Source organism: Salmo salar, chromosome 09 (genome assembly GCF_965601325.2).
Source record: "Salmo salar chromosome 09, fSalSal1, whole genome shotgun sequence".
Taxonomy (NCBI): Eukaryota; Metazoa; Chordata; class Actinopteri; order Salmoniformes; family Salmonidae; genus Salmo; species Salmo salar.
The window spans coordinates 28,544,234-28,600,164 of record NC_138299.1 but is presented as its reverse complement, the minus strand read 5'-3'; the positions used below and the strand labels follow the sequence as shown (position 1 = coordinate 28,600,164).

The window sequence follows — 55,931 nt, the reverse complement described above, 5'->3', positions numbered from 1 at the left end:
TTTTAGTTCTATGTTTAGGGTTATTGGATGGACCTTCAATTGGAGGCAGCTGTTCCTCGTTGCCTCTGATTGAAGGTCCTATATAGAGGGGTGTTTTTGTAATGGGTTTTGTGGGAAGTTGTTTTTGCACTGCTGTGTTAGCATGCAATACTGTTCGTTCGTTCGTTCGTTCGTTCGTTCTGACCCATTACGGGTGCAGGCAATGAGGCAGTGATCGCTGAGATCTTGGTTGAAAACAGCAGAGGTGTATTTAGAGGGCACGTTTGTTAGGATGATATCTATGAGGGTGCCAGTGTTTGCGGCTTTGGGGTTGTACCTGCTGGGTTCATTAATAATTTGTGTGAGATTGAAGGCATCAAGCTTGGATTGTAGGATGGCTGGGGTGTTAAGCATGTCCCAGTTTAGGTCACCTAGTAGCACGAGCTCTGAAGATAGATGGGGGGCAATCAGTTCACATATGGTTTCCAGAGCACAGCTAGGGGCCGAGGGGGGTCTATAGCAGGCGGCAACGGTGAGAGACTTGTTTTTAGAGAGGTGGATTTTTAAAAGTAGAAGTTCAAATTGTTTGGGTACAGACCTGGATAGCAGGACAGAACTCTGCAGGCTATCTCTGCAGAAGATTGCAACACCGCCCCCTTTGGTCGTTCTATCTTGTCTGAAAACGTTGTTGTTAGGGATGAAGATTTCAGAGTTTTTGGTGGACTTCCTAAGCCAAGATTCAGACACAGCTAGGACATCCAGGTTGGCAGAGTGTGCTAAAGCAGTGAATAAAGCAAATTTAGGGCGGAGGCTTCTAATGTTAACATGCATGAAACCAAGGCTATTACGGTTACAGAAGTCATCAAAAGAGAGCGCCTGGGGAGTAGGAGTGGAGCCAGGCACTGCAGGGCCTGGATTCACCTCTACATCCCCAGAGGAGCAGAGAAGAATGAGTATGAGGGTACGGCTAAAAGCTATAAGAATTGGTCGTCTGTGACGTCCAGAATAGAGAGAAAAAGGAGCAGGTTTCTGGGGGCGATAAAATAGCTTCAAGGTATAATGTACAGACAAAGGTATGGTGGGATGTGAATACAGAGGAGGTAAACCTAGGCATTTAGTGATGATGAGAGAGATATTGTCTCTAGAAACATCATTGAAACCAGAAGATGTCAAAGCATGTGTGGGTGGAGGAACTGAGAGGTTGAATAAGGTATAATGAGCAGGGCTAGAGGCTCTACAGTGAAATAAGCCAATAAACACTAACCAGAACAGCAATGGACAAGGCATATTGACATTAAGGAGAGGCATGCTTAGCCGAGTGATCAAAGGGTCCAGTGAGATTCAGACAGCTAGCCGGGCCATAGGTAGCAAGCTGGTGGAAGATGGGAGGTCTGTTTATAGCCACCTCGTGCGTTTCCGTCTGTGGATTAGTGGGGTTCCGTGTGGAAGGGGGGACCAGTCCAAGTTGGCAAAAATAGTTAGTTATAGTGGCCCAAGAAAAGTGTCCGATAGACCTATTCAGATCACAGCCGATAAGACAGCTAACGATTAGCGGGCCGCAGAATGGGCGATCAGGTTACGTCGCGACGGAGGGGCCAGTTGGATAACTCCCTCGGGCAGATAACGTCGGTGGTCCAGTCATGAAGGCCCGATGGGGCTCCGCATCGGCAGTAAAACGGGTCCGGATAGGTGATTGTAGCCCAGGAGACACTTCAGCTGGCTAGCTCAGGAATAGCCCAGGAGTGGCTGACGGAACTCTTCAGCTGGCTAGCCCCGAATAATGTGTGTTAATTCCGGGACCGACGTTGCCAATAGTCACTCAGGTAGCAGCTAGTTAGCTGCAAGATCCAGGTGTAAATGTCCAGAGCATGTAGTAGAAATCCAGGGAAAGGAGAGAGAATAGGTCGGGTATGCTCTGGTCTGAGTCGCGCTGTACAAAGACTGGCGATAGCTTTTCGAGCTAATGGATATCTGATGACCGCTAACCGTGGCTAGCTGAACTCCAACGTTAGCCAGTGAAAATGGCTAACCTCTGGCTAGCTTCTATTGTGGATTTCAGATTTGAGGTAAATAATACTTTCTTTTTTAAATTGGTGAGGCGGGTTGCAGGAGAGTGCTTTGAGGTTGAGTTTTTAGAATAATTTTTTTTTTTTAAGATATGCGAAGAAAAATATGTAAATATATATATATACACGGGACACGACAAGAGGAGGGTAAAGGACGTCTGAACTGCTACGCCATCTTGGGAAAAAAAAGTTCAATGAGGAGCATGGATGTCTCGGTCTGGACATGTTAAATGAGGAGCATGGATGTCTCGGTCTGGACATGTTAAATGAGGAGCATGGATGTCTCGGTCTGGACATGTTAAATGAGGAGCATGGATGTCTCGGTCTGTACATGTTAAATGAGTGTGTCTTGGTTGTGTGTCTCGGTTTCTCCTCTCCGTTTGGCTGTTGCCATTTTCAGGCGCCTCAAGGGAACTGACCACAACTCTCCAATCTCACCCCGTTACAAACAATTGTCCCGAGACCAGAGGGATAAAGTGGACACACACACACACACACACACACACACACACACACACACACACACACACACACTTGATCAGAGGGGTGAATTGGACACTGGAGAGGCGATAGTGCCAGTGTTTGGTGAATGCCTGTCAAAGCAGTACACAAACGGCCGTCTTCCCCCCTGCCACAAGCACACACTCCAGCTCAAGGCACTCCATTGAGCACTAGCAACATGAGACCTAGCCAGCAGCAATCTATCCCCCTTTCTCTTTGGCATGGCTCATTTGCTAAAGTACATGTGCGTTAATACGCCAACCCCTCAAGCTCATTGTTGGTGCCCCTGCTCTGCACTTGCACTGTTCTGAAATGAGTCATAAAGGAAAATGTTTTCTCTTATTTATCCACATCTCGGATAGTTGGAAAATGACGTGCATCACATCATACACGTTGTACGGTTGTGATGTAAAGTAGATCCCCTTAATTTAAGCAACAAAGCCCGAGGGGGTGTGGTATTTTGACCATTATAAACTGGGTGATTTGAGCCCTGAATGCTGATTGGCTGAAAGCCATGGAATATCAGACCGTATACCACGGGTATGACTAAACATTTATTTTTACTGCTCTAATTACGTAGGTAACCAGTTTATAATAGCAATAAGGCACCTCAGGGGTTTGTGGTATATAGCCAATATACCAAGGCCTAAGGGCTGTCTCCAGGCACTCAGTGTTGCGTTGTGCTTAAGTACAGCCCTTAGCAATATTGGCCATATACCACGAACCCAGAGGTGCCTTATTGCTATTATAAACTGGTTACCAACATAAATGGAACAGTAAACAGGTATTTCTGTGTCATACCCATGGTATATTTAAGTGATAGTGCCCGAGAAGCCGGTGTTTGGAGGATATATTCGTAGAGGGCCGGCAAACTGTGCCAATATATCCTCCAAACACCAGCTTCGAGGGCATTATCACTTTTATACAACGGGTTACCAACATATTCAAATAATGATTGACATTTTTATTAACGTTATTTTTATTAATTTATTCATACTATTTCATCCTTCCACAAGATATAGTCCCGAAACAAATCTAGGGTTGCTACCCAAGCCGACTGGTCATTCGTTCTACACTGCGTGCACAATTATTAGGCAAGTGAGTATTCTGATCTTATCATTATTTCTATTCACATTTTCGAACTCCAAACCATATAAACTTGAATGCTTATTGGATTTAATCATTTTCAGGTGATATGTATTTGTGTAATGAGGGAGGGTGTGGTGAAAGTGAATAACACCTTATATCAAGGTGTGCATAATTATTAGGTAGCCTCATTACCTCAGGTAAAATGGGCTAAAAAAGAAATTTAACTGACACTGAAAAGCCAAAAATGTAAAATGCCTTTCAGACGGATGCGACACTCTTTAAATAGCTAAACTATTGAGGCGTGACCACCGGACAATCAAACGTTTTGTTGCGAATAGTCAACTGGGGCGCAAAAAATGCATGGGGAAGAAAAGGCGCAAATTAACTGCAAAAGACTTGAGAAGAATTAAACGTCAAACTACCAGGAACCCATTATCCTCCAGTGCCACCGTATTCCAGAACTGCAACCTACCTGGAGTGTTCAAAAGTACAAGGTGTCAAGTGCTCAGAGACATGGCCAAGGTCAAGAAGACTGAAACAAGACCACCACTGAATAAGATTCACAAGTTGAAGCGTTAAGATTGGGCAAAGAAATACCTGAAGACAGATTTTTCAAAGGTTTTATGGACAGATGAAATGAAAGTGATTCTTGATGGACCAAATGGATCAGTAATGGACACAGGGCACCACTTTGAGTCAGGTGCCAGCAAGGTGAAGGAGGGGTACTGGTATGGGCTGCTATCATTGAGGATGAGGTAGTTGGACCTTTTCGGGATGAAGATGGACTGAAACTCAACTCCCAAACCTACTGCCAGTTTCTGGAAGATTCTTTCATCAAACAGTGGTACAGGAAGAAATCCTCAGCATTCTAGAAGGCCATGATCTTTATGCAGGACAATGCTCCATCACATGCATCCAAGTACTCCACTTGGCTAGCCAGCAAGGGCCTCAAAGATGCCTGAATAACGACCTGGCCCCCTTCCTCACCTGACTTAAATCCTATTGAGAACATGTGGGCCCTTCTCAAACGTGAGATTTACAGTGAGGGAAGACAATACACCTCTTTGAACAGCATTTGGGAGGCTGTGGTTGCTGCTTCAGTGAAAATTGATCGTGAACAGATCAAGAAACTGACAGACTCCATGGATGGAAGGCTCATGGCAGTTCTTGAAAATAAGGGTGGCTATATTGGTCACTGAATATTTTTGGAAGGCCAAAAATGTTATATAATTGTCATTTTGTGTTACTTATCTGTTACACTTACTCTATAAATTGAGAATCAACAAGTGAGTTGAGAGAAATTATTTTTGTAATTTAGTTGCCTAATAATTCTGCACACTAATAGTTGCCTAATAATTGTGCACACTTATATATTTTCCTGAGAAAGACAAAACTCACTTTTCCTTTGAACTCACATTCAGGTTTGAGGTTCAATAACATTTTGGATTGACTGAGAGCATTGTGTTTGTTCAACAATAAAATGAATCCAGAGGAATACAATTTGCCTAACAATTGTGCACGCAGTGTACTGGTTCGGTTGCCAGAGACGCAACCAGTCATTCAGTCTTTTTGTTCTGTATCTATGTACGCAGTCTTTCGTTCTAAATGTTCCATTGCCATACACTCGGGGCTCTGGTTGTGATTCAGCCTGGAATCGAATCAGGATCTGTAGTGACACCTCTAGCACTGAGATGCAGTGCCTTAGACCGCTGCGCCACTCAGGAGCCCATTGATGAGAAAGTCTGATGGAACAGACTTAATGGGCATTTTAACGTCGTAGATTTAGCTGGTGGTAACTTGTGGAATAGACACCGGCAGAATGCGCTTTTCACCAATCAGCATTCAGGATTAGACCCACCCATTGTATAATGGCTGATATACACACGGCTGAAATGCTGTTCGAGCCAATCAGCATCCAGGACCCCAACTACCTGGTTTATAATATTCAGTAGATCACTGATGGGACCCAGGGGAAGAATGAAATCACTGGTCATTTGAAAAGGTTAACATTAGATGGATTATTTTAGCATGTGTGTATTTACCAGTACATTACATGCTCAGTATGTTTCACTCAGCCCTGATTCTACGGTAGTTCAGCTGAGGTCTTAACTCTCATTTTCCTTTTAGGTGTAGTGTGCCACAGCCGCACGCTCTTTCACTCCCTCCCCAATTGTATTCCCTCTTTACTTCACATCTCCCTCAGTTACTCAGCCACGTGCCAGTCCTGGGCCGTTACACTCAACCTGAGGCGATGGGCTGAGGCAGCTGTTGCCATGGTTACTGAGTTCTCTTGCGTTTCGGCACATAAGATCACATTTGTGTTAAGCAGAGACATGAGAGAGACAAGCATACTGGAGACATCACACACACACACACCAGGGTTTTCGTTAGTCGGCAATTACCCCCCCCCCCCCCCAAAAAAAAAAATCCCATTGCAAAATAATAGTATTTATTCATTGATGGAAATAACATTTGACAGTCATGCTTATCTGTCTATAGGTATTGTCTATAGGTATTTTCAAGTTTAATGTAATTCAATTTGCCTGTGTGTATTTTCCTTAGTCATCATGTATCTTGTTTATCCAACACAACTATGCACAGGATACAGAGCCTATTTTAAGTGGGATTTCTCCTGCAGCTCCTCAGTTGGTTGCTGCTGGAGTAAAACGTGCTTTTATAAGCCCATTCATTGTGAAACAATTCTAAAGGCAATCGCATGTCCCAAAAAGTTTTGGTGCACGATTTGAAAAGAGCTACTATATTTATTTCTCAACTGGTAATTTAAGGCGCGCCTCCCATTCACCATTCAAGTGCAGGCAACAGGCTATCAGCACGTCACCCACCACTTTACAATATGAGCTGGAGGCACTATGCATTTTGAAAACATACTTAATTGTTCGAAACCTGAGTGTTGTATTTCATATTGTGATGCATGTTTTACCTTGCTTCAAAGTAGCCTATAGGCAAAATCCCACCATGGAAACGTGGAGGCAATTATTTTATAAAGACTTCAAAGGCGGCGCGTGAGTTTCAAATTTGGAGAAGCTTACAATTTATCCTACCATTCTGAGAGTGTTATGATTTTCATATGATCATTTTCGTGGAACAGTTTCATTTCAATAATAACTTTTTCATTTCTCAAAATCAAGAAATTAGTGCATGGAACTCATAGCCTATAGACAAATGCAGCAGTAGGCCTATAACTTCCGTTGCTTTTTCACCACGAGGATTGATTATCGAGGGGGAGATTTGTAAAGATTTTTCAAATAGCTTACTGTGAGGAATGTTATCATTCGCAATGGATGTAAAAAACAAAAACAACATTCCAACAGTAGGCCAGGTAATTCTGTGCATGCTCAGGCGTGCGCGCTCCCTCAACATTATCAGGACAGAGAAACCAGACACACTCATTTCTCACACGGAGGATTCCAAACGAAAGACAAAAAAATTGACAAATCTTGTAAATTATGGTTATGAAATTAACACAAGTGTATCAGTTTGTCAACTCTGTAAACAACGTTTCCACTCCGAGAACGGTAAACGACTGTAATTAATACATGCATTAAGATCAATTTATGTAACCAAATGACCAGTATTAAAACCTGTTTAGGATAGGGGGCAGTATTTTCACGGCCGGAAGAAAAAAACGTACCCGATTTAAACTGGTTACTACTCGTGCCCAGAAACGAGTATATGCATATTATTAGTGGATTTGCATAGAAAACACTCTGACGTTTCTCAAACTGTTTGAATGGTGTCTGTGAGTATAACAGAACTCATATGGCAGGCAAAAACCAGAGAAAATTCCAAGCAGGAAGTGGCCTGTCTGAGAATTTGTAGTTCTTCTTTTGATTCTCTATCAAAACTACAGTATTGGTGGGGTTACATAGCACTTTCTAAGGCTTCCATTGGCTCTCTAAAGCCTTCAGAAAGCGGATTGAGGCGTCTCCTGTCTCTGGGCAGAGTATAGTAGCTCAGTTTCTCAGTGGTCTGCCTGGTGACAAAGAGATTGGATATGCGCATTCACACATTTACGTCATTTAGCAGACGCTCTTATCCAGAGCGACTTACAGTAGTGAATGCATACATTTCATACAATTTCATACATTTCATACATTTTTTTTTTTTTAATCTGTGCTGGCCCCCCGTGGGAATCGAACCCACAACCCTGGTGTTGCAAACACCATGCTCTACCAACTGAGCTACAGTTGGTAGAGCTGTTTTTTCTTTTCCTCTTTGAATGAATACACTATTGTCCGGTTGGAATATTATCGCTATTTTACGAGAAAAATACCATAAAAGTTGATTTTAAACAGCGTTTGACATGATTCTAAGTACGGTAATGGAACATTTTGAATTTTTTTGTCTCGAAATGTGCTCGCGCATTACCCTTTGGATAGTGACCTGAACGCATGAACAAAACGGAGGTATTTGGACATAACTATGGATTATTTGGGACAAAAACAACATTTTTTGTGGAAGTAGCAGTCCTGGGAGTGCATTCTGACGAAGATCAGCAAAGGTAATACAATTTTTCTAATACTAATTCTGAGTTTAGTGTGCTCCGAACTTGGCGGGTGTCAAAATAGCTAGCCGTGATGACTGAGCTATGTACTCAGAATATTGAAAAATGTGCTTTCGCTGAAAAGCTATTTTAAAATCTGACACCGAGATTGCATAAAGGAGTTCTGTATCTATAATTATTAAAATAATTTATGTATTTTGTCAACGTTTATGATGAGTAATTTAGTAAATTCACCGGAGGTTTTCGGTGGGAATACATTTTCTGAACATCACTCGCCAATGTAAAAAGCTGTTTTTTGATATAAATATGAACTTGATTGAACAAAACATGCATGTATTGTATAACATAATGTCCTAGGAGTGTCATCTGATGAAGATCATCAAAGGTTAGTGCTTCATTTAGCTGTGTTTTGGGTTTTTGTGACATATATGCTTGCTTGGAAAATGGCTGTGTAATTATTTTGGTCTATGTACTCTCCTAACATAATGTAATGTTTTGCTTTCGCTGTAAAGCCTTTTTGAAATCGGACAATGTGGTTAGATTAACGAGTCTTATCTTTAAAATGGTGTAAAATAGTCGTATGTTTGAAAAAAATGTATTATTGCATTTTTGAGGTTTTGTATTTCGCGCCACGCTGTTCCATTGGATATTGGCTAGAAGTTCTGCTACATTTACTACTGGTGACAGACACTATATATAAAAGTATGTGGGCACCCCTTGAACTTAGTGGATTTGGCTATTTCAGCCACACCCATTACTGACAGGTGTATAAAATCGAGAACACAGCCATGCAATCTCCATAGACAAACATTGGCAGTAGAATGGCCTTACTGGAGCGCTCTGTGACTTTCTGGAGCGCTCTGTGACATAGGATGCCACCTTTCTAACAAGTCAGTTCATCAAATTGTTGCCCTGCTAGAGCTGCCACGGTCAACTGTAAGTGCAGTTATTGTGAAGTGGAAACGTTTAGGAGCAACAACGCCTCAGCCGGGAAATGGTAGGCCACAGAACGGGACCGCCGGGTGCTGAAGCACATAGCGCGTAAAAATTGCCTGTCCTCGGTTGCAACAGTCACTAACGAGTTCCAAACTGCCTCTGGAAGCAACATCAGCACAATAACTGTTCGACAGGAGCTTCATGAAATGGGTTTCCATGGCCGAGCAGCCGGCTGGAGTGGTTTAAAGCTCTCCGCCATTGGACTCTGGGGCAGTGGAAACACATTCTCTGGAGTGATGAATCACGCTTCACCATCTGGCAGTCCGAAGGACGAATCTGGGTTTGGCGGATGCCTGGAGTACACTACCTGCCCCAATTCATAGTGCCAACTGTAAAGTTTGGTATAGGAGGAATAATGGTCTGGGGCTGTTTTTCATGGTTCGGGCTAGGCCCCTTAGTTCCAGTGAAGGGAAATCTTAATACAGTATACAATGTAAGTGAGCGCATGGAACCCTTAATTCTAGATGATTCTGTGCTTCCAACTTTGTGGCAACAGTTGGGGGAAGGCCCTTTCCCTTTTCAGAATGGCAATGCCCCCATGCACAAAGCGAGGTCCATACAGAAATGGTTTGTCGAGATCAGTGTGGAAGAACTTGACTGGCCTGCACAGAGCCCTGACCTCAACCCCTTCGAAAACCTTTGGGATGAATTGGAACACCAACTGTGTGCCAGGCCTAATCACCCAACATCAGTGCCCGACCTCACTAACGCAGCAATTTTCCAACATCTAGTGGAAAGCCTTCCCAAAAGAGTGGAGGCTGTTATAGCAGCAAAGGGGGGACCAACTCCATATTAATGTGTATGTAATGGGGAGTTGATAATAAAAAAAAATTATATACAAAAAAGGGCAAATAATTCACACAATGAAACAATGAATGTGCTAGGATTGGCGGGAGACAGCTGAGCAATTCTGGAGAGACTCGCCTATATCTTCGCCACACACCCTTCCCTTTCTTGTCTCAATATTTAAAATTATAGTCCTACTCAAGACATCTTCACACATATTTTAGATGCTCTCACTGACAGCCGCAACTCAATAATGGATTATGCACCCAATGCATATGGGTCCGGTAAATTTCTCAAATGGCTGGTAAATTAAAATCTTCCAGGTCACATTGTCCGGTATCACATTTTCCTAACGAAAACCCTGGCGCGCGCACACACAGATGGTCTGGTGGGTGGATGTGTGTGTCCATTGGTGCTTATGTGTATCTTACTGCGTGTCTGTGTGTCTCTGGGCTACAACTTGGGGCCCAGAGTGTTTCCTGGTCAGATCACATGGTCAGGAAAATCTGGCAGTAGTCATATTAACAGGGTCCATGTCATTTGAGCCAGGTAAGGGGAAGTCAGGGGGAACAGAAAGAGGTGGTGCAGTGTTTTGATGGGATTCCATGGCTGATTGTCTAGCAAAGGTCCAGGCTGTGTGAGTTATTCCACCCCACCCTGCTCCGTTATTCCACCCTGTTATTCCACCGTGCCCAGCCTTAATTGAAACTGGATTAATAATGCATACTGTTGGAAATTTGTAATTTCATTTTGGCAACATTTGGAGGGCAGATCATTCTCCATTGTGGAAGCACTGCCTCCAGGGTGTGTTTCAGTGTGTGTATGCGTGCTTGTCTCAGTCTCAGTGTGTGTGTGTGCGTCTCCGTGTGTGTGCTTGTGGTATATTATAGCCTTTCAGCACTGGTTAAAGTCATTGAAATCGATAAGAACTTGGTAATAATGAGACGGGTAAGTGTTTTATCAAATCTATCCAGTCCCTTTTAATAGAGGTCTTAATCTGAAAACAGCGGATTAACTGAAACGCTTCTGGTCGCTAATTAGAACATAGATGGTGAGAATCAGAGGATCGGTGATAGTAAGGCCACTGCAGCTTGAGGCTGCAAATAAGACAAAAAAGACACAAAAGATACAAAAAAGACATATATAACTGCCTTTTGAGTTTTTATAGAGATGTCTACGTATTAATGAGGGTGGGGGAGGGGTCAAACACTTGGATGGAGAAAGAGATGAAGGCAGAAAGCGATGGAGGAAAAGATGGTGAGCGAGAGAGAAAGGAAGAGAGGGGGATGGAGAGAGAGGCTGGCCAGCTGCTGTTGAACAGCTGTGACCTGTCTGTATTTGGGAGGAGAAAGAGAAGCGTGATGTTCTACTTTTGTCATGATCCTCCAAACCCCCTTTGTTCACTGCACTGCAGACAGAATCGAGGCACTGAGAGGCCAGCTGACTGCACATTGTGTGTCTGTGTGTGTATGCATTGGCGTGCACATGTGTGTGCGTGCCTGTCCGTGTGTAATTGTGCGTCGTATGTAAGATGGTGTCTGTCTTCTTTTTATCATGCATGCAACTTTACGTGCATTTCTTTGTGTATCTGTAAGTGAACATCTGTGTGCATGAGACCTGCCACCCGATCCTGTGTTTTAGTAGTGAGAGGGAAAGTAAAGCATATCCCAGTCACAGTGTGGTTCAGCAGCAGGCCAATGAGCTTGAGCCTCACACCCTGTCATACCGCCTACCAGCCCGGCGGGACATAAACCCCAGCCAGCCTAACCTCACCCCCATCAGATCCCTCTCTGCGTGGCACACCAACCAGGAGAGGGGCACAGATTTCATGTATTAAAACAAACACACACACAAACTGGTTTACAGTGCCCTCTGGGTACTAAAAGAGCTTGGAATTAGTGTGGAAATGTGTATTACAAACATGAAAACTTTTGTAATCATCTCGCTTATAGTCAAACGAGTAGGGGAAAACATTCTAATACACTGGGAAATTCATTTTTGTATCTGTTTTTGTAATAGTATTTTGTTTGATTTCCCCTGTGTGCAAAACTTTTTGTTGTCTAAGCTGCCCTCTCTTTCTCTCACCCCTCCCCTCTCCTCAACACCCCCCCACCTCCCTCTCTCTCAACCCTTCCTCCCTCTCTCTGTAGAACCTGGGTGAGGCAGAGTACTGTGTGGCTCTGTTCATGTACATGCGTCTGCTGGGTTACCCTGCCGACAGGATCAACATCCTCACCACCTACAATAGACAGAAACACCTCATCAGAGATGTCATCAACCAGCGCTGTGCTGGGAACCCCTTCGTTGGACAGCCCAACAAGGTAAGGACATACACCACAATATAAACCTCACACACACGCTGAAACCCTGCCCTTTGCTATCCTAAAAAGATAGACACATACCTCATCAATTTACACATAATACTCCATAATCAGAAAGCGAAAACAGAGTTTTTCAAAATTTTAGCAAATGTTTAAAAATGTTTTTATCAGAAATGCCTTATTTACGTAAGTATTCAGACCCTTTGCTCAAAATTGGGTTAAGTGCATCCTGTTTCCATTGATCATCCTTGAGATGTTTTCTAACTTGATTGGAAATTATTTGACTTGATTGGACATGACCTGTGTATAGGTTGACAGTGCATGGTATACACTACCATAAAGGCCTGATTGGTGGAGTGCTGCAGAGATGTTTGTCTTTCTGGAAGGTTCTCCCATCTCCACAGAGGAACTCTGGGAGCTCTGTCAGAGTGACCACCAGGTTCTTGGTCACCTCCCTGACCAAGGCCCTTCTCCCCGATTGCTCAGTTTTGCCGGACGGCCAGCTCTAGGAAGAGTCTTGGTGGTTCCAAACTTCTTCCTTTTAAGATTGATGGAGACCACTGTGTTCTTGGGGACCTTCAATGCTTTAGACGTTTTTTGGTACCCTTCCCCAGATCTGTGCCTCTACACAATTCTGTATTAGAGCTCTACGGACAATTCCTTCGACCTTGGTTTTTGCTCTGACATGCACTGTCAACTGTGGGACCTTATATAGACAGGTGTGTGCTTTTCCAAATCATGTCCAATCAAATTAATTTTCCACAGGTGGACTTCAATCAAATTGTAGAAACATCTCAAGGATGATCAATGGAAACAGGATGTGCCCAAGCTCAATTTAGAGTCTCATAGCAAAGGGTCTGAATACTTATGTAAATAAGATATTTCAGTTTTGAAAAAAAACTGGAAACATGTTTTCGCTTTGTCATTATCAGGTATTGTCTGTAGGTTGAGGATTTTATTACAATTTTAGAATAAGGCTGTGACGTAACAAAATGGGGTCTGAATACTTTCCGAATGCACTGTTCAAGTACAAAAAATGCTATTCACAGTTTGCTGCACGCACAAAACAAATATTAGACAGCAAGGATCTTGATCCAGGAGGGGATTCTCTGCTGTTACCAAGCAAAACTTGATTTTGGAAGAAGGTAACCAGTTAGCTAGATAGCTTAGCTATCCAAATGCACAACTCCAGAGCATTTAGCACATTTAGACAGTTAAATAATAGTTCTAAGCTATCTAGCTCACAAACATTTAGCTGTGAATTCCATACTGTAACTAGATCACCTGGCTCGTGCTGCACAACAGTGATTGACTTACAAGGCTCCGGTCTTGTGTGCTTGTAAACAAACACCATGTGACTGGGGACAACCGGTAAACTTCATAATGAAAAATTATTTGTCCAGTGAAATGAATAACGCAGTCCTCTATCTCCTAACGTATTTCACAAGTTGACTGCAGGTACTTACTTAAAAAGTATGCACAAATATTCAAATGTATTAAAAAACGTAAAATAAATAGTTTTGACGGTATTGAAAAAACATCCCATGGTTATTTCCAGATACCCCGATATGCGGGATATCGTCCAAGCCTACTTCTCTGCCTCTTCAACAAAGTTTGAAGTTCCACACACACACTCGCACCTCCAGATTTTCACAACCTTGTTCTCCTGTCGGTGTCAGGTGGCTTCTCAGCTCCCAATAACAAAACACCTATTTACTGTTATGTTTACTCTTCAGCTGTACTTGACTTTAACACCCTCCACATGCACTTCACACTCTGTTAGCTTTTATCACCAAGTCCCTCTGCAACCTGTAGTCCTTAACTATCCTGGGTGAGAATCACAGCACGCTCTCGCCCTCTCTCACTCTCTCGCTCTCTCACACAAATTCAAAGGCACTTTATTGGCGTGGGAAACTTATGTTTACATTGTCAAAGCAAGTGAAAAACAAACAAAAGTGAAATAAGCAATCAGAACTGTAAAAAATAAGCATAAATATATAGACATCTCAAATGTTATATTATTATCTATTTACAGTGGAGTAACATTGTGCAACTAGGTATTGTCTGAATGGCAAGGGAAGATACATAAACAGATACATTTGGGTTGTATTTACAAAGGTGTTTATGTTCCACAGTTGCCCTTTTCTGTCTCGCTCTCTCTGGCTCTCTCTGGCTCTTTTTCGCTCTCTCTGGCTCTCTCTGGCTCTCTCTCGCTCTCTCTGGCTCTCTCTCGCTCTCTCTGGCTCTCTCTCGCTCTGTCTCGCTCTCTCTGGCTCTCTCTCGCTCTCTCTGGCTCTCTCTCGCTCTCTCTGGCTCTCTCTCGCTCTCTCTGGCTCTCTCTCGCTCTCTCTGGCTCTCTCTCGCTCTCTCTGGCTCTCTCTCGCTCTCTCTGGCTCTCTCTCGCCCTCTCTGGCTCTCTCTCGCCCTCTCTGGCTCTCTCTCGCCCTCTCTGGCTCTCTCTCGCTCTCTCTCGCTCTCTCTGGCTCTCTCTGGCTCTCTCTCGCTCTCTCTGGCTCTCTCTGGCTTTCTCTGGCTCTTTTTGCTCTCTCTGGCTCTGTCTCGCTCTCTCTGTGGCTTCTACGCAGTTAAATCTTTACACTAAGCTGTACAATGGCCACCAGTCCATCAGTTCAGTGTCTGTACCTCTTGGTTTGGGCTGGGCGATATGGCCTAAAAATCATATCTCCATTTTTTTTCAAAGTTATGGGCGATCCACGATATAAAGTACCAGTCAAAAGTTTTGACACACCTACTCATTCAAGGGTTTTTCTTTATTTTTACTATTTTCTACAGTGTAGAATAATAGTGAAGACGTCAAAACTATGAAATAACACATATGGAATCATGTAGTAACCAAAAATGTGTTAAACAAATCTAAATATATTTTATATTTGAGATTCTTCAAAGTAGCCACCCTTTGCCTTGATGACAGCTTTGCACACTCTTGGCATTCTCTCAGCCAGCTTCATGAGGTAGTCACCTGGAATGCTTTTCCAACAGTCTTGAAGGAGTTTCCACATATGCTGAGCACTTGTTGGCTGTGCTCAGCATATAAGCCTTCCACAGTGTCGGGTTCACCTAGGGGTCATGATAAGTGTTGTACCAAAATGTTTGATGTATTAGAATGAATTGATTATGCTTATGTAGTATTAATAGAAGGGGAGGGGTTATAAGACCCCTCCCTCCTTACATTTATAGGGTCCTAGACTACAGATTAACAATATATATATTCATTATAGAGGTTCAGAATTGGTCCACAGTTGTTTTCTAGTTTTCTCTCTCTCTCTCTCTGCCTATTATAAAGAGACCCCTCTTAGAAATGTGTGACTGAGACAGAACTCTGCAGGGGAGTGAAGGAGATAAGAGACTGCAGAGATCTGTCTTCACAGTCACACATTTCTCAGAGGGGTCTCTTTATAAGAGGCAAAGAGACCAGAAAACAACTGTGGAACAATACTAAACCTTTATAATGAATATATATTGTTAATCTGTAGTCTAGGACCCTATAAATGTAAGGAGGGCGGGGTCTTATAACCCCTCCCCTTCTATTAATACAACATAAGCATAATCAATTATAATACATCAAACATTTAGTACAGCCCCTATCATGACCCCTAGGTGAACCCCCTTCACTGGCTCACGGTGTCCAGAGAATTCTCTCTTCTCTATGCATCTCTATCAGTGTATGCTAGCTCTGTGGCTCTCTGGTGCTATCTCTCAATCCTTAGCACTATTACTGGGAGCTCATCCCTTCCAGCTTTTCCTTATTTTTTTTTCTCTCTCTCTCTCTCTCTCTCTCTCTCTCTCTCTCTCTCTCTCTCTCTCTCTCTCTCTCTCTCTCTCTCTCTCTCTCTCTCTCTCTCTCTCTCTCTCTCTCTCTCTCTCTCTCTCTCTCTCTCTCTCTCATTAGGCGTGTCTCTCAGATGGAGAGCTGACCTCTTTGGGGTGACAAACTGCAGGGAGGGAGAGGGAGAATAATAGAAGAAGGAGAAATGAAATAATGACTGTCTCTGGGGAAACTGCTGAGCCGCTGGAAAGGTCAAGCCGGCCGGTCTGCGTTTTGGCCAGAGTGAGAGTGTTGACATGTCACAATGGCTAAAACACACCAAATGTCACCAGCAGCCGCCAGTTCAGTCCATTGTCTAATTAGACACACAGTACTTAAACTACTTAGGGTGGCAGGTAGCCTAGCGGAGAAGAGCGTTGGGCCAGTAACCGAAAGGGCACTGATTCTAATCCCCAAGCCGGCAAGGTGGAAAAGTCTGCCGTTCTGCTCTTGAGCAAGGCAGTTAACCCCCAACAACAACAGCCCTCCGCACCTCTCTGATTGAGGGGTCGGGTTAAATGCGGGAGACACATTTCGGTCGAATGCATTCGTACCAACTAGACTAAATAAACCCACTACACCAGGGCAAGTCAGTCACATCCACACCTCTGGGTCCTGCATTCCCTTTCTGCTTTTCCTTTCTCCCTGATAGATAATTGATATACACTCAATATATATACACAACACAGGTCAGTTTATTAGGTACACACATCTAGTATCGGGGCATGGATTCTACAAGGTGTGGCATTCAAACATTGATCAATTGGTATCAAGGGACCTAACATGGGCCAGGAAAACATTCCCCACACCATTACACCACCGCCACCAGCCTGTACCGTTGACACCAGGCAGGATGGGGCCATGGACTAATGCTGCTTAGTGCTTAGGCCAAATCCTGACTCTGCCAACAGTATGTTGCAACAGGAACTGGGATTTGTCAGACCAGGCAATGTTTTTCCACTCCTCAGTTGTTCAGTGTTGGTGATTGTGTGCCCGCTGGAGCCGCTTCTTCTTGTTTTTAGCTGATAAGAGTAGAACCCAGTGAGGTCGTCTGCTGAAATATCCCATCCGTGATAAGGACCAAAGATTTGTGTGTTTCGAGATGCCGTTCTGCACATTGCTGTTATACTGCGCTGTTATTTTCCTGTTTGTGGCCTGCCTGTTAGCTTGCACAATTCTTGCCATTTTCCTTCAACCTCTTATCAACAATGTTTTTGTTTGTAGACCATTCTCTGTAAACCCTAGACACTGTCATGTGTGAACCCCAGGAGACTGCCGTTTCTGAGATACTGGAACCGGTGCACCTGGCACCGACGATCATACCACGCTCAGTCGCTTAGGTCATTGGTTTTTCCCATTCTAACGTTCAATCGAACTGTAACTGAATGCCTCGATGCCTGTCTGCTTTATATAGCAGGCTACGTGACTCACTGTCTGTAGGAGCAAATAAACTGACTACTGAGTGTATAACTGTTACTGATTGGCCAGGTATATTTCTTAATTCCTTGACTTTTGGGGGATTTTCGTGTATTGCTGCACTGTTGGAGCTAGGAACATAAGCATTTCCCTATACCCACCATAACATTTGCAAAATATGTGTACGCGACCAATAACATTTGTTTCATTGTGTCCCAAGTACCAACCAGGTCTGAAGCCGTCCCTTGTTAGAGGGGAAGGAAGGATGAAAACCAGCAATGCCGTGCTAAATACCTCCAGTCCCTGGATTTGAATTGCTTTACATTCCACTGTGGGTCACAGTACAGTGAATCTTAGGAACGGTTCACAGACCTATACACAGGGATCAAGTTTAACCAATCTCCCATTTTTGGCGTACTATGCATTTTTAAGAAGGTGTTTTTGTAGTTACTGTGGAAATTATAAAAAGTGCTGTTGGTGGTCTATCTTTAGAATGTAGACCAATCAATATTTTTATAAACACAGAAGCCATTTACTGCATTTAACCTACTACTTTAACTGAGTTAAGGGGTCATTTGATTAATGCACACAATCACATTCATACAAACTGGATTTAGAGCGATGACACGCATGCGTGCACACACATACACAAGCAGGTCAGGGCTAAATTAGATTGACATTGATAGAATCCGTAGCCAAAGCAATAAGGTTAATCAGTGTTCACCAAGTTGGTATTCACTGTCACGGAGGAATGAAGCGAGAGAGAGAATTATGAAGGGAGGGGGGTACAGGGACAGATGGGATGGAAATCAATCTCTCTTTCTTTCCCATTTCCTGAGAACAGTGGTAGGACACAGTCAATACAACAGGAAATCAAAAGGAACCCTGCGACACACCGGGACACTTTTATAGATTGACTCAATGGCTTATTCATAGTCTGGAAGATAGTGTCCCCCACAAAATAGTTTCATTCCCTACCACTGCCACCCTCCAGTGGGTCACCGAAATCTCACTACCCCAGCATAGCCCTGGGAACCCACTCAACACAGTGACAAATCAGACAGTAAGGTGTTAGGTTCTAATTCTCAGAGTAAAAAACTCAACGGACATTTATGAAAGCTTGACCAAGTTTATTCTGCCCAGAGGGTCGATCAATCACACTTCTGTGAAATCAAACTGTCCACTTAGGAAGCAACACTGATTGACAATAAATTTCACATGCTGTTGTGCAAATGGAATAGACAACAGGTGGAAATTATAGGCAATAAGCAAGACACCCCCAACAAAGGAGTGGTTCTGCAGGTGGAGACCACAGACCACTTCTCAGTTCCTATGCTTCCTGGCTGATGTTTTGGTCACTTTTGAATGCTGGCGGTGCTTTCACTCTAGTGGTAGCATGAGACGGAGTCTATAACCCACACAAGTGGCTCAGGTAGTGCAGCTCATCCAGGATGGCACATCAATGCGAGCTGTGGCAAGAAGGTTTGCTGTGTCTGTCAGCGTAGTGTCCAGCACATGGAGGGGCTACCAGGAGACAGGCCAGTACATCAGGAGACGTGGAGGAGGCCGTGGGAGGGCAACAACCCAGCAGCAGGACCGCTACCTCCGCCTTTGTGCAAGGAGGAGCAGGAGGAGCACTGCCAGAGCCCTGCAAAATGACCTCCAGCAGGCCACAAATGTGCATGTGTCTGCTCAAACGGTCAGAAACAGACTCCATGAGGGTGGTATGAGGGCCCAACGTCCACAGGTGGGGGTTGTGCTTACAGCCCAACACCGTGCAGGACGTTTGGCATTTGCCAGAGAACACCAAGATTGGCAAATTCGCCACTGGCGCCCTGTGCTCTTCACAGATGAAAGCAGGTTCACACTGAGCACGTGACAGACTTGACAGAGTCTGGAGACGCCGTGGAGAACGTTCTGCTGCCTGCAACATCCTCCAGCATGACCGGTTTGGCGGTGGGTCAGTCATGGTGTGGGGTGGCATTTCTTTGGGGGGCCGCACAGCCCTCCATGTGGTCGCCAGAGGTAGCCTGACTGCCATTAGGTACCAAGATGAGATCCTCAGACCCCTTGTGAGACCATATGCTGGTGTGGTTGGCCCTGGGTTCCTCCTAATGCAAGACAATGCTAGACCTCATGTGGCTGGAGTGTGTCAGCAGTTCCTGCAAGAGGAAGGCATTGATGCTATGGACTGGCCCGCCCATTCCCCAGACCTGGATCCAATTGAGCACATCTGGGACATCATGTCTCGCTCCATCCACCAACGCCACGTTGCACCACAGACTGTCCAGGAGTTGGCGGATGCTTTAGTCCAGGTCTGGGAGGAGATCCCTCAGGAGACCATCCGCCACCTCATCAGGAACATGCCCAGGCATTGTAGGGAGGTCATACAGGCACGTGGAGGCCACACACACTACTGAGCCTCATTTTGACTTGTTTTAAGGACATTACATCAAAGTTTGATCAGCCTGTAGTGTGGTTTTCCACTTTAATTTTGAGTGTGACTCCAAATCCAGACCGCCATGGGTTGATAAATTGGATTTCCATTGATTATTTTTCTGTAATTTTGTTGTCAGCACATTCAACTATGTAAAGAAAAAATATTTCATAAGATTATTTATTTCATTCAGATCTTGGATGTGTTGTTTAAGTGTTCCCTCTATTTTTTTTGAGCAGTATATATATATATATATATATATATATATATATATATATATATATATATATATATATATTTTTTTTTTTTTACTCCAATTTAACCACTCGTCCTTCTCTCCAATCCTTACATCTTTTATGGTTCGACAGGAAGACGACGTGATAGGGTAATAATATAATGGTTGTCGTCGGGAATAGAGGACCAAAACGCAGCAGGAATGTGGATGCTCATCTTGTAATTTATTTTAAATAAAGAGAACACCAAAATAACAAAACGAAGAACTCATGCACAACAAAACAGTCTTGTCATGCTCACACAGGCAAAACAAGAAACAATCTCCCACAACACTACACCAAACAATTACCCATATATAGGACTCTCAATCAGAGGCAACGAGAAAACACCTGCCTCCAATTGAGAGTCCAACCCCAATAAACTAGACAAAGAAATACAAAAGACTAGAGACCACATAGAAATACAAACCTAGAACATAACCCCATAAACCCGGAAATAATAAATCAAACACCCTACTACATAAAACACCACCCCGAACCACATAAACAAAATACCCTATGCCACGTCCTGACCAAACTACAATAACAAATAACCCGTATACTTGGCAGGACGTGACAAATAAACCATTGTTTCTCCCTTAACGATATCTAACCTGACCTCAACACCCTTGAGGCCCAATCCAAAGATCTCCACCCGTCTCCTCTAACACATTCCAGACCCATCTGGCTCCTACAGATAACCATTAACTTCTGATGTAAAAACCAGTCTCTTTCACTCCTTATATACTATACTTCTGAGTATAACAATGTTCCAAGTTTAACCCAGAATCTAACAAAGGCATGGTGTCTTCAGTAGCTACCTACAGACTCATAAATAAGAGGGAGAGAGCAGAGATATAGCAATGCATATTTCAATCAGATGACCATCACTGAGATCCAGTATGACAGTGATATAACAAGGAAAAAGAAGAGAATATGTGTGAGTGGGCGATCGGGCGTGTGCGTACACACTACAGCAGATCCCACTGCCCATAGATGTGTGCCTGCCATGAAGTCCTGACCTCTGCAACTCCCTCCCTGGAAGATTTCACATAAATAACTTAACACAATGCAAAATGCTAAGCCGCAGGGCTCTATAGAGCCCCCTCTCTCTCTTTCCCTCCCTCTCTCTCATTCTCTAAAAATAAAAGGTTTCTGCTGTGTTTTGCGCTGGAAAATAAGGTGAAACATTTTGGCTGAAATTGCACAGTATATTTGCCCCTTCAGTTTCCACTAGGCTATGCCATTGGGTGGGTGCATTTGAGGTGTGTGTGCCTGCGTATGTGCATGTCAGGGATGGGTGTTGGCTGTTGTGGGGTAGTAGTAGGCCACTACGGGGGTGGGAGGTCCTGAGAGCGACTGGCCATAGTGTCTGAACAGACAGCTCTGGACATCTCACGTTGTTGTAAAAGCAACATATTGTTGCTTCTGGTGCTTTACCTGTTCTATATAGCAGCAGGGTGACCTAAATAAATATCGGTCCGCTTCCTGGTTTTTCCAACCCTCTCTACCTCCCTCCCCTGCCTTCCCTTTGCCCATAAGGCGACTTGGAGGGGGTTTGGCTTGTGGGACTCAAGTCAATGAATAGTGCATTAGACCAAGGGGACTAGGCTAGATAGGATGATTTATTTAAAGCTGTCTCTATGGAGCTTCTCTTCCCTCTGGCCTATTAATCCACTCAGGAGAATGGAAGAAGCCAGTCTCTTAGTACTGGGATACACATCTGGCATGCTCCATCTCCTAGACCAGCTGTTCCCAAACTTGGGGTCGCAACCCCATGTGGGGTCGCCTGATATGAAAATGGGGTCGCGGGAGACTTTAAAAATATATATATACAAAAATATATATATTATAATAATATATTTTGTATCTCAATCATTGTAATGTGGTTAACCTTAAAAATCTAAATGAAAATGATGAATGTGTATCCCCATATGGAGTCATGATATGATGCACCGAGAGGAACTGGTGGCAAAAGAGCTAAGCACAGAACTTGGAGATAGACCGCTGCACCACTCGGGAGCCCTAAGGCACTGCATCTCAGTGCTAGAGGCGTCACTACAGACCCTGGTTAGATTCCAGGCTGTATCACAACCGGCCGTGATTGGGAGTCCCATAGGGCGGCGCATAATTGGCCCATCGTCGTCCGGGTTTGGTCGGGGTAGGCCGTCATTGTAAATAAGAATTTGTTGACTTGCTGACTTGCCTAGTTAAATAAAGGTTAAATAAATTTGAAAAATGTAAAACTAAATATATATATATATATAACTTCGATTGTTGCACTACGTGCATGCCTGTTTGCAAAACAATATGGAGATATGGGATTAGACCTTGACAATGTTCTATTTCACCCCGAGGCCTGGTGGTTATGGAGAGGGAGTATTGGATAGATTTTTTGCATTGAGAGAGGAACTGTTGTCATTCACAATGGATGTAATAAAAGAAAATGGCTCCTTGACAATGTAACAGACATATTTGGGAAATTGAACGAACTGGATGCAAGCATGCAGGGGAAGTACAAAATCATTCTACAGATGAGTGACCAAATCAGTGGATTCAGATGGAGAAAGTATTTTAAAAGTGAAACATGCCCCCTTCCCTCAGCTGTGCGTGTTTCTAACAGAAAACAGCACCAGTAAGTGTCCCACACGAGTGACGACTGCTCACCTGCAACGCTTGGAAGAGCACTTTGGGACCTACTTCCCAATCCGTTTGACTGTGATCCTGGCTCAGTTGACATGCCGGAAAGTGAAACTGAACAGCTGATCTAGCTGACATGACCGAATGCTGCAGCCAACGCATTCACTGGTCACTACAGAGGAGTTTTGGTTCATGACTCATAGGGAACACCCTGCCATCTCCCTCTGAGATTTAATGCTGCGTTCAAAACAACTGGGAACTCGTTCAAATCTCGGACTTCCGACTTTAGTGCGTTCAATACAACTGGCAACTGGGGGAAAAAACAAGCTCTGACTGGGAGAATGATCTTCAGGTCGGGAAGTCAGAGCTCTAGAAAGAGGCCCGAATTCCCGAGTTGAAATTCCGAGTTGTATGACCGTTCAAAACGATTTTTTTCCTAGTCAGAGCTCGTTTTTTTGCAGAGTTCTCAGTTGTCTGTAGTCAGATGTCGGAGATTTCCAAGTTTCCAGTTGTTTTGAATACGGCATATGTCAGACTAATTTGCAATTGATTGTCATAGCCCCACATTAAAAGTAATGTGATGGTGAGTTAAGAAAATCAGAAATACTGTTAGAATGTTTTTCAGTTGACTGCCATAGCCCCAAATAAAAAAGTTTACATTGGCAGAAAAAAAAAAATCACATGGTTTCGGGTTGCTAAATTTTTCAAATATCAAAATGTGGTCGTGGGCTAAAAGAGTTTGGTAACCCCTGTCCTAGACCTTTCCAGTTAACACCCATGTATGGGTACAACGTTTATGAATGTTTCACTGGTTAAGTCCTAAACTTTCTGCATTGCACAAAGCATAGGATGAGGGGTTCAATTGAGGGGTATTTCAATTTAAGTCGTCACTTTAGTAGACAGCTCAACCTATTGCATACTGTATGCAACACTATTGCATAAGGTCAACAATAAAGCCTCCCAAAATCAGCTCTTTTCCTCACTGCAAGGAAAATGAAGTCTTTGAAATATGCTTCTTATAAGGGCAGGATTACCAGGAAATAAATCAACTTGCCTGACATGCGATTCCTCTGCTTCTGAAAGCCCAATCCATTTCTCTCCCCTCTCCTCCATCTCCCTAAAAAAAACCTAAATATTGTGTGTGTGTGTGTGTGTGTGTGTGTGTGTGTGTGTGTGTGTGTGTGTGTGTGTGTGTGTGTGGGGGGGGGGGGGGGGGGGGGGGGGGGGGGGGGGGATGTCAGTGAGGACCTGGTAAGTAGCCTGGGTACTCTAAGTAAATACCCTGGGCTGGGCCCCTCTAAGCCGTATTACACCCCCCTGCTTCTCCATGTGGCCCACCAGGATAACGGCAGGAACAACACCATACCCCCCTCCCTAAAAAGATCCACTGCCTTCTGAATTTCGAGGAAGCTCAAGAATCTCAGCTCAGTCTCACTCGTTAACGTTTTAACTAAATCGGTATGTGTGTGTGTTAAATAATGTATGCATTTGTCTCCAGGTGACGATGGTGGCTACATCATCCTCTCACTGGTCCGCACCAGAGCTGTTGGACACCTGTGGTAGGCACTTTACAACACACACACACTAAACAGAATTACAGAACACCAAAAACAGTCTCTTTACCCCCAGAGAGCTCTTTTTAAGTATCTCTTTTTAGAGAGCCTCTTTGTGTGAATAAATGTGTACTGAAAAGGTTGCTGAAAAGTTTGTCTTTACAGACTTATCCACCCATGTCACGCACAGGGTGGATAAAGTCAGCTTTTGAGGACTAGGTGGAAAATAATAACTACATATTTTTTGTTAAGTTCAGCTGCAGCATTGTGTAAAGATTATTGGGGTGAGAGTATCGAAAAAAGCATCTTCACCATCAGAGTTTTTGTAAAACAAGATTTAGAGAGGCCTCTTGGAAACCACACGCCTGGGTTAAGTTTGTGGTCTTTCCCTCTCTCAATCTCTTACCCTTCCTTTTTTTCAATCTTTGTCTCTTTCACTCTCTCTTTCTCTCCTCTCCTTTTCTTTCCTACTTTTACACTTCTCTTTTTCTCTATTACGCATTCTGTTTCTCTCTCTTCTTCTTGATCTCCCTTTCCCTTTCTCTCTTTCCCTCCCTCAGTCCCCTTTCTGAATTGATACCTAGTGAAAATACCTTGAATTTCCAGGCTGACACGCGATACTCACGAGCCCCTCTTCCTTCATTTTCTGTGAAATGAACACCAGACAACCCTAATCCCTCTTCCTTAATATGCTGTATATTAAACACCAAGTAACCCTAACCCCTCTTCCATAATACTCTGTAAAATAAACATCAGACAACCCTAACCCCTCTTCCTTAATATGCTGCATACAGTGCCTTCGGAAAGTATTCAGACCCCTTGACTTTTTCCACATTTTGTTACATTACAACCTTATTCTAAAATATATTAAATAAATGTTTTTCCTCAGCAATCTACACACAATACCCCATAATGAAGAAGCGAAAACAGGTTTTTAAAATGTTAGCATATGTGTGTCACGACACCTACCGTAGGTAGCTCCCCCTCCTGTTCGGGTGGCGCTCGGCGGTCGTTGTCGCCGGCCTACTAGCTGCCACTGATTCCCTTTTCCCCCTTTTCGTTTATTGTGTGCACCTGTTTCTGGAGTGGGCCAACGCAGTCTGGAATGGTTCGGACTTGGCGAGGGATCACTACCCAGAGTTCACCCGCCGCTTTAGGGCTGTATTCGACCACCCTCTGGAGGGAAGAGCGGCGGGTGAGCGGCTATTCCACCTCAGGCAGGAGACGAGGAGCGTGCAGGACTTCGCGCTGGAATCCGGACCTTGGCTGCTGGGGCGGGGTGGAATGACAGGGCCCTGATAGACCATTACCGGTGTAGTCTCCGGGAGGACGTCCGCAGGGAGCTAGCGTGTCGGGACACCGCTCTCTCTCCCGACGAACTCATCGACATGTCGATTCAACTGGACAATCTGCTGGCTGCCCGCGGGCGTTCTGAAAGGGTCCTGTCTGTTCCACCTCCGTGCACTCCCGCCCCTATTCCTATGGAGTTAGGGGGGGCTGTGCCGAGGGGTACCGGAGGAGGTGGCTCCTCCTGCACCAGCTGTGGTCGGAGAGGACACACGGCCGACCGGTGCTGGAGGAGCCAGTCTGGGAGTCCAGAGGGCAGGCAGAACACTTCTCGGTCACCCCAGGTGAGTCAGCACCAAACTCACCCAGAACCCCCTGTCGGTCACATGTTCGTTGAAATTGTTTTTTCAGATTTTTTTCCCTCTTCCCAGCATAGGGCGCTAGTCGATTCAGGCGCAGCTGGGAACTTTATGGATCACGGACTCGCTGGGTATTCCGCTAGTGCCGATAGATCCCCCCTTCCCCGTGCACTCCCTAGATAGCCGGCCATTAGGGTCAGGGTTGGTCAGGGAGGCCACGGTTCCACTGGACATGGTAACGCAGGGGAATCATAAGGAACGGATTAGTCTCTTCCTTATCAACTCACCTTGGTTTCCGGTGGTGCTGGGGGTTCCCTGGCTGGCTAGTCACAATCCCCGGTTTTCGTGGAGACAGGGGGTTCTCCAGGGGTGGTCAGAGGAGTGTTCAGGAAGGTGTATAGGAGTTTCCATCGGTGCTACGTCGGTGGAGAGTCCAGACCAGGTTTCCACTGTGCGCATTCCCCCTGAATACGCCGATTTGGCGATCGCTTTCTGTAAGAAGAGGGCGACCAAATTACCACCTCATCGACAGGGGGATTGTGCGATAGATCTCCAGGTAAACGCTGTGCTTCCCAAGAGTCACGTGTACCCTTTGTCACAGGAGGAGACGTTGGCTATGGAGACATATGTCACGAAATCTCTGGGACAGGGGTACATTCGGCCCTCCATTTCACCCGTCTCCTCGAGTTTCTTTTTTGTGAAGAAAAAGGAGGGAGGTCTGCGTCCGTGCATTGATTACAGAGGTCTAAATGCTATTAAGGTGGGGTTGTTACCCGCTACCTCTCATCGCTACGACGGTGGAATCATTTCACGGAGCAAGGTTCTTCACAAAACTTTCATTTCAGTACTATTTCCTACAGACCGGGATCCCTGAACACGAAGGCCGACACGCTGTCCCGTCTCTATGACACAGAGGACCGGCCCATCGATCCGACTCCCATCATTCCAGTGTCTAGGCTGGTGGCACCGGTGATATGGGAGGTGGACTCGGACATCGAGCGGGCGTTAAGGGTGGAACCTGCACCTTCACAGTGTCCCACGGGTCGCTTGTACGTGCCGCTTGGTGTTCGGGATCAATTGATTCGGTGGGCCCACACTCTACCCTCTTCGGGTCATCCAGATGTGGCGAGGACAGTGCGAGGTCTCAGGGGGAAGTACTGGTGGCCCACCTTGGCTAAGGACGTTAGGGACTACGTCTCTTCCTGTTCGGTATGCGCCCAGAGTAAGGCTCCTAGGCACCTTCCGAGAGGGAAGTTACAGCCCCTCCCCGTTCCACAACGGCCATGGTCTCACCTGTCAGTGGACTTCCTGACCGACCTCCCCCCGTCTCAGGGGAACTCTACGGTCCTGGTTGTTGTGGATCGGTTTTCTAAGTCCTGCCGTCTCCTCCCGTTGCCTGGTCTCCCTACGGCCCTACAGACTGTGGAGGCCCTATTTACCCACGTCTTCCGGCACTACGGGGTGCCGGAGGACATTGTCTCTGATCGAGGGTCCCAGTTCACGTCCAGGGTATGGAAGGCGTTTATGGAACGTCTGGGGGTCTCGGTCAGCTTGACCTCCGGTTATCACCCTGAGAGTAATGGGCAAGCGGAGAGGGTGAACCAGGAGGTGGGCAGGTTTCTGCGGTCGTATTGCCAGAACCGGCCAGGGGAGTGGGCTAGGTACATCCCATGGGCAGAGTTGGCCCAGAACTCACTCCGTCACTCCTCTACTAACCTATCACCCTTTCAGTGTGTTTTGGGTTACCAACCGGTCCTGGCACCATGGCACCAGAGTCAGACCGAGGCTCCTGCGGTGGAGGAGTTTGTGCAGCACTCCAAAGAGACCTGGAGAGCCGTCCAGGAATCCCTGAAACAAGCCAGTGGACGGCAGAAGAGGAGCGCTGACCGCCACCGCAGTGAGGGCCCCGTGTTCGTACTGGGGGACAGGGTCTGGCTCTCGACCCGGAACCTGCCCCTCCACTTGCCCTGCCGGAAGCTGGGGCCGCAGTGTGTGGGGCCCCTCAAAGTCCTGAGGAGGATAAACGAGGTGTGTTATAGGTTACAACTCCCTTCCTATTACCGTATTAACCCCTCGTTTCATGTGTCTCTCCTCAGGCCGGTGGTAGCTGGTCCCCTGCAGGAAGGTGAGGTGCCGGAGGTCCCTCCGCCCCCTCTGGACATCGGAGGGTCCCCGGCGTACACCATACGGGCCATTCTGGACTCGAGACGCCGGGTGAGGGTCCTGCAGTACCTCGTGGACTGGGAGGGGTACGGCCCGGAGGAGAGGTGCTGGGTACCGGTGGGGGACGTCTTGGACCCATCCCTGTTGAGGGATTTCCATCGCCTCCACCCAGATCGCCCTGCGCCTCGCCCTCCGGGTTGCCCTCGAGGCCGGTGTCGGCGCGCTGTGGGAGCCGCGCGTCGGGGGGGCTACTGTCACGACTCCTACCGTAGGTAGCTCCCCCTCCTGTTCGGGTGGCGCTGGGCGGTCGTCGTCGCTGATTCCCTTTTCCCTCTTTTCGTTTGTTGTGGTCACCTGTTTTTGGTTTGGGCTGATTAGCTGGGCTATTTTAGCCAGGAGGCCCGCCTGCTCTGTGTGCGCGATTATTTGATCATTGTATAGCTGGTGAATGCACGCTCATTGTATTTTGAGGTGCGAGTGTGTATTTTGCGCCGACCTGTTCTGTCCCATGTGTTTGGGCACTTTGGTTTTTGTGTGCACTCTAGTTCGCTGTTTGGGCGGCTTGTGTTTTGCCGTTGTGGGTTTAATAAATAACACTACCCTGCATTCTCTGCTTCCTGCTCCTGACTCTGCACCCACTACGCCCAAGCGTTACAATGTGTTAAAAATAAAAAACAGAAATACCTTATTTACATAAGTATTTAGACCCTTTGATATGAGACTCGCAATTGAGCTCTGGTGCATCCTGTATCCATTGATCATCCTTGAGATGTTTCTACAACTTGATTGGAGTCCACCTGTGGTAAATTCAATTGATTGGACATGATTTGGAAAGGCACACACCTGTCTATATAAGGTCCCACAGTTGACAGTGCATGTCAGAGCAAAAACCAAGCCATGAGGTTGAAGGAATTGTCTGTAGCACTCTGAGACAGAATTGTGTCAAGGCACAGATTTGGGGTACGGTACCCAAAAATGTCTGCAGCATTGAAGATCCCCATGAACACAGTGGCCTCCATCATTAAATGGAAGAAGTTTGGAACCACCAAGACACTTCCTAGAGCCGGCCAAACTGAGCAAGATGGTTACTGACAGAGCTTAGAGTTCCTCTGTGGAGATGGGAGAACCTTCCAGAAGGACAACCATCTCTGCAGCACTCCACCAATCAGGCCTTTATGGTGGAGTGGCCAGACAAAAGCCACTCCTAAGTAAAAGGCACATGACAGCCCGCTTGGTGGTGGCAGCACCATGCTATGGGGATGTTTTTCAGCGGCAGGGAGTGGGAGACTAGTCAGGATTGAGGCAAGATAAACGGAGCAAAGTACAGAGAGATCCTTGATGAAAACCTGCTCCAGGTAGCGCTCAGGACCTCTGGGGCGAAGACTGGGGCGAAGGTTCACCTTCCAACAGAACAATAACGCTAAGCACACAGCCAAGAAAATGCAGGAGTGGCTTTGGGACAAGTCTCTGAATGTCCTTGAGTGGCCCAGCCAGAGCCCGGACTTGAACCCGATCGAACATCTCTAGAAAGACCTGAAAATAGCTGTAGCATGGCACCCCATCCAACCTGACTGCGCTTGAGAGGATCTGCAGAGAAGAATGGGAGAAACTCCCGAAATACAGGTGTGCCAAGCTTGTAGCGTCATACCCAAGAAGACTCCAGGCTGTAATCGCTGCCAAAGGTTCTTCAACAAAGTAAAGTACTAAGTACTTATGTAAATGTTTTTTTTTTTAATATATAAATTAGCAAACATTGTTGCTTCAGTAGATTGATCAGGGGGAGCAACTTTAGTTTTCCCTCAAAGAAAATACACTGAACAAAAATATAAACGTAACATGCACGAATTTCAAAGGCATTAATGAGTTACAGTTCGTATAAGGAAATCAGTCAATTGAATTAAAATCATTAGGCCCTAATCTATGGATTTCACATGACTGGCAATACAGATATGCATCTGTTAGTCACAGATACTGTACCTTCAAAAAAAGCTAGGTGCGTGGATCAGAAAACCAGTCAGTATCTGGTGTGACCAGCATTTGCCACATGCAGCACGATGCATCTCTTCCTCATAGAATTGATCAGGCTGTTGATTGTGGCCTGTGGAATGTTGTCACACTCCTCTTCAATGGCTGTGTGAAGTTGCTTGATATTGGCGGGAACTGAAGCACGCTCTCGTACACATCAATCCAGAGCATCCCAAACATGCTCAATGGGTGACATTTCTGGCGAGTGTGCAGGCCATGGAAGAATTATGTACAAATCCTTGCAACGTGGGGCTGTGCATTATCATGCTGAAACATGCGGTAATGACGGCAGATGAATGGCACGACAATGGGCCTCAAGATCTCGTCTCGGTATCCAACCTCCACCATGGGGCACTCTGTTCAAAACATTGACATCAGCAAACCGCTTTCTGACAGTTTGTGCAGAAATTATTTGCTTGTGCAAACCCACAGTTTCATCAGCTGACCGGGTGGCTGGTCTGAGACAATCCCGCAGGTGAAGAAGCCGGATGTGGAGGTCATGGGCTGGTGTGGTTACACGTGGTCTGAAATTGTGAGGTTGGTTGGACGTACTGCCAAATTCTGTAAAACGATGTAGAGAAATGAACATTCAATTCTCTGGCAACAGCTCTGGTAGACATTCCTGCAGTCAGCATGCCAATTGCACGCTCCATCAACTTGAGACATCTGTGGCATTATGCTTTGTTGCAAACCTGCACATTTTAGTGACCTTTTATTGTCCCCTGTACAAGGTGCACCTGTGTAATGGCCCCTCTTCCTTAATATGCTGCATATTAAACACCAGGCAAAACACTGCTACAGCATTTTAGCTCTCTGTACCAGGACACGTGCACACACACTGATCCGCCGTGTGATCTATTATGATGGCTGCGCTGGTGTAACATGTTTTTGCAGATAGGCCTATACCCCACTGAAATTGAAGTCTACAAATGGAGCTTTGGCTGGAAGAATAAGTCATCCTCTGAAGCCTCTTCTAGCTTAGCGGTTTAACCAGGGCCCAAAAAACACTTCAACTCCCTTTACTCTGTTTCATAAAGGAGAGGATTGATGGGCTGGCAGTGAAGTGGTGCGGAGGGGCCAGGGAGAGTCGCACGTTTATCTTGTTGTCAGCACCCCGGCCTGCCCTTGTCTCGCCTATCACCCATTTAACCTCACACAGGAGATTACACCCTTCTGCCTAATTCACATTACATTTTCTCTCTCTCTCTTTATATGTGAAGTGGGTTTTAAAACAAGAGTCTGTGATTCACTGAATGGGAAAGGAGATACTGTATTGTAACTGCACTGAAAGATATGAGCATTTTATCAATGGTTTCACATTGTAAGTTTTATTTTTGAATGGCTGTGTTACTTTATAATATGATAGACATTGAACCACTGTTGAACTGTTGGCCAAGTCAGTAACAACACTTTCTACTTGTGTGTTTTGAGCATAGAAATACATCAAGCTAGAGAGGATCTCCATGCGAGTAAGTGTGACTATTCTAACTTCATAAAAATCTTGGTGGCCTTTCTGGATGGGTGGGAAAGCAGTGGTTTGTGGGAAATTACCCTGCTATCTATCCCACGCTGAGCTCTCTCGCTCCCGTACAGCGGTTTTACCTCGCTACATTCCACTCCACTAATAGCAACCCGCTACCGTGCATCTGACCATATGACGGGCTGACCCCTCCCTGACGGGCTGACCCCTCCCTGACGGGCTGACCCCTCCCTGACGGCCTGACCCCTCCCTGACGGCCTGACCCCTCCCTGACGGCTGACCTCTCAATCTGACAGCCTAGCAGAAGGCCTCCCACTGAACGACACACAGGGAGGGACACATACAGAGACATACACACTGTGACAGGAGCACACACACAGGGTCACACTCAGACGCAGACACACTCTGACAGGCGCACAACCACACACGTGCTGGTATACAGTAACATTAACACACACACCAAAGTGAAGACATTCAGGGAGACACAGACACACCCTGACAGGCGCACACACACACACACACTGCCCCTCTACATGGCTCCGCATGTTAGGAAACAACGCAGGTGGATGTCCCTTACCCCTACACACAGAGCTGTTTCCCCAGGCAAAGACTGCTTCTGATTGGCTTCTCTTTTGTCAGGCTCTTTGCTGATTGGAGGACTCCTCTTGTGGTTTGTTTCTGTGGTAGTGATGTGTTTTAGGTAGCTTTTCCATTGTCCACAATCTTGTGACTTGTTTCCTTGTTAAACTGAAGACGTACTAAATACACACACACTAGTACGCTCACACACGCCTACACACAGTTTAACACAACAAACCACACAAGTGTAGATTCATCTCCTAATCTCATGGTTTGTCTATTTCACATTCCATATCTTGTCTGTGTATGAATGTAGATTTGTGTCTGTTCCAGAGCTTTACAGACAGAGCCAAAGATTGTTTAGTATTTCACCAGAGCTCCTTGAATAAGCCAGAGAAGTCTCCTTCCTTCTCCCACAAAAAGCATTTACCTCAGCCCATGTTCACAGGATCACTGCCAGTAGAGCTGGAGATGCTGGTACAGCAAGGGTATTTTTGGGGGCACACAAAGAAATGTAGGAGCATAAAAATATGGGAGATATTAAAGCTGGAATCCTTACCTTTTTCTAGGCGCGGTGGTGCTCCTAAATTATAAGTCGCGCAGCAAAATATTTAAAATCAAATTTTATTGGTCACATACACATGGTTAGTAGACGTTAATGCGAGTGTAGCGAAATGCTTGTGCTTCTAGTTCTGACAATGCAGTAGTATCTAACAAGTAATCTAACAATTTCACAACAACTACCTTATACACACAAATGTAAAGGGCTGAATGAGAATATGTAAATAAAAATATATATATGGATGAGCGATGGCCGTGCGGCATAGGCAAGATGCAGTAGATGGTATAGAGTACAGTATATACATATGAGATGAGTAATGTAGGGTATGTAAATATTATTAAAGTGGCGTTATTTAAAGTGACTAGTGATACATTTATTAAATCCATTTATTTAAGTGGCCAGTGATTTGGGTCTGTATGTTGGCAGCAGCCTCTCTGTTAGTGATGGCTGTTTAACAGTCTGATGGCCTTGAGATAGAAGCTGTTTTTCAGTCTCTCGGGTTCCAGCTTTGATGCACCTGTACTGACCTCGGCTTCTGGATGATAGCGGGATGAACAGGTAGTGGCTCGGGTGGTTGATGTCCTTGATGATCTTTTTGTCCTTCCTGTGACATTGGGTGGTGCTCTTGAGATTTTTTGGTAAGAAATAATACATTAAAAAGAAACTAACTTCATAGTTTTCTAAGGACCTGAAGCGAGGCGACCTTCTCTGTCGGCTCCATGTTTAGTTTTTTTTTTTAAGTGAGTAAAATGGTCGCACTGTGGAGCCCTATACAGTTATTTTTACTCTACACCAGATGAACAAATTCCCTACCTTCTTCCACTTGCCTCATCCATTTTTGCGGTAATGATGCAATCATTAGGTTGTCATTTTGGATAGAGCAGACATTTCCATATATTTTTGTTAGCTGCATGTGTGACATGACTCCCCCAGTCCCATTTATGATATCATTAACAAAGATTATACCGAAAATTATAATCAAAAATGTTCTTATTTTTTTATATTTATATTTGAGTTTAACCGTAATACTTGTTGTAATATTTGTTCTGTCTTTTCTGGTTGATTAAACAAACATTTGAGCTAGCTTTAAAAATAGTGATATTTTGGAGCTTATTAGATTTTCAAATAACCAAAAATGAGAGATTGTAATCTGAATAAATGGAAAAAGCCCATTCTTGAACATAGGGTGAGCCATTCTTAATAATCTGCTGAAGAACCAGTTCGGATTTAAGTATAACTTTTGTATGACTGAAGCCTTTAGTGAGAGGTTCAATGCTTTAATATTTAGTCATTTTCGCCCCCTCGGAATTCATATTCATTATATAAATAGGCCTGTTTAATTTTGTCTGGCTTGCCATTCCTAATAATAATAATAATAATAAAACAACGGCAGTATCTTTTCTCTCCCTTTCTCTCCTTGCCCTCTGCTTTTTCTCTCTTCTCCATCCACCCCTCCCTCTAGTTTTGGATTTCTTCCTCACGTTTGCTGCTTTCTCTAGTCTCTTGTCTCTTGTTCTCTCATATCTGTCCCTTTCTCTCCTTTCCAATTTCTTTATCAATTATCCCTCTTTTTCTCACCCAATCTCGACTCTTGCTTTGGGATAGAAAGGGGTGTGTAGATTGTGTATGAACTTGTGATTTAGAGGCAATATATGCCAATGCTGGTGCTCTTTTTTTGACTCAATGAAGTGGTCTGAAATGTAATATTTATCTCTCTCTCCACAGGGATGTGAGGCGGTTAGTGGTAGCCATGTCCAGGTCCAGGCTGGGCCTGTACATCTTTGCCCGGGTCAGTCTGTTTCAGAACTGCTTTGAGCTGAGCCCTGCCTTCAACCAGCTCACTGCCAGACCCATGAAGCTCCACATCAGACCCAACGAGTATTACACACAGGGATAGCCTGTGAGTACACACCCACACACACTGTTGGTTGCATACATACACACACACACACTAACATCACACACACACAGAGACTAATACGCACACACAAGCATGCAAGCTTGTATATGTTTTCTTACACACATACACACTCAGAGGGGGGATGTGGGGTGTGCTTGCTTCTGTCTTTCTGGGAGGGTCTACTCTAAGCCCCTCTAGCCCGTCCTCATGGCACAGGTATACACACGGCGCTTGCGCACACACACACACACGCGCACGCACACACAACAGCTCCAGTTCCCGGGTGGGCAGCTCTTTTCGGCGCTCATATCATGTGAGCACCTCCCTCTCTCTCCCCCTTCCTATCCCTACCTCTCTTTCTCCCCCTTCCTATCCCTACCTCTCTCTTTCCCCCTTCCTATCCCTACCTCTCTCTCTCCCCCCTTCCTATCCCTACCTCTCTCTCTCCCCCTTCCTATCCCTACCTCTCTCTTTCCCCCTTCCTATCCCTACCTCTCTCTTTCCCCCTTCCTATCCCTACCTCTCTCTCTCCCCCCTTCCTATCCCTACCTCTCTCTCTCCCCCCTTCCTATCCCTACCTCTCTCTCTCCCCCCTTCCTATCCCTACCTCTCTCTCTCCCCCCTTCCTATCCCTACCTCTCTCTCTCCCCCCTTCCTATCCCTACCTCTCTCTCTCTCTCTCCCCCCTTCCTATCCCTACCTCTCTCTCTCCCCCCCGTCCTATCCCTACCTCTCTCCCCTCCCCGTTCCTATCCCTACCTCTCTCTCCCCTCCCCGTTCCTACCCCTACCTCTCACCCTCTTCCCCTTCCTATCCCTGCCTCTCTCCCCCCCCCCCTTCCTATCTCTCTCTCTCTCTCTCTCTCTCTCTCTCTCTCTCCCCCCTTCTTACCCTACCTCTCCCCCCTTCCTAGCCCTGCTTTTCTCTCTCTCCCCCTTCCTAGCCCTACCTCTCTCTCCCTTCCTGTCTCTACCTCTCTCTCCCTTCCTGTCTCTACCTCTCTCTCCCTTCCTGTCTCTACCTCTCTCTCTCCCTTCATATCCCTACCCCTCTCTCTCTCCCTTCCTACCCTTACCCTTTTTTTTTATCTCGCACTCGCTCCCTTCCTATCCCTACCTCTCTCTCTCTCCCCCTTCCTATCCCTACCTCTCTCTCTCCCCCTTCCTATCCCTACCTCTCTCTCTCCCTTCATATCCCTACCCCCCCCTCTCTCTCTCCCTTCCTATCCCTACCCCTCTCTCTCTCCCTTCCTATCCCTACCCCTCTCTCCCTTCCTATCACTACCTCATGAAGGCAGTCAAATTCCACATGACTGTTTAGTCATGGTAATTAGGCTTCTCCAAGCTCTGATGCTGGTCATTAGTAGTTTACAAAACTTGCTAACTGCCTGGTACTCAGCACTATATCGTCCCTCTAATCACTCTAACATCAATGCAAATGTATTTGAAAATCTAATCAAACACTTTATGACAGCCCATGAGCTCATGTTGCTCAACATTTCTATAGGCTATGCAATTGCGGGAAAAAACAGTGATGGCCTCTAAAAAAGAGGAGGATTCCATCAGCTTTCTATAGGCTAGGTCTACTATATTTATTTCTCAACTTTCCTAATATTAAGCACACCAAGAGACATCAGAGAAAGGGGACCTTTGGAGTGCCTTTGGAGCACCCCAAAATGCCTTGCTAATATCGCCATGTCATGATACTCTTCAAGTCTACAAACTCCCGTTCTGTCCCTCCCCCAGGCAGCGTCACTGGGATATGTCAATCTGATTGGCTTACCCAATAGCAGTCGGAAGAGCTGCTGCTAAGCTGCATTTATAGGTCAGTCACCCTGCACACGAAGCCATGTTGGGAGGGGAGCCGGTACTTCAGACAAACTACTACACGACCCCACTCTATAACAAAGTGTCCATATCAGTGTTTGGAAACAAAGGTACGCAGTGACACAGTTCACTGAGATTGTGGTGGTGGATTGGAGCCTACCCTGACCTGACTCCCATGGGTAGCCTCATTGGTCCTGGTAGCATGGAGAGGCCACAGTCTGCAGGCTAACAACACACACTGGGAATTTAGGCATTATCATGCACCAGAGGTTAACGAGCTGTTACATACGCCAAGCTATGCCATTACCCTCCCCCACACTACACCCCCACTGTCTGAGAGAAGAGGTCGCATCCACAGCTGCTCAAGGCTAAGCCACAGTACAGTAGTGGTGATTCAACAGACATGTACGCAGCCTAGCTAGAGAACCAGTATGGTTTGGAATCAGGGAAATGGTTATTATTGAGAGCAATATGTTGCAGGATTATACAGTTTTGTTGTAATGCACAGTGTCTTCAAAGGCTGTTTAGACATTGAATTTTTTTTGTTGTTGGGGGGGTCGGCTATGAAATTAGCAGATAGAATTGAAGTCTATCAAATAACATTACTTGCATAATTTCTAATCCCCTTTTTTAAATATTTGTATTTATTTTTTATTATCACCCACAATCACCTGACCTCAACCCAATTGAGATGGTTTGGGAGGAGTTGGACAGCAGAGTGAAGGAAAAGCATTCAAGAAGTGCCCAGCATATGTGGGAACTCCTTCAAGACTGTTGGAAAAGCATTCCAGGTGACTACCTCATGAAGCTGGCTGAGAGAATACCAAGAGTGTGCAAAGCTGTCATCAAGGCAAAGGGTGGCTACTTTGAATGATCTAAAATGTAAAATATATTTTGATTTGTATAACACTTTTTTGGGTTACTACATGATTCCATATGTGTTATTTCATAGTTTTGATGTCTTCACTATTATTCTACAATGTAGAAAATAGTAAAAAAATAAAGAAAAAAACTGGAATGAGTAGGTGTGTCAACTTTTGACTTGTACTGTGCAGTATATACAGTGCCTTCGAAAAGTATTCATACCCCTTGACTTTTTCCACATTTTGTTATGTTACAGCCTTATTCTAAAATTGATGTTTTTTCACCCTCAAATTACACACAATGCCCCATAATTGCAAAGCAAAAACGGAAATATCACATTTACATAAGTATTCAGATCCTTTACTCAGTACTTTGTTGAAGCATCTTTGGCAGCGATTACAGCCTCAAGTCTTCTTGGGTATGACGCTACAAGCATAGCGCCCCTGTATTTGGGGAGTTTCTCCCATTCTTCTCTGCAGATCCTCTCAAGCTCTGTGAGGTTGGATGGGGAGCGTCGCTGCACAGCTATTTTCAGGTCTCACCAGAGATGTTCGAATAGCTTCAAGTCTGGGCTCTGGCTGGGCCACTCGACATTCTGAGACTTGTCCAGAAGATACTCCAGTGTTGTGTTGGCTGTGTGCTTAGGGTCGTTGACATGTTTGGAAGCTGTACCTTCGCCCCAGTCTGAGGTCTTTTGTTAATTGCTTATGTTACACTAACTACATGACCAAAAGTCAAACATCTCATTGCAAAATCATGGGCATTAATATGGAGTTGGTCCCCCCTTTTCTGCTACAACAGCCTCCAATCTTCTGGGAAGGCATTCCACTATATGTTGGAACATTGCTGCAGGGACTTGCTTCCTTTCAGCCACAAGCATTAGTGAGGTTGGGCACTGATGTTGGATGATTAGGTCTGGCTCGCAGTTGGCGTTCCAATTCATCCTAAAGGTATTCAATGGAGTTGAGGTCAGGGGTCTGTGTAGGCCAGTCAAGTTCTTCCACACCGATCTCGAGAACCCATTTTTGTATGGACCTTGCTTTGTGCACGGGGGCATTGTCATGCTGAAACAGGAAAGGGCCTTCCCCAAACTGTTGCCACAAAGTTGGAAGCACAGAATCGTCTACAATGTTATTGTATACTGTAGCATGAAGATTTCCCTTCACTGAACTAAGGGGCCTAGCCCAAACCAGACCATTATTCCTCATCCACCAAACTTCACAGTTGGCACTATGCATTGGGGCTGGTAGCGTTCTCCTGGCATCTACCAAACCCAGATTCGTCCGTCGGACTGCCAGATGGTGAAGTGTGATTCATCACTCCAGAGAACGCATTTCCACTGTTCCAGAGTCCAGTTGCAGCTAGCTTTACACCACTCCAGCCGATGCTTGGCATAGCACATGGTGATCTTGCCATGGAAACCCATTTCATGAAGCTCCCGATGAACAGTTATTGTGCTGACGTTGCATCCAGAGGCAGTTTGGAATGCGGTAGTGAGTGTTGCAACCGAAGACAGACAAGTTTTACACGCTTCAGCACTTGGCGGTCCTGTTATGTGAGCTTGTGTGTTATCCCACTTCGCGGCTGAGCTGTTGTTGCTGCTAGACGTTTCCTCTTCACAATAACAGCACTTAGTGTTCACCGAGGCAGCTCTAGCAGGGGAAAATAATTGATGAACTGACTTGTTGGAAAGGTGGCATGCTATGACTGTGCCATATTGAAAGTCACTGAGCTCTTCAGTAAGGCCATTCTACTGCCATTGTTGGGTCTATGGAGATTGCATGGTTGTGTGTTCAATTGTATACACCTGTCAGCAACGGTGTGGCTGAAATAGCTGAATCCAATAAATTGAAGGAGTGTCCACATACTTTTGTATACATATTGTAATTTTACCTTATTTGCATTTTACCTTCCTTATACATTTCTTCCAAGAAAATTGGTCTTTCCTCTATCAGTACATTGGAGTTTAGACATATTATTTGCTGTACTATTTGTTCTGCCTTTTCTGGAGGATGAAATTGAAATTGTAACCAACTCTTTTAAAAAGGAGTATACTTTAAACAGGGATCCATTGTCAATCCACTGGAAATGGTTGGTTTTAATCTGTATAAATGTTTGTTTGCTTTCAAAGCCTCTGCGACATCAAAGCTAAAGCAGATGCACTCTATTCAGCTTAGAGTAGATACTGTATGTATATTTCGTGTCAGTTATAAGTCATAACCCAGGAAGTAATGCATATTACAAATAATCCCTTAAAACTGTAGACTTGGATTGTAAATCCCCAGATTCTTCTCTACAATGCTTCTGCATGTTCAACAAACTGTTTTTAAAACTATAACAACCTTGTTTCTTTTTTATTGAGCAACCGGTACACATTGTGTAATATCCTCCCTTTAGAAAACCCTCCACAAATGACCAACTATCTTTATCTTCAGCTGTCCTCCCTGGCATGCAGTTTACCCTAGTAAAGACTACCTTGTTGCAGCAAATTAGCGTTAACTGGGAGGAGGAGGCCACTCATACAGACTGACTTGGCTTTGGCAGCTCCAAGCAGGAACTAAACTGAGACTGAGGGGGATATCCATTCCACAGGCAAAGAGGAGAAACAGGCTCTCACTTTCTCAAATAACTCAAACTCGCTACATCTGAAGGTGAACATGTCTTTTATACTCACTCGACAGGTACTCTCCCCAATATGGGTTTACATAGCTCTCTACTTTGCATGGCTTTAACTACCTCCTAACTGTTGACATTTGTTGATGTGTCACTAGCTCTAACTACATGCATTATAACTATAACTGTTTTCCTTTTCATATATCATGTGCAAAGGCAGTATTATAACTGCATTTTATCTCCACATCTTTTAAGAGTCTTTGTAAGAAGGTGAATTGCAAGCCCAGAAGGTGTTCTCTCTCTTCTGTTTTACCCTCTGGATGTTGTTTTTTTCCACAGGCATATGTAAAAAAAAATGATATTGCTTCAATGTGTGAAAGTACTTTTTTATTGCATACGTTTATCTTTTAAATCAAAATATTTAATGGATCCAGGGAAAAAGTAGTAGAGTATTTCTGAATGCTAGTATTGTCTCATGTAAAGGGCGTTCCCTGAAGCACGAGATAACCTCGAGTGCAGCTGATCTCATCACACAGTTTGCACCATCACAACAGGATATTACACAGAACAGACCAGGAAGTGGGCGGGAATGTACCTCGGTTGTATCACGTAAAGAGATTGTGCATCAATATTGAATTGTAAAAGCCTGTTAGGCTAATTGAAGTTCCCTTAAATATAGACTACATGGAGAATTCAATAAATCCAATTTTGTTATATGATTAAAGACTTGCTAAAGTGTGAGAACTCAGCATTTTGACATGTCCCTCCGTGCACCCTCGATGACTTCAATACATAGTATCATACGGTGATGATTTTTATATTTTGAAAGTTATATATCTTTAAAACTTGATTGGTGACAAGCAAAACATTTTGAGACCATGTCAACAATGGACTAATGACACAAATACCAAAAGATCCTTTTTATATTCTAAAGCACTAGTTATTTTGTTGCTTTGACAGCCATTTCCAAATATTATTATTTATTTTGTGTGATTTAGTGATTCATTTACAACTGTCCCTCATTTTAAGGTCAACTCTTTTATGTGAACTGAACTCTTGTTTTAATATGGTGAAACTATTCCTTTTAAAATATTGTTTTAATTGAACATCTAATAGTCAATCATATTGTAAAAGCAGGTGAACTAGTTCTATTCTTGTTATACTCGTGTCGAGTATAAGACGTCCACCCTGTTACCCAGGCTAGAAATGTTTCAACAATACATTTTATGGGGTGAAGCTTGCGTTCCATTGCCTCTTGTCCCAAGGAGATTTATTGCTGATTCCTCCTGTAACTTTATTTGGCACTCACTACAGTATTTTCTTTATGTAACCTCTTGAGATGGGAAAATGTGTTTCTTTATGAAGTTGAACATACATGTGCTCTTTATTAATTTTAAAATTGGATGAAATATTAAAAAAAATATTCTCCAAGTTACACTTCTCAAAAGGCACCGAATTTGTGGAACCATCCACCTCATGAAGCTTAAACGGTCTTGCTAGTATATCTGGTTGTTGGCTTTTACACTCGTCAGTCTGACAGTTTGTACTTCAGCTACTGAGCTCTTGGAAGAATTTATTTTAGGTAAGACCATGAAATTGAATAAAGTTTATACTATTTGCATCTGCAGTTACAGATCAATGAGTCTGATATACACTGAACCCAAATGAGGGCTTAGTTCTTGCTGTTCACCTCCACTCCTATAAAATGCATTAGGAGAGTGAACAAGGTGTCAGGTCCACTAACTCTTCTGTAGTGTAGGAGTGGACTCCCTGTTGACCCCAGTGGGTAGGGACAGGGGTTGGTTATCTTATTATGCTTCAGTAAATCCAGACAAGTACATCCAGATCATCACCTGGGTGCGCTCAATCTGACACTCTTCAACTACAGATGGGAGTGTCAGAGGCTGCGTTTACACAGGCAGCCCAATTCTGATATTTTTTCTACGAATTGCTATTTTGACCAATTACATCAAGGTCTTTTCACATCAGATCTAATTGGACATTGGTCAAAAGACCAATTAGTGTAAACATTTTTTATCAGAATTGGGCTGCCTGTGTAAACGCAGCCAGAGAGTTTATATCCTTTGATTGAATCACCATAAATAGCACACTACACTGGGCATCTGATCTGATGGCTGGGAGGCAATGCTGACCATGGAGTCAATATCTTTGGATGATTTACCTCCATTGATATTTGTATGGGTGATATACAGTATCAGTCAAAAGTTTGGACACACCTACTCATTCAAGGGTTTTTCTTTATTTTTACTATTACCTACATTGTAGAATAATACGGAAGACATCAAAACTATGAAATAACACATATGGAATCACAGACAGTGTTACCAGCAAAGCACCGTCACACCTCCTTCCCCATGCTTCACGGTGGGAACCACACATGCAAAGATCTTCCATTCACCTACTCTGCGTCCCACAAAGACACGGCGGTTGGAACCAAAAATCTCAAATTTGGACTCATCAGACCAAAGGACGGATTTCCTATTGTCCATTGCTCGTGTTTCTTTGCCCAAGCTAGTTTTTCCTTCTTATTGGTGTCCTTTAGTAGTGGTTTCTTTGCAGCAATTCGACCATGAAGGCCTGATTCAAGCAGTCTCCTATGAACAGTTGATGTTGAAATGTGTCTGTTACTTGAACTCTGTGAAGCATTTATTTGGGCTGCAATGGTGGCTTCTTTGAAGAATCTCAAATATAAAATATATATTTAACACTTTTTTGGTTACTACATGATTCCATATGTGTTATTTCATAGTTGAGATGTATTCCATATTATTATACAATGTAGAAAATAGTAAAAATAAAGAAAAAACTAACTTTTGACTGGTACTGTATAGATGGTAGGATTTTGTGACTAATGATCTGAAGTAATATTAATCCGTTCTAATCACATGGGGAGGGGAAGAGCTTTGGCAGTATAAATACTACTGTTTATTATTTTTGATGAGAGATCAATACAATAGACAAAAGTTTGCCTAACAAAATGTCTTCTTTCTGTCAACTCAGCAAATTCTATCTTTGTCTAACGCACATTGTCTATATTCATGATTGATTTGTTAACTGACTGAAACATTTAAATACTTTTCCCCCTTCTCTCTTTCTCCCAGACTAGGATGGCCAGTTGTGGGTCGTGTTTCTGGAGCATCGTGTGGCTGGTGATTTTGCTGATCATAGCCTGGCCAATCAGTATTTTACTGGGGGGGCTCTATGGCCTCATCACCCCCCTCACCACCTGTGTGGGCCTGGACCGCCTGTCAGACCTGCTCCTGGAGGGGGCCAACCTGGGTCGGACCTGCGCCCAGAACATGAGACACAGCAAGGCAGTGTGTTGAGACCAGACTAGACCAGATGCTGGTCCTGGAAGTGACTGCTGGTTCTCGTCCTGTTGCAGTGGAAAGGGCTAGACGTTTCCAGCACAGAGGAATAGTCAGTGTAACAGATACTGTTCACGCCAAAGACCATTGTGTTATTGTTTGTCTTGTCACGTTATTGAGGTGTTAATATCTCACACTCCGAAGTCAGCCAAATTTTTAACAGAATTATGCTCACTCTATCAATGTGTCATTAACAGTAGATGTTATTTTTTGTTTGGGTTTGTCTACTCTACAACTTGAAATACAAATACTTTGTATTCATAACCTGTATTTGCTGTTTTTAATTCAGAATGACACCCTGCACAGGGCAGATAAGAATGTTCAACAGCTTAACTTAAACAATAGAGCAGTTATGACTTAATTTTTGATGATTTAAACTTTATGCAATTAAATTATTTTGAACTTGCTTAACATATGTGTTCATTGATTGAATTGTCATGACATGCTGACCAGACCACGCAGGCATGTGCTTGCACCATCACGCACTTGTTGATTTTGTCCCCCAACACCAGACGTGATCAGAACACACAGGTTGAACATCAAAACGAACTCTGAACCAATTATATTCATTTTGGGACAAGTCGAAAAGCATTAAACATTTATGGCAATTTAGCTAGCTAGCTTGCTGTTGCTTGCTAATTTGTCCTGGGATATAAACATTGTGTTGTTATTTTACCTGAAATGCACAAGGTCCTCAACTCCGACAATTAATCCACAGATAAAACGGTCAACCAAATAGTTTCTAGTTATATCTCCATGCATTGTCAATCCTCAGAAAACTTTTGAATGAAGTGGAAGATTTAAGTTGCGCTCTTGCAACTTTGCAAGCTTTCTATTTCTCCACAGAGAAAATAGATCTATTGTGGAATACAGACTACTTGGCTGCTTCTCTGACCTTAGGGATACCTACCTCAAGTTTCACATATGTGTTTGACTATACAAGAGGAGACTGTAGAGATACCATATGCAGTAATCGGGAAATCAACAGCGTTTCCTTGCTTATAAGGAATGCATGTGTGAATTTTTTTATTAAATTCTGATGAGAACAGGTGGAAATCTTGAAGTCCTTAACACTTTTTGATGCATAGTGAATGTGAAATACTCTTCTAGGCTCTCCCTCAAAGTGCTGAGATTTATGGCTTCATCAGCAATCATAAAACTAAAACTTTGACCCTTACCGTCCAACGCAGAAATTGAGAATGACAAGGTAATGTGAATTTCAGGTACAGTACTCTGAGGATCGTATGTTAGAATGAGCATAACCCACTCAAAAATATGATAGGTTGCCACTATCACTTTTTAGGAAAGACCCAGATTCAGACAGTGTCAAAGTAACAAAAGTGTATTTAGAACGGGGCAGGCGAAACAACAGGTCAAGGGCAGGCAGAGGTCGATAATCCTGATCAGAGTCCAAAAGGAACAGAATGGCAGGCAGTCTCAGGACAGGCAGAATTGTCAAAACTAGAAAACAGGAACTAGAAACAAACAGGAGCAAGGGGAAAAACGCTGGTAGGCTTGACGAACAAAACAAACTGGCAACAGAGAACACTGATATAAATACACTGGGGATAATAGGGAAGATGGGTGACACCGGGAGCGGGTGGAGACAAGCACAAAGACAGGTGAAACAGATCAGGGTGTGACAGCCACTTCCAATTGAATATTGGCAGTTCCAAATTACCTTGTCACCTTTCAATGATCGTTCGTCTTTCTCAAACTATGTGATATGGAACTTTCCTTGTGGCACAGAACAGTGGTTGAGACATGGAAGAGGTGAAACTTGAAATATAATTCCAGTTCAAAGAAAAACACAAGGGAATAGATAGGGGAATATTCCAACTTCCCAAGCATATCCAGCAGAAAGTTAACTTGTGGGGAGACTTGAGTTATGTTCAAACCATTCATCATGGAAATGTTCCCCTTTGAGAATAATAGTAAGTATAAATGCGCACTGAAGGAAGAAGAATTCAAATGTATTGCAGTGCTGAGAAAGTCCAATTGAAACAGAGTGGGCTATGCAGGCATGAGTAGTACAAATGCTTGGTACATTCCTTAAGTTGCTCTGTTGTGCTAGATGAGGTGCTTGCATACTTTGTCTCCTAAAAATTATTTCCTGTCTTGTTTTGATTGACACAATGCCTTGTCAAAAACATCAAAATATAGCCCAGGTTTCAATACTTTAAAATCCCTATTAGGATTTATCCAAAATACTGCTGAGTGTAGCCTATGCCATTACCAAATCCAGGGGAGCTATGCATTTGAAGATTAAACAATTCAAATTTGATTCATGAATATTTCATATTCATTCCAAAGCGCTATTTAACCTCATTTTTCTAGTTCTCACTATTTACTGATACACATTGTGAAAATAATTCTCTCCTGCTTTTTAAATTTAAATACTTTTTACATTTATTTGAGAAAGTCCCTACACCCAAACAAGGGCACTGCGTTCATCCACCTCTGGCCTGCTGGCCCCCCTACCTCTGCGGAAGCACAGTTCCCGCTCAGCCCAGTCAAAACTGTTCGCTGCTCTGGCACCCCAATGGTGGAACAAGCTCCCTCACGACGCCAGGACAGCGAAGTCAATCACCACCTCTTTAAGGAATACCTGGGATAGGATAAAGTAATCCTTCTAACCTTCCCCCCCCTCCCAAAAAAAAAAAAAAAAGATATAGATGTACTATTGTAAAGTGGTTGTTCCACTGGATATCATAAGGTGAATGCACCAATTTGTAAGTCGCTCTGGATAAGAGCGTCTGCTAAATGACGTAAATGTAAATGTAAAAGATGGATGCATCCCAAAATCGTAGTGAGTGCCATATAAGACCTAGTTAGGTAGCTTTTTTGTCTCTCCAACTCTGCTCCCGGGGCAGAAAACATCTCTGCCAAAAATCGCCTGATTTATATTTCAAGTTTGTTGGTTGGCTGGAGCAGCCTAGGCATGGAAGCCGACTTCTGAGAGGCTGCAAGTGAGAGAGATGGTGAAAGAAAGGAAGATAAATAGGGTAGAGGGAAGGAGAGGGAGTTGAGTGCAAGGGAGAAAGAGATAGGAAAGTGGAAGAGGGAAAGAGAGGGAGTGAGAGGAGAGAGGGTGAGAGAAGGGAAAGCAAGAGAGAGGGAAGAGATTCGGCAGGGCTGGAGAGTATTTTATTTGGGTGTGAGATTGGGGACGGAAAAAGGCAGACGTGCCTCACCCTGGGGGGCTCAGAGAAAAGAGATGTGGGGCTCAACATCTAATTAACCCCATACTGCTTTGTAATTTCACCCTCACACACACACAGTACACACACACTGTACACACACACACAAACACTGTACACACACACATATGGTGAGGAGGAAACTACTGTACTGCTAACTCAGGGAATGTTAAAGTTTGCCACCTTTCAAAGGGAGAGGAGAGTGGGTGGTATGGTAACCTGTGTCTGTGTCTTTCAAAGGGAGAGGAGAGTGGATGGTATGGTAACCTGCGGGTGGTATGGTAACCTGTGTCTGTGTCTTTCAAAGGGAGAGGAGAGTGGATGGTATGGTAACCTGCGGGTGGTATGGTAACCTGTGTCTGTGTCTTTCAAAGGGAGAGGAGAGTGGTTGGTATGGTAACCTGTGTCTGTGTCTTTCAAAGGGAGAGGAGAGTGGTTGGTATGGTAACCTGTGTCTGTGCATTAAACCAACAAGATCATACAAACACAGTGCACCAAAAAGGATGTATGGGGTTTGCTTGTGCTGATGGCTGTCTTTATACTTGAATTATGTGTTGAATTATGCCCACGTGTTCTCGCATACCCCTAGAGCATCGAGCCAGCGGGGTGGTGGCACTGGAATCCTCATCTCTCCCAATTGGACATTCTCTCTTTCTCCCCTGACCCATCTGTCTATCTCCTCATTTGAATTCCATGCTGTCACAGTTACCAGCCCTTTCAAGCTTAACATCCTCATCATTTATCGCCCTCCAGGTTCCCTTGGAGAGTTCATCAATGAGCTTGACGCCTTGATAAGTTCCTTTCCTGAGGATGGCTCACCTCTCACAGTTCTGGGTGACTTTAACCTCCCCACGTCTACCTTTGACTCATTCCTCTCTGCCTCCTTCTTTCCACTCCTCTCCTCTTTTGACCTCACCCTCTCACCTTCCCCCCCTACTCACAAGGCAGGCAATACGCTTGACCTCATCTTTACTAGATGCTGTTCTTCCACTAATCTCATTGCAACTCCCCTCCAAATCTCAGACCACTACCTTGTATCCTTTTCCCTCTTGCTCTCATCCAACACTTCTCACTCTGCCCCTACTCGGATGGTATTGTGCCGTCCCAACCTTCGCTCTCTCTCTCCCGCTACTCTCTCCTCTTCCATCCTATCATCTCTTCCCTCTGCTCAAACCTTCTCCAACCTATCTCCTGATTCTGCCTCCTCAACCCTCCTCTCCTCCCTTTCTGCATCCTTTGATTTTCTCTGTCCCCTATCCTCCAGGCCGGCTCGGTCCTCCCCTCCTGCTCCGTGGCTCGACGACTCACTACGAGCTCACAGAACAGGGCTCCGGGCAGCCGAGCGGAAATGGAGGAAAACTCGCCTCCCTGCGGACCTGGCATCCTTTCACTCCCTCCTCTCTACATTCTCCTCTTCTGTCTCTGCTGCTAAAGCCACTTTCTACCACTCTAAATTCCAAGCATCTGCCTCTAACCCTAGGAAGCTCTTTGCCACCTTCTCCTCCCTCCTGAATCCTCCTCCCCCTCCCCCCCCCCCCTCCTCCCTCTCTGCGGATGACTTCGTCAACCATTTTGAAAAGAAGGTTGACGATATCCGATCCTCGTTTGCTAAGTCAAACGACACCGCTGGTCCTGCTCACACTGCCCTACCCTGTCCTTTGACCTCTTTCTCCCCTCTCTCTCCAGATGAAATCTCGCGTCTTGTGACGGCCGGCCGCCCAACAACCTGCCCACTTGACCCTATCCCCTCCTCTCTTCTCCAGACCATTTCCGTAGACCTTCTCCCCTACCTCACCTCGCTCATCAACTCATCCTTAACCGCTGGCTACGTCCCTTCCGTCTTCAAGAGAGCGAGAGTTGCACCCCTTCTGAAAAAACCTACACTCGATCCCTCCGATGTCAACAGCTACAGACCAGTATCCCTTCTTTCTTTTCTCTCCAAAACTCTTGAACGTGCCGTCCTTGGCCAGCTCTCCTGCTATCTCTCTCAGAATGACCTTCTTGATCCTAATCAGTCAGGTTTCAAGACTGGGCATTCAACTGAGACTGCTCTTCTCTGTGTCACGGAGGCTCTCCGCACTGCTAGAGCTAACTCTCTCTCCTCTGCTCTCATCCTTCTAGACCTATCTGCTGCCTTTGATACTGTGAACCATCAGATCCTCCTCTCCACCCTCTCCGGTTTGGGCATCTCCGGCGCGGCCCACGCTTGGATTGCGTCCTACCTGACAGGTCGCTCCTACCAGGTGGCGTGGCGAGAATCTGTCTCCGCACCATGCGCTCTCACCACTGGTGTCCCCCAGGGCTCTGTTCTAGGCCCTCTCCTATTCTCGCTATACACCAAGTCACTTGGCTCTGTCATATCCTCACATGGTCTCTCCTATCATTGCTATGCAGACGACACACAATTAATCTTCTCCTTTCCCCCTTCTGATAACCAGGCGGCGAATCGCATCTCTGCATGTCTGTCAGACATATCAGTGTGGAAGACGGATCACCACCTCAAGCTGAACCTCGGCAAGACGGAGCTGCTCTTCCTCCCGGGGAAGGACTGCCCGTTCCATGATCTCGCCATCACGGTTGACAACTCCCTTGTGTCCTCCTCCCAGAGTGCTAAGAACCTTGGCGTGATCCTGGACAACACCCTGTCGTTCTCCACTAACATCAAGGCGGTGACCCGATCCTGTAGGTTCATGCTCTACAACATTCGCAGAGTACGACCCTGCCTCACACAGGAAGCGGCGCAGGTCCTAATCCAGGCACTTGTCATCTCCCATCTGGATTACTGCAACTCGCTGTTGGCTGGGCTCCCTGCCTGTGCCATTAAACCCCTACAACTCATCCAGAACGCCGCAGCCCGTCTGGTGTTCAACCTTCCCAAGTTCTCTCACGTCACCCCGCTCCTCCGCTCTCTCCACTGGCTTCCAGTTGAAGCTCGCATCCGCTACAACACCATGGTGATTGCCTACGGAGCTGTGAAGGGAACGGCACCTCCATACCTTCAGGCTCTGATCAGGCCCTACACCCAAACAAGGGCACTGCGTTCATCCACCTCTGGCCTGCTGGCCCCCCTACCTCTGAGGAAGCACAGTTCCCGCTCAGCCCAGTCAAAACTGTTCGCTGCTCTGGCACCCCAATGGTGGAACAAGCTCCCTCACGACACCAGGACAGCGGAGTCAATCACCACCTTCCGGAGACACCTGAAACCCCACCTCTTTAAGGAATACCTAGGATAGGATAAAGTAATCCTTCTAACCCCCCCCCCCCTTAAAAGATTTAGATGCACTATTGTAAAGTGGTTGTTCCACTGGATATCATAAGGTGAATGCACCAATTTGTAAGTCGCTCTGGATAAGAGCGTCTGCTAAATGACTTAAATGTAATGTAAAATGTAATTTGTGTTGGGAACCTGTGTTGTATTGTGTACAGTATGTTTGTCTGAGGATTTGTGTTGGTGTCTGTGTGAAGACAGAGTGGGTGGGTGTGGGTCACAGGAGGTTGGTGGCACCTTAATTGGGGAGGATGGACTCGTGGTAATGGCTGGAGAGGAATTAGTGGAATGGTATCAAATACATCAAACACATGTTTTCTATGTGTTTGATGCAATTCCATTTGCTCCATTGCAGCCATTATTGTGAGCCGCCCTCCCCTCAGCAGCCTCCACTGGTGTGTGTGTGTGTGTGTGTGTGTGTGTGTGTGTGTGTGTGTGTGTGTGTGTGTGTGTGTGTGTGTGTGTGTGTGTGTGTGTGTGTGTGTGTGTGTGTGTGTGTGTGTGTGTGTGTGTGTGTTTCCAACCCAAAGGGTGTTTTGCTTGGCATTAATACACTTCTTCCCAGGCAGGATGATTTTTTTCCCTTTCTTTCCCTTCCTATGTGTGTTGTCCCATATCTTGCCATTCTGTCAGTCTCTTTAACCAAAGGGCTAAATCTGCCTGTGACTTCTGCTGAAGCTTTGGGCAACTGACTCACATGTCACTGTCCATTATAATGCATGCAGAGCTGCATGTAAACTATAGGTTTAATGACCGATGGTGCAGGTTTACAAAGTATGAAGCACATCAAGCTGTGAGCATTAAACATGCTTTATGGAAATGAGTGAAGAATTATACAACGCATTATTGGTCTGATTTTATTTTCCTTGACAAACTTGACAACCTGCTTTTCTCTTACTTGATTAATATGGATGCTGTTGTAGGCATGTCAGTTCTTTCATAATGAATAAATAGGCCTTGTTTTGGTGGACTGCATTGGGATGAGGATCTAATAATAATTTGGTGGGAGCTTATATTTGTCCTATTTCACACGTGTATTAATATGCATGTGTGAATTGGTAATGTGGATTTTTTATATCCCAACTCTCCCTTAGACACCCTTGGAGAGTGGGGTCATGGTCAGGGTCTGCCATTATCACCCAGAAATTAGGGTTAAGTGCCTTGCATATCCACAGATTTTTCACCTAGGGGCCTTTAGGTTTCTGGCCCAATGCTCTAACCACTGGGCTACCGGCGGCCCTGCTAATCTGAATATCCTTCTATCAATCCGAGATCACAACATCATCAAAGCAACAACAACAAAAAACATGTATTTTCTTCGTTATATACAAATATAAACTTTGCAACAAAAGCTAATCAATCAGTTACTAATTTTAGTCAGTGCTCTGCCTATGTATGCAAAGTCATTGATTTAATTTCCACATAAACGTGTATTGGAATCATCCAGAGTGTGTTGTTCACTGAACCCCTAAGGCCATGGTGCACCCAATACCTTCTCCAAGTTAGAAGGCCTGAAGCAAAAACATGTTCAAGACAATCCAGTTGTTTCTCAGTTAAGAGTTGATGTGCAAGCATTCAACAGAAATGTCACTGTGCAATGTGTTTAAATGCTTTTGACCCCTTTCTGATGTGAACTCAAAATGGCCCCTAATGTTCGCCACAGGGCATAGTGTGGGAAAGGACAAAATGTTTTAACCTCTATGGGCTAGGTGGGACGCTAGCGTGCCACCCGTGGTGCACTCCATCAACAGCAGGTGCATTTCAAGAGCGGCAAATTTGAATCCAAATAAATGTCAAAATTCAAATTTTTCAAACATACAACTATGTTACACCATTTGAAAGATAAACATCTCCTTAATCTAACCACGTTTTACGATTTCAAAAAGGTTTTACGGCGAAAGCATAAATTTAGAGTATGTTAGGACAGTACATTTACAAGAGTTGTGTGTAATGTTTTGTCAAGTCAAAGACAGGGTCACCAAAACCATAAAACCAGCTAAAATGATGCACTAACCTTTTACAATCTCCATCAGATGACACTCCTAGGACATTATGTTAGACAATGCATGCATTTTTAGTTCTATCAAGTTCATATTTATATCCAAAAACAGCGTTTTACTATGGCATTGATGTTGAGGAAATCGTTTCCCTCCAATAACCGGCAGTCAAGTCAGCGTCACAAATTAAATAATTAAAATTAGAAAACATTGGTAAAATATTATATTGTCATTTAAAGAATTATAGATTTACATCTCTTGAACGCAATCAACTTGCCAGATTTAAAAATAACCTTACTGGGAAATCACACTTTGCAATAATCTGAGCACTGCGCCCAGAAAAATACGCGTTGCGATACAGACTAGACGTCATGTTGGGGAGATCTAAAATCGAAAATACTATGTAAATAATCCATTACCTTTGATTCTCTTCATCAGATGTCACTTCCAGGTATCACAGGTCCATAACGGATGTAGTTTTGTTCAAAAAAGCTCATCATTTATGTCCAAAAATCTCCGTCTTGTTAGCACATGATCTAAGCCAGCCGGACTTCTCGTCATGAACGAGGGGAAAAAATATATTTACGTTCGTTCAAACATGTCAAACGTTGTATAGCATAAATCATTAGGGCCTTTTTTAACCAGAACATGAATAATATTCAAGGTGGACGAATGCATACTCTTTTATAACGTATTGGAACGAGGGTACCCAACATGAACTCGCGCGCCAGGTGTCTAATGGGACATCATCGTTCCATGGCTCTTGTTCGGTCAGATCTCCCTCCAGAAGACTCAAAACACTTTGTAAAGGCTGGTGACATCTAGTGGAAGCAATAGGAAGTGCCAAAATATTCCTCAGCCCCTGTGTTTTTCAATGGGATAGGTTTAAAGTCAATACAACACATCAGGTATCCACTTCCTGTCAGAAAATGTCTCAGGGTTTTGCCTGCCAAATGAGTTCTGTTATACTCACAGACACCATTCAAACAGTTTTAGAAACTTTAGAGTGTTTTCTATCCATATATAATAAGTATATGCATATTCTCGTTACTGGGTAGGATTAGTAACCAGATTAAATCGGGTACATTTTTTTTATCCAGACGTGCAAATGCTGCCCCCTAGCCCTAACAGGTTAATATCATATGTATTGAACCAGTTTTGATTAAATGTTAAACCACTGAAACACAGTGAGCTGCATCTTATGAAACCAGTCCTTCTCAATCTATTGAAAATGCACATGTAAAGCATTAAGCGAACGGTGTCCCTCAGGGGTGTGAATTGGGGCCTTTAGATTTGTTTCTAATTATTTTTAATTCCCAATGAAAATCAAACCAACTCACTTTTGCTCGACAGCTTTGCCGCTGTGATTGTGGTTTCAGTCCTAAAATGTTTTATTGTTTCTTCATTGGGGTATGTGATTAAGGAGATGACGCGGGAAATATGATAGTGTCATGTTTATTTAGCCTCAATGACTACTGCTAATGTGGAAATCTCAGTATGTGAATATTTGAGCTCCTTCCAAATTGTCTCTTCCACTCACCCTGGCACCGCCATGAATCGTTGACACCCTTGGATGCTCCGCTTGTACGATCCTCCCGACATTTTGTGTGTTGTTATACCCTTCTCAGCTCAGAAATCATTTTAGAAGACAACAATGTTTGAAAATGGGGGCAAAATGATGACGAAAGCAGGCCTAGGCTAGCAGTCATTACATAATGTAAAAACAAAGAGTCACAAGGATGCGGTTATGGCTTGGGGTCGGGTGACAGCAGCATATGATTCATGGCTCATTGTGCCCTTTTGTCTTACTTGCTTGTGGTTGACCCGTCCAATGCTCTTAGCCTGTGTTATTTTAGACCAACTTGCTCTTTCTCTGTTTCAAGAGCACTGGCAGTATCATCTGTAATGTCTTGTCCTTTTATCATTGAAAAATGAAATAAATAATCTTTCAACACTTCAACACTTCTATGTGTACTTCTAATTTGGAAATTCAAAGGCACCACAAATGTATTTACTTCCAAGGTAACTGAATCATCAATACATCTCCCTCAAATATACATTGAAATTGCTGACTGAATAAGTACAACATAATGCAAATGTTATAGTCCATGTTGGCATATAGCCATTATATAAAAGCTATCAATAATAATTCAAATGCCTATTTTAGAATTTTTTTACTCAATAACATTAAATTATGCATTACGGTTATGGCCATGGATATTGATTTATGCAAAATGAATCACCCGTATGTATGAGTTCCCTTGCCTTTTGGAGGCCCCAGCGAGATTTGGTTGGGGGACCCTCCACCTCGCGGGAAAATATTTCAGTGGCCCCACTCTTGACAGCAGAGAGAATTTAGCAATTTCATAGAACATTTTAGTTTTAAAGTTAATTTCCTGCAATTATACACATTTTGCCATGAGGAGTAGAGAAAATATTGCAATTTTAAAGGCCCAGTGCAGTCAAAAACGTGATTTTACTTTGTTTTATATATATTTCCACACTAAGAGGTTGGAATAATAATGTGAAAATGTAAACATGATGATAATGCCCTTTTAGTGTAAGGGCTGTTTAAAAATATGGGATAGTGGGATGGAGTTTTGGCCTTCTATGGTGACATCACCATGTGGTAAATTAGTTGATAGACCAAATCTCTCTGCCAATAACAGCTATTATTCAGTTTTCCCCTCCCGACTCAGACCACTCCCAGACAGTTCTAGCTAAATTCTTACTTAAGTAGTTGATCTTTGCTTATAAGCTATTTTTGATTCTTGAAAACGATCACAATAAGGGATTAAATAGTTACCAGAAATGATTTGATATTGAGATAAAGATGTCTGCATTGGACTGTTAAAGCTATTTTTTTGCAATTCTACACATACTGCAATTTTATAACTCATTTTACGCAATTCTACTCATTTTGCCATGGGGTAGCGAGATCTTTTTTTCTCCAGTTTTACAGCTAATTTCCTGCAATTCTACACATGTTGTAATGACTTATGCCATGTTAATTTGATATCTGGTTGAGAATGACTATGAAAATCAATGGGGGCCCGGTCAGTATTCGGCCATGTTTACTACAAGTTTAGATAGTCTAGCCAGCTAACTACCAATCTAAAAATTGTTAGCTGACATGGCTAACTGAGTGACTGTCAGTGACTGACATAATAAGAGAAAAACAGCTGATATGCAACCATATTTCGAAATTGCAGCTGGTGTATTCTACTATTCTTGCTCTCAATAGTAAGTCGAGACAGACATTGACTGAGTTCCTAAAAAAAGTATATACAGTACCAGTCAAAGGTCTGGACACACCTCCTCATTCCAGGGTTTTTCTTTATTTGTACTATTTTCTACATTGTAGAATAATAGTGAGGACATCAAAACTATGAAATAACAGACATGGAATAATGTAGTAACCAAAAAAAAGGTGTTAAACAAATCAAAATAGATTTTATATTTGAGATTCTTCAAAGTAGCCACCTTTTGCTTTGATTACTGCTTTGCACACTCTTGGCATTCTCTCAACCAGCATCATGAGGTAGTCACCTGGAATTCATTTCAATTAACAGGTGTGCCTTGTTAAAAGTTAATTTGTGAAAATTCTTTCCTTCTTAATGCGTTTGAGCCAATCAGTTGTGTTGTGACAAGGTAGGGGTGGTATACAGAATATAGCTCTATTTGATAAAAGACCAAGTCCATATTATAGCAAGAACAGCTCAAATAATCAAAGAGAAACAACAGTCCATCATTACTTTAAGACATGAATGTCAGTCATTCCGGAATACTTAGAAAGTTTCTTCAAGTGCAGTCGCAAAAACCATCAACCGCCATGATGAAACTGGCTCTAATAAGGACCACCACAGGAAAGGAAGACCCAGAGTTACCTCTGCTGCAGAGGATAAGTTCATTAGAGTTACCAGCCTCAGAAATTGCAGCCCAAATAACAGACACATCTCAACATCAATTGTTCAGAGGAGACTGCGTGAATCAGGCCTTCATGGTCGAATTG

General features: G+C 44.2%; 1 long non-coding RNA gene across 1 annotated transcript; it reads left to right on the top strand.

Moving 5' to 3' along the window:
• The first annotated feature begins 39,884 nt into the window (after positions 1-39,884).
• LOC145858008 (uncharacterized) lies at positions 39,885-43,860 on the top strand. Its single transcript, XR_014378735.1, has 2 exons — positions 39,885-40,103; positions 43,188-43,860. It is a non-coding gene; the product is annotated as an uncharacterized LOC145858008 (long non-coding RNA).
• The last annotated feature ends 12,071 nt before the right edge of the window (positions 43,861-55,931 follow it).